The following is a 72089-nucleotide window of genomic DNA, read 5'->3' as shown; positions in this document are numbered from 1 at the left end:
TCTAAGAGTTGTGCGAGTTCTTCAGAGTGTTGGTCCGCTAGCGCATGATAGTCTTCTGCTAGGTCCTCTTGTACGGCCGCAATGTTGTCCTCATTTAGTTTATAGAACCCTTGGCCATCTTTTCGCCGGTTCTCCCAGTCTGCACGATACGCGTGCAATTCCGCTACTTGGGTTGCCCATGCCATCCATCCTTTGTCCAACGCCGTTTCCAATTGCGTTGTGAACCTCTCCCGATTTGTTTGGAGAAGGATACACACGTTATCTGTGATGGCCTGGTGTGTCCTCCATCAACTTCTGGAGGTTTGCAATTTCTTGTTGTTTAACCGCCGCTGCTTCTTCGTACGTGGCCTTCAGGCCCGCCCACAGCTGGGCTTCCTTTGCATGTTGTTCTTCTAATTTCCCCATTTCATTGTTTAGGCGGATTTCTAGCTGATGCCTTCTTTCTTGTTCTACCATCAGCTGCTCGTCGAACCATACCTTCTTTTTCTCTAATAAGGCCCAGAGTCCCGCGATTGCCGCCTCTGATTTCTTTGCGTCCTCCCGTAATTGAGTGTTTTCGTCTTTTGTCCGGATGTGCTGAGCTACCTCCATAGCGAGTTTCTCTTCAAGGGTTTTTACTGCCTTCCGGTCGTTAGCCCATATCTCCTTTTCTCTGTCTGAGGATTGGCGTAGTTCAGCTCGAAGGCGGTCAATTTCTGATTCCGCTAGTTGCACGACCCTTTTCGCTTTTGAGGCGATGGCGGTCTAAGCCTCAATTTCTTCCTTTAAAGCGTCGATGGCGTGGTTTCGTGGCAGAGTTGTGTGTTGCACCGTAGTTGCGTTAGCTTCCAACTCCGCGATGCGTTCGTTGACTTTTTCCAGTTCGGCTTGGGTCAGTTTCACCTTCTTCTAGACATTCTTATTTTTAATGGCCATCTCCTTGGTGCCCGTGCTGACCTTTGCCAATTCCCTATGGACTTCGACTGGGGCCGTGTTTAATGGGGGTATCTCCATCCCCACTCGGCATACCCCGGCGTTCCTCTGTCTGCCGACCCTGGCTAACCGATCGTCATCGTTGCTCTCCGCCGTTTGTGTTAGGGCGCACTTGATCATCTGGCGTTCCGCGTGCTCTTCGGCCATTCATTGGGAGGCTTTGACCTATTGTGTTGCCAGGAATTCCATGAGCTCGAAAGAAGTTCCGAATTGTAAGAGGGCGCTAAACTCATGGGCCGTATCTAGGATATCTGGATATGCCAAAACCTCGCTTTCCGCCATCAATACAACTTTCCCTCGTTGGGACTGGGTCATAATGATAGGCCATGGCTCCCGGATGATTTTGAAGGTGGTATTGGGTTCCGTAGTTGCGGAGCCATCGCCTTCGGTCGGTGTCTCTGTCGTCGTGGGGACGTCTTTGACCAACCCCCGCCCATCTTTCCTATCCAATCTATGTTGTTTCGGTCTGAGGCTATCCTGCCGTGTTTCGGTGTCTGGTTCTGGGGCTGCTTCCACGGAACGTGCCAGCTATTCCTCCTGTGTTGTTCGTGTGTCCGACTGGTCGGTAGTTGTTGTCCTCAGGTCTGGTTGGGCAGGTTGGGGTTCCTCTTCCCACTCTGGGGCCGCTAACTCCGCTAACTTGCGTTTCGCAAATCGGGGCGGGGGCGTGGGTCAGCTAGGCTGCGGTGCCGGCAGGCCTTGGGGTGGGAATAGTACCGTAAGGTATTGTTGTATGATCGGCCTGAGCTTTTTGCTTGCTCGATGCGCATGCAGGCCTTCCCTTAACGTCGGCCCTGTGATGACCCCCCAATAGACCGCACGCCTTCGGCTTGGGCATCCCATATGCGTTGACATGTACGCAAGCGACTTCTAGCAAGAACTTGGCAACTTCACGGAAGAAGGGATCCAGAATCTGCTTCGTTCTATGGGCCTTGGCGGAGGAGGAATAGGGCCCGAAATATCGCTGCAGCGCCTCTGCAGGAGGGATTTCGAAATGCCTTTCACCTAGCGATGACAAGTCCAACTTCTTCCGGATGGAGGAGTTGGTGACCATGTCGATGTTAAGCTTCCTGGCGATGTCCATGGCATCCGGGTGTGGGGATGCTTCTACGACCCGGATGTACCCATCCAGGCGTTTCTCTAGGAGCCATCGGCGTAAGGCAGTAGAGATGAAGATCGGCATCGCCAGAGGAGGTTCATGGGAAGGAGACTGGTGGTTGCGGTGGGCTGAAGCTCTGTGATAGGATGGAGGAGAAGGTGAGGGGGAGGAGCGATGGGAGCGCTGATAGCTAGAAGATGGGTTTCTGTTTTGTGCAGAAAATCTTCTATTTCCTTCCTTTTGTGGCTTAGGGTTCATTGGGCGGTGAGCCATCGTGGTGTCGCGTGTTCTTGAACTAGGAGTTTGTGCATGCCTTTAGTCGTTTTAATAGTCGATATCTTCTCCTTCTTTTTGTTTCTTTTTTTTTTCTACAACCTATTTTTACATTATGGTACAAGTGGGGTCGTCCATTTACGTTGCAGGTTCTCCGGCTCTGTCTTGTTCGACGGTGAATGGGTTAGGTGGCATAGGGCCCAGGTAAGGTTTGAGCCGAAACCCATTCACCTTTTGCCGTATTACTTCCCTGGCCAGCGCACCTAGTTGGAACTTGCCTTGTTCCGCTCCAATTATCCAGTATGGGCCGGTCCAGCGGAATCGTAACTTCCCTGGCATATGGCCCATGCGAGTTTGGAAAACCAGCACCACTTGACCCACGGCGAACTCCTTTTCCCTTACGTTCCGATGTCGATCCACAAACGCTTTACGTCGTCGTTGTTCCTGCTCTCACACAGCCATGCTATGTACGCATTTTTCCCCGAGTTCGAGGAGTTGGTGGAGTTGTACCTCCTCCGACTTGGCTTTTGATAGTCGGTTTCGTACCTGAATTCGCAAACTGGGTACCTGAAATTCGACTAACATCACAGCCTCCAGCCCAAACGCTAGTCGAAACGGTGTTGACTGTATGCTTGTTCTGTAGCTGGTTCTGTACGCCCATAATGCACTCTGTAATTTAGTATCCCAGTCCGTTCTATTTTTATTGACAATTTTCTTCAAAATGCTCTGCAACATCTTGTTGATGGATTCTGCTAATCCATTCGCCTGCGGATAATATGGCGTACTCTTCTTATGGACTACGGCGTAATGATGTGTTAGTTCCCGAACAACCGTATTGAGAAAGTGACTCCCCTGGTCACTGATGAGTGATATCGGACAGCCGAACCGGCACCATATGTGCTCGTAAAGGAATCTGGCTGTGACGGCCACCGTATTTTCCCGTAGTGCCTTTGCTTCTACCCACTTGGTGCAATAATCCGTGGCTACCAATATGTATTTATTGCCTGTATGGGCTGCCGCCGGTGTGAAGGGGCCCACAAAATCCAATCCCCACTTTTGGAAGGCGTCTAGCGGTAATACGGGCTGGTGTGGCATCCTTTCGCCCTCCGCGGGTTGGCCCATCCGTTGACACAAATCACACTTTCTAGAATACTCGTATGCGTCCTTCTGCGTTGTTGGCCACCATAAGCCGGCCTGCCATACTTCCCGGGCTGTAACATCACCCGCGTAATGGCCGCTTGCCATGCCGCAGTGTGCCTCCCGTAAAACTGCTTCCTTCTCATCTTGACGTACCCCACGTCGCCAAATGTCGTCACTTCCTTTGTGATATAAAACGCCTTCGACGAGGCAGAAGTGACGGCTTCGGACGGCTAGTCGTTTCTTCTTGTCCGTGTGTAATTGTGGTGGAGGCAGTCCCATAGTCAAAAAGTACGTCATTTTCATAAGCCACTGGTCCGGAAAGGTCGATTCCGTTCTTTCTACTAGTGCTACTACCCGCAGGATATCAACGTCCGGAAAATCGTCGTCATCTTTTTGTACTGTTTCTCCACGACGAGGCTTACGAACCAAACCCAGAGTCCATATTGGAACTCAGCAGAGCACGGGCGGCATTCGAAAGGGAAATGGAGATTTCACGACGAGTCACCGCTTCCGCCCTGGAAGAAGTAAATGTTGATACGGAATCGGAGCTCCGTTTCCTCTCCATCGCAAAGGAATTAAGGCCGGACCAGCGAAACACAATGATCGCACTACTCACGGAATATAAGGATGTGTTTACTTAGGCTCACGAGGACATTAAGGGGTTAGATCCCAAGTTCTATCAGCATAAGATCAATTTAGCAACCGACGCCAAACCCGTCCAGCAACGCCGCTACCGCATGAACCCGAACTACGCGACCCGCGTGAAAGAAGAAATTGACAAGCTCCTAAAGGCGGGTTTCATACGACCAGTTAAACAAGCGACATGGTTAAGCCCGATAGTGGTCGTTTCAAAGAAAAACGGCAAATTACAGGTATGCATAGATTACCGAAAATTAAACGTCGTAACCATTACAGACACATTTCCCTTACCCTTCACCGATAGCATATTGGAAGCCATCGTAGGTCATGAGATGTATAGTTTTTTAGATGGCTTCAGTGGCTATAACCAGGTACGCATGCATCCCGAGGACCAAGAAAAGACGGCATTTGTCATGGACTGGGGAGTATATGTGGCAGTCGTCATGATGTTCGGGCTAAAGACAACGCCGGCAACATTTGAACGAACAATTACAGAGATCTTTGGGGAATACATTCCGGCGTTCATGCAAGTTTTTTTAGATGAGTTTGCGGTATATGGGAGAACAATAGACCATTTTACGCACTTACAACTGTGCCTGGAACGTTGCCGCACCGCACGCTTAAGCCTGAATCCCGCGAAATGTGCTTTCGGCGTGATCAGCGGGACTCTCCTGGGCTATATAGTCAGCAAGGAGGGAATAGCGGTTGATCCGAACAAGATCTCCGCGATTACGCCAGCCAAAACTCTGACAAATGCCAAATCGCTCAGCCAATTTTTAGGACAAATATGGTGGCATAGTCGGATGATACGGTATTTGGCGGACTTCGCCATGCCGTTACATGCTGTCGTACATCGGACTCCTTTCTAATGGACTGCAACGGAGGATAAGGCCTATGAGGCACTTAAGATAATGCTTACACAGGCTCCCGTTGTACAACCACCAGTTTGGGCGAAGCCATTCCACGTGTTCGTCAACGCCTTGGACATAGCAACAAGAAGTGCACTAATGCAGCTCACCGAACCAAAGTGGTACCGGGTAGTATACTACGCTAGTCGCAAATTATCAACAACAGAGCGTAACTATTCCACAACGGAGTGGGAGGTTCTATAGCATCAATAAATTCCGGCATTATTTATTAGGAAGGAAATTCACATTCCACGTGGATCATTAGGCGCTGTTGTATTTGGTGCAGAAACAAGCCCTAACAGGGAAATTGGTGCAGTGGATGCTGCTACTCCAGGAATTCGATTTCGTAATCCAGCACCGACTAAGGACGCAATATGCAGTGGCTGATTTTTTGAGCAGACTCGAGAATGGAGAAACATTTCTAGCAGCATTACGCCGACCCATCTGGGCAACGCTCACCAACAATAGCGTGAAAGGGGAAACGGCGGATATGGTCATTGAACGAGCGTTACAACTCGAGTTGGACGACGAGGAGGAAAGGTTTTCTATGTCCTCCTTATGACAAGTGTTACCCCAGGACGAGGAACGCCAATTTCGTCAAGCAATCTAGTGCACGATTTTCTTGAACTCGGGGCATTCCGCAGTGGAGTGCAATATGCGAATCCACTGCCCAATCTGCCACTCGAAGGCTCACACAGTCGACCAATGCGAATACAATATGTTGAACAGAGCCACTCCTGCAGTCCGCAGCATGGACACCCAGCATCCACCACACCAGACTGAACAAAGGAGGCAAGAAGACCGACCACGGTATAGGGATCGCAACCCACAAGATAACCGGCACCACCGGAATCGCCGAAATCACAACGATTCCGAGGAGGACGAACCAGAGGACAAGGATTATCGTGGATATCCGAGTTATGCTAAAGGGGGTCGGTGCTACGAGAATCACCGGCCGACAAACAAACAGGGCGGCTTCAATGGTTATCGTGGTAAGCCACGGCAATATCGAGATCACCGGCGTTACGACGAAAGCTCGGGAGATGAGCGACACCAGGAACAACGACGGGACCAACAGCAACCACCGCGTACGTTCCGACAAACGAGGCCGGACCGCGAGGAGCAAGTAGCACCAGGGGTGCAGCACACACCACCAGGAGCTGAGAAAGGTGAATCAAGCATCCATTGTTTTATTTGTCAGCAGCCCAGACATTATGCCACGCAATGCCCAACATGCAAGGGAAAGGGGCCCGTTGTCAATACGATTACGGCGGAAGTGCAGCAAGTCACGACACGCCAGCAAACAAAAAGGGCTGATTGGGCTACGCAAGACGAGATACACTGACAAGCCCAAGCATGGGTGGAAAAACCAAACGCGACAAATACGGAACACATGCGGAAGGAGTCCGCGAACACAATGGAGCGAGCAGAGGACGAAAGACCGGTCCCGGACCCCATTTGGCAGGTGTTAGGGGGTTGTGAGATAACGTTAACAATGGAGAAACTACTGCAGCTAGTCACATGCTTCCGCCAAACCATGGAAGAATGGGTGACAAGCATACCCGCGGTGAGTGTCGCTACAAACCTTACAGACGTTAGCGACGGACCGCCGGTAGCGGACAATAGTTCTTCTGTTGTCCGTTACCTCCATTGCGTGCCGACCCACCTCGTCCTCCATGCCCACGGGGTCGATCCGCCTCCGTGTACAGCATCCAACTGTCCGATTGAGTGGTCCTCGACCCACTCCCGTGGTTTTTTTCGATCATCAACATTGATTGTAAGTAGAAGAAGGATGGTGGTTTCTCTCGGGTGCAAATTACCGTCCGAATTGGCCCATACCGTTGTGCGAGACCACTGAGATAGATCTGGACCATCTTCTCTTCGTCCATCATCACATTAATGGACCCGAGCGTGTCACAAATCTCCTTTATCTTAGTGGTGTAGTCTGTAATTGACATATCTCTTTGCCGGATGTTGTTCAACTCATGTCGGAGCTGCAACTTACAGGTTGTGGTACTCACGGCAAAAAATTTCCAAAGATTTTCCCACGCCTCTTTTGGCGTTTTTGCATCCTTAATGTAGCCGAGCATATGATTGTACACACCGGACGTGAGGCAGTACAATACTCGACTCACTCCTTGCTCCCATGCCAAGATGTCTTTGTGTGCCAGCTCCAGTGCTACCTCGTTGATTCCTTCCACATAGCTCCAATATCCATGCCTCGGTAGGTACTAGTGCATTTTATATGACCAAGATGCATAGTTGCTCCGGTCAAGGTTTTCCGTCGGAAGTGAACTTGCCATTCCTCTATCCATCTTAGGTTCTCTTATGTTCTTCACCGGGTGTTAAGGTTTGTCTTCACTAGTTGCCCGTTGGCTGTAGAGGTTCTCAACCCTCGCGCTCTGATACCATGTGAATGTAATCGTGTGGAAACGTATCACAAACCGGTTGTACCAGATAGCAACAGTAGAGAGAAAGGTTCAATGGAAGCTAAACACAGAGAATATGCACGGGAGAGACAGACAGAGCAGAACATCAACTCTATTCAAAAAATACTACTCTATGTTCTATACATAGAATGTGTTGAGAGAGCACTTTTATACAAGTCCATAAAGGACTAACACAAGTATTGACAAGTACTTCAATGCACACATGAACGACTGTCACTGACTCCCAGAAATATGCCTACGTACTAGACTGGATCCGTATGTCTCTAATGGCTTACCGGTTTCAATCCAACCTGGCTCCTGGTTTCGGATCTCATCCGGACACCGATCCGGTTCTCCGTTCCGGATACCGATCCAGCTCTGGCTTATTCAGCCGATCCAGATCCGATTGAGCTTGCTCGCTCAACAAAGTCCATATGGACTAACAGAAGTACTGACTCGTACTTCAATGCTTATCAATGAGACCCTACATTAACTCCCAAAATATATTCCTCCGCGGAATATCTATCCAACAGCCTCCCGGTTTACGCACCGCTACGACCTCTCGTTGCGCACCCGGTTTATGCACCCAGTCTACACACTGGTTTACACACCCAATGTTGAGCTTGTATGTCAACAATGGTACAACTCCCCGAATTTCTATCTGAACAGAACACATAAGCAGTTTGCCGATTGAAGAACTCATTGTATGGACTCAAGAAAACCCCACATTCTTGGAACGCAAAGATCATGCAACAATTAGGTAAGATGGGGTTTGCTTCGTCAAAATCGGAATCTTCATTGCTCCTTCAGACGAGTCGGACCAGGCCAATTAGCATTCTGCTATATGTCGATGATCTAGTCATCGCTGACGCCGACCTCAAAGAAATTGGCCAAGTAAAGTCTCAGCTTTCAGCATCATTCGAAATGAAGGATCTGGGGAGCCTTCATTACATCCTTAGGATCGAAGTGATTTGAACCCCTGTAGGCATATCGATCAGTCAACGTCATTATGTGTTGAATATGGTCTTTAAGTTTTAATTTTGGCGGATTGTAAGTCTGTCTCAACCCCTCTGTACAAAAATGTGAAGATTCGCCAAAATTTGGGAACGATGTTGCGAAAATACGACAAAGATACGTGAACTTGAGGCAGGACCATGGGGCCTCCGACTAGAGAATACCAGATTCGTGCATTTATGTTCTATGAATTAACCGAAATTAGAAAGTTTGGTAATTTTCATTAGCAAAGAAATGAAAAATTATAATCTATCCCAAGATTGGGATTATAGAAGTTTTAGGCTTACAAAGATTAACAGATTAACAAAATAGGGTTTTGTGGATTTATTTATATTTTTAGAAATTTGGGTTAGGGTTTATGAGATATGGCTTGGAAAAGAAAAATTAGGGTTAGGGTATTTTAGTGATATGGCTTCAATAAGAAAAATTAGGGTTAAAGATTTTTAGTGATATGGAATTGATAAGGAAAATTAGGGTTAGGGACTTTTAGTGATATGGCTTCGATAATGAAAATTGAGGTTAGGGATTTTTAGTTATATGGCTTCAATAAGAAAAATTAGGGTTTGGGTTTTTGAGTGATATGGCTTAGATAAGAAAAATTAGGGTTTGGGTTTTTGAGTGATATGGCTTAGATAAGAAAAATTAGGGTTTGGGTTTTTGAGTGATATGGCCATCTCTCTGGTCTCACATCGGCACACGGGCCTGAATACCGAAGTCTTCGGAATCGGTGTGGAGGGCTCTTCTCCGCATCCGTCTTTGTCTGGGCTTAAAAGCCCTTGTTGCATCCACCTCCGACTAGGCCGACTTGTCACTTGCTCGGATCGGTCTTAGCCGATTTTGTCTTTGGCTGCATCGCCGGCCTCATCCTCCCATTCACGCACGCTGGCCTCGGGCCATGTCCTCTCACTACCACCTTCCTTTTCTCTGGTCTTACATTGCCACATTGGCCGAACTGTCGAACTCTCCGGATACGGTGTGGAGGGAGTGCTCTGTCCACACTCCTACGCATTGTCGAATCCCGTTCACCTGCCACCACCTTCCATCTCTCCGGTCTCACGTCGACTCTCGGGGTCGCCTGTCATAGTCTCTGGGTTGTGTGAGGAGACCCATAGGACTGACCTTCATTTCATGTCTTCCTTTTTTACTTCTCTCAAACCGAGTCGCCTCGACGCCACCCTCCTTCTCTCCCGTCTCACATTGCCATGTTAGCCGAAGTCTCCGAAAACGGTGTGGACAGATCTCTCCATTCGACCTCCGACTCGTCGTCGTCATTGTCTTGGGCATTCTCACAACCATCCTCCATCTCTCTGGTCTCACGTTGCCACGTTGGCGGAACTGTTGATGTCTCTGGAAAGGATGTGGGTTCGCCCTCCTACGACTTGTCCATAGCCACCGACTCCTTGGTGGGGTAGGTGGAAGTTATCTCTCCTTTGATCGTGCAAGCCTCGCTTGGGCTTGCTTCTCTAGTGTCTGGAGTTTCGGGTAGTGGTGCCCAAAACCGTCGGTCTCTTACCAAACCCGCAATCGTTATCTCCCCGAATCCGACCTTATCCTTGATCGGTCTTTATCCGCAGGTCGAGAAGGTTCCGTGCTCCACATCCTCTCCCGTGGTACTGTTGTGTCGTCCTTCGGCCTCCACATGGACCACGTCCATCTCATCCGGAAGGCCGACTAGTTGTGGGTCTCCGGAATCCGACCGTCGGCCAGATCTCTCCTCTTCCTCGACCATCACCTTCAGAGCCTAATACGCTTCCTGGACCAAGGCCTCGACATCAATATTCGTCGTTCCGTCTCGATGCGTGCCCTTTCCCTGTTGTGATGATGTGTCGTCACGCGTCATCTTCACTTTTGCTTTCGCGAACTGCTCCTCATCCAACCGTCGGCATACTCGTTCGACTTTCGACTGGTCCTCGGTAAGATCCTTCGCTCCGTCGTCATCTTTGAGCTCGATTCCCATCGCCTCCAGTTCTGCTCAATCGATCGACTTGACGAACAACAGGACTTTGTCCACCCCCACCAGTCTTTGTTCCCGCTCAAACTCTTGGAACGCCATCCTTGCGCCCCGGTGGGTCTTTGTCAATGTTACCCATTGGTCGAAGTCGTGTTGCCCCCTGTTTTTTGGTCATCATCCGTACGCCTGCTGGATCGCCCCTTCGAAGGCCTCCCACGAATTATGAGCTTCTCGAAGCCCCTTTACTTCCACATACCTCTGGTTCACTAGGACCCGCCAGAAGAATACGCGCGCAACACCGACTCAACACATGCCTCTTATGTACAGGAAACGGAAAGAAAGAAACGCACCCGACACCAACAGAGACACAAATATGCACAACCTTTTATATATGTATTTACAAGACAACAAGATACATCTCCAACTCCGAGCCAGACCTAGTTAGATTGGGTTACAACAGTTGCCTGCTGCGAAGCCGCCAGTCGGGGAGCTCTCAGGCTCGTTGTGCCGAGTGGGATCTTGCATAGGTGATAGAGCAAAAACGAAACCACTAGTACATGCGAGCTCTCAACTAGACTAAACCCTAAACAGACACGAAGAAGACCTAACAGAAACCGTAAAGTAAGAAGAATAGAAAACTAACATACCTTCGACCTAAGTGGTATACCCTCCTAATTCAAAATGGGCAATCCCTCATAAGACCCCATTCCTCTCCTTTTATAGTCCAAGGAGGGAAGGACGTTACAATGTGGGATAAATATCCCCTTGTTATTTTATACACATTTTCTAATGTACATGTGCACACGGTGCGCATTGCCGACTTTGCTCATTCCACCCGGTTTTCTCACTGTGGCAGTGAATCTCCACGACACCGTATTTGTGAAAAATGGGGAATATCCTATAAAAGAATGGACTGAGTTGCTGTAAGCGAATTCAGCCAAGTGCAAAAAATCAACCCAATGTTGGTAGGTTACGAAACAACGAATATATTGCTCCAAATTTTGGTTGGTACGCTCAGGGGAACGGAAGCCAATGTTGCTTCCCAAGTTGGCAAGCTTCAAAAATTTGGGCCTTCCGGCCACTAAATTTCGGAAGTCCGAACACAAATTGTTTCGTCTGTAGGTTTTGAAACCTTCTGTCCTTTTGTGAACAAATCAGTGCCGACATCATTGGTGTCGATGATGAACATCCTCTCATCCCAACGTCCTTGTGCAATGGTACGTCCCTCTTCCTCAATGAAGCACCAGAGATGCGTAAATCGCAATTGCATCCCCTGGTCGACAATCTGTCTGACCATCACTAGGTTCTTCATGATTGTCGAGATGTGAAGCACTTTCATAAGCTTCCCTTTTTGTCGGACATGACTCAAGGGGAATTCTCCGACATGCACGATCGGGTAAGGAGTGTGGTTTCGACAACTCCTGGTTGCTCCGGCTTCTATAGAAACGGAACCACTCTTCATAGCTCGTCATGTGGTTTGATGCTCCGGAGTCAACGTACCACACTTCCTCTGATCTAGAAGTGGTCTTTTTCATCGAGTTTGCCTTGTGTCTCATCACAAAGGCTGGCCCTTTTCCAGTCTTTCCGGTTCCGGATCCTTCCGTCCTTCTACATTGTGTGAGCTTTGTCGGCTTCCTTGTTCGGTAATGCTGAATCCAGATTTATCCGAATCAGCACACTTCTTCGAGCACTCGCTTTCTCGGTGACCTTTTTTGCCACAATACCAACATTTTGTTTTGGCCTTCAATTGCCAATTTTCGGCACCATTTTGACTCCTCCTGCTCGTGGAGGATCCGGAACTGCTGGGGTTGATCCGCCTCCGTCTACAACATTCCACTATCCAATTGAGTGGTCATCGACCCACTCGCGTGGTTTTCTTGGACGATCAATATTGATAGCAGGTCGAAGGATGGTGGCTTCTCCTAGGTTCAAATCACTATCTAGATTGGCCCGTACCGATGTGCCAGACCGAGGCAGATCTGAACCATCTCGTCTTCATCCACTATCACGTTGATGAACCCGAGCACCTCACAGATCTCCTTGAAATTGGTGGTGCAATCAGTAACCATCATGTTTCATTGCCGGATATTGTTGAGCTCTTGGAGGAGCTGCAACTTCTGAGGCGTGGTACTTGTAGAGAAAACCTTCTAGGGATTTTCCCAGGCCTCCTTCAGCAACTTTGCACCTCTGATGTAGCCGAGCATCTGGTCATTTACACAGGAAGCAAGGCAATACAACACACTACTCGCGCTTTGCTACCATGCCGGGAAGTCCTTATGTGTCGAATCCGGCGCTGCTACATTTGCTCCTTCCACATAGCACCAATATCCATGCCCAAGCAGGTACTCGTGCTTTTTATACGACCAGGACGCATAGTCGCTCTAGTCTAGGTTTTTTGTAGGAATCGAGTTCGCCATGCTTCTGTCCATATGTTTCTTCTCTCTTCTGTTCTTTACTGGTTATTAGGCTTTGTCTATTTCAAGTAGTTGTCGACAATAGAGGTTCTCAACCCTCGCGCTCTAATACCATGTCAAGAATTGTGTGCGAAAGCTTATAGACAAACCGGCTTAGCTAGATAACAACAGTAAACAGAAATGAAGGCATAATGGAAGCTTGAGAATACACAATACACGGGAGAGAAAATGACAGAGCAGAAAATAAAACCCAATTTCAAAATAATAATACTTTGTACATATAATGTGCTCAATGGGCACTTTTATACAAGTCCATAAATGTATTGATTGAAGTACTGACATGTACTTCAATGCTCATACGAGCGACTGACATTGACTCCCATATGGCTACGTACTAGGCTAGATTCGTAAACCTCTAATAGCCTACCGATTACAATGCGACCCGACTAGATTCAAAGTACAATTTGTGCGGTGACACCTTTGTGCCCGAGGTAGATATCCGATTCTGAATGTATACGGTTGTCTGAATTGCCTCGGCCATAAAAATCCGGTGCGCACATAATTGCAATGCCCACATAATTGGTTTCAAGGATAAACATCCTTCCATCCCGGTGCCCTTGCACGATGATTTGACCTTTCTCCTCGATGAGGCATCTGTGGTGAGTGAATCGTACTTGCATTCCTTGTTCCACGATCTGACTGACTGACACGAAGTTCTTGGTGATTGTCCGAACATACAGGACGTTCCTCATGATTCCCTTCTGGCTGACATGGCTCAAAGGGACATCCCCGGTATGCTTGATGGGATGTGAGGTGTTGTCTTTGGTTTCGACCACCCCTGGCTTCTCCGGCTTTTCGAGAAAGGAGAACCATTCTTTGTGGTTCGACATATGGTTGGAAGCTCTAGAGTTCACATACCAAACTTCCTCCGGCTTTAAGTCAGATGCAACCATTCTATTGGCCTTATCATTCATTACGACGGTCGGCCCCAACTTGGCTCTCTCCAAGCTTCGGACGAAATGCGATCGATGACGCCTATCCGCGTCTTTCCACCTCTATCCAGCTTTGTCCGAATCAGCCCTCTTCTTCCAGCACACGATTTCTTTGTGGCCTTTCCGGCCACAATACCAGCTGTCCGATGTGATCTTCCCTTGCCTGCTCCTAGCTCTGCCGCCTTGACTCCCCTTCCTTCTGGAGGGTCCGATGTTGCTGTCAACACCATCGTTGTGCCTCCAATTCTGCTCTTGTCGGCCGCCTGCATTGCGCATTGATCTTCCTTGACCTCCATGTCGACAGGGCCTATCTGCATCCGTGTACAACATCTTGATGTCGGTGTGCGTGGTCGTCGACACACCTGCATGGTTCTCCTTTACAAGGAGCATCCATTGTAATTAAAAAAAAGGAAGGTGTATTCTCCCTTGTACATCCATCCATCTGGAATGCTCCGAACTTTGACGTTAGGCCCCCGAGACAGACCTGCACCATCTCATCTTCCTTGATGGTCACGTTGATAGAGGCAAGTGAGTCGGAGATGTCTTTAATCTAAGCCGTGTAGTCGGCCACCGACTTGTCCTTCTACTGGACATTACTCAACTCTAATCAGAGTTGTAGCTTCCAGGTCATGGTGCTCGCGGAAAAGACCTTTTTAGGTTTCCCCAAGCTTCCTTTGGCATCTATGCCTGAGCAGTTGATCACCGACACTTGATACGAAGCAATACATTACCTTGGTTGCCGCTTGTTCCCAAACCAAAAAGTCCTTGTGTGCCGCATCAGGTGTTGTATCATTCGCTTCGTCGACATAACTCCAGTGGCCATGCCCAAGCAGGTACTGGTGCATCTTGTACGACCAAGATGCGTAGTTGGATCTGTCGAGCTTCTCCGTTGGGAGCAAGCTAGCCATTCCTCGGTCCATTCTCTCCTTCTTCTCTGTTTCTTTTACCAAAAAATAGGTTTTCTTCTACCTAATGGTTTCTGTTTGCAGTAGAGGATTTCTAACCCTCGCACTCTGATACCATGTGAAATCGATAGTGTGCGAAAACTATGACAACCGGCTCGTCTTGATAGCAACAGACCACAGAAAACATAGATGAAGGTTTAATGGAAACCTTAAACACATACATACGTGGGAGAGACAGAGAGAGAGAGCAGAACCAAAGTTGATTTCAAAAATAATACAATAGAATGCACTCTGAGAGCACTTTTATAAAAGTCCTTACACGGACTGACACAAGTACCATAAGTACTTGGATGCTCATAAATGAGCCTCTACACTAACTCCAAGGAATATGCCTACGTACTAGGCTTAGACCGCAAGCCTTGAACGGCCTACTGGTTGACACTATCCCAGAGTATGATCTGGTTCTCCGGTTTCCGGATACCAATCCGGCTCTGGCTTATTCAACCGATCTGGATCCGGTTGAGCTTATCCACTCAATAGAATATTATAGGCTGAGTTAATGAGCATTCAAGTACTTGTCAATACTTGTGACGCCCACTCATGAGGGCTTGTATATAAAGTGTTGTTTGAGCACATTCGTTGTAAACGAGTACACAGAGAACATTTTATAATAGAAGATTATTGTTGTCTACTCTCTCTCTCTCTCTCTCTATGTTTACCTAATTGTCGTATTTTCGAATAACCGACTCTACACTGTGTGTTACACATACACTTCCGCACACGTATTCTTTACTTGGACCTTTATTATGAAAATCATTTTGACAATATAAATTGACAAAAAGATTATGAATCATTTGAAAAAACGTGTTTTGATGCATGATTGCTTTGTCAATGGAAATTATCAACCCAATATCATAGATGACATTCATCATGAACTATGTGTGAGAGGGAGGTGCCTAAAGTATTTGGATCATAGAGATACCTTTCATTGCTAAAATGGATAAGGAGGGACAAATAATTGATTTCTTCTCCAAGTTTATTCTCCACTCAAATCTTGATTGAAACAATATTCCTTGTTTGGAAAGGGGAATATTATAATATGATTGTCATGTATTTTGTTTTTTTGGAGTGAGGTTTTTTTCCTGGTGATTAGTAAGGGTTTAATTTCACAATAATTTGGTAGATTTTCTTAGTATTTATAATCATTCTTTATTGCTAACGTATTATGAGGCAAACGAGGATTTCTCTCTTCTTTTTATTTAAGGTTAGCCGCGTAACATGCAATGACAGGTCTAATTGTGAAGTTAAGTTTTGTTTTTAATAAAACATAGTGGGAAATATGTTGAATGCTACCAATATTGAGGATCCAATGACCACAACAATCAATGGAAGAAGAAAGTTGGATAGATCTAAGATAATGATAAGAGTGTTTTATCAAAAAAAGTCAAAAAGTAGAAAAACAGAAGCCGTAGATAAGAAGTCTACGATAGATAAGAATGTTCATCACTTCTTCATCTAAACTCCAAAGTGGACGAGCCAAACTATCCAAGAATATCATGTAGACTCAAATATCTCCACTAAAAAGCAAGTATAGGCTATAAGGAATTTATATATACAGTCGCAACGAGAGAGAGAGAGAGAGAGAGAGAGATTGCAAAGGGGCATGGGCGGGTTGGGTGAATTGTTAAGGTCTTGCATCAATGGTATGGGGGGTGCTTGTAATCAACATTCATAATCATATAAATATCAATCAAGGATCAACCCATTTATTCCCCATTTATTCCGCTTCTTTCTATCCTACAATTTATTTTGTAGTAATATACGAGATTAAGATCCAGAACTTCACACACACACACACTTGCTTCTCAAAATCAAGGGGATGATAGTTACAAATATAAGTAGTCAAGAATATGACTGATTAACTAATTAGAGATAAACGAGCTCAATTGAAAGCATTGCAAACTCTTCGAACATTTCCGGGAGAGTCAGAAACGACATTACCTAGGTTAATCATAGAATTAGCGAAGTTTTGGAAGAAGAGGTCAGGAGAGGAGGTTGCGAGTTGGTTAATGGCATGAGCTGTGATGGGGTGGGCCGCTAAGGTCTGATCAGAAAACAGAAGACCACGATTGGAGACTAAGCCTTTGTAATAGTGAGTGTCGAAAGTGAATGGAGAGGTGGCATCTATTCCCACGATGTCATCAGTGGTTCTATTTGGACATTTGGCCTCTAATGAGGATGCCAAACTCACGTCCAAACTAGGGTCTGTTTGTCCTGCCACACCCTGGAAGTTGTAAAGCCTATCAGTGAACTGGCGGCAATGCGAAAAGCCAATTGTGTGCGCCCCTGACAGAAGCACTAGATCTGTCGCAGACAGACCCACAGACTCGAACGATGCAATTAGTTGTGGGACATCAAAATTTGCACCCGGAAGTCGCCCGGAGACTGCCTCTATATTTGATGATAGCCCGTCACGACGCCCAAGTTGGACCTCCCAGCTTGGCCCACCGCTCTAGAAAATGATTAAATTAGTTTAGCATGCATCCATACATACATACATATTATGTCACACATGTTAGTAATTATGAATATTGGAATTTACTGTTGTGTAAAGGCGTCCCTCCTTGCGGGGGAGTCGGCCGAAAAGTCGACTTGAGTGTCGACTGGTCGAAATCGGCCGAAAAGCCGAAAAGAGTCGAATTATTGAAATCGGCCGAAAAACCGATTTACCGAATTTGGTCGAAATTCGGAAAGCAAAAGAATAGTCAGTTGTGAAGAACCGAATTGGGGGTTAGCTGATCGAATTCGGTGAGAGAGTCAAATTCGTACTCAATCGAATTGACACACATATACATATACATATGTCTTCTACATACAAAGAAGAAAATGACTTAGTATATATATGCTAACAGGCCTGGTAGTGCGCCTGTATGTGGGATAACTCACTAAGAGTGAAATAGTGAGAAAAGGGGAAAAACCTACATAACGTGTGTGAGGGTGTGAGATATATATATATATATATCCGAGAGAAAAACGAGTAGGGTGTGCGTGGTGAACCTGAGAACGACTGGTTTTCTGCACAGTAGTGGCTGTGCAAGAGTATACGTACTCAGAAGCTAAGTAAGAAGAAAAGAAGTGTGAAGCAAAAGAGAAAAAGACAGAGAAGCTTCGAAAGCTTCGAAAGGAATAGTCACATGCGTGCTAGAGTTTGAAGAGCTTGACTGAAATCGTGGTTTCAGTATATGCTCATACCAAATCAGGTTTCATTGTTCTGTGATTGTATTCTGTCATTTCTCATAGTGAAATCTCTGTTCCGTGGTTTTTCCCTAAATCAGGGTTTTCCACGTAAATTGTGTGTTCTTTCTTATTTCTGTTTGCGTCTAAGTTTAATTTCTGATTTCGAATCGGAGTGAAACTCTTTCAAACTGGTATCAGAGCAGAAGGTTCTAGATGGAAGGGAGCGTGAGTGGTTTTCCTGGGATGATTGTCTTGAACGCACAGAACTATTCAGATTGGAAGATCAAAATGGAAGATCTCCTAATAGTAAAAGACTTGTATGAGCCCATAGAAAACAAGGATATACCAAAGGGGGTAATAGATTCGGAGTGGAGAATCCTAAATAGGAAGGCAGTGGCGACCATAAGACAATGTGTAGACATTAGTGTCCTACAACATGTAGCGAGTGACACAAATGCTTTCGAGCTATGGCATAAGCTTTCCGCCCTCTATGAAAGGAAAAATGCCTTAAATAAGACCTTCTTGATGAGGAAGATAGTGAGACTGAAGTATGTAGATGGGGAGAGTATAGTAGAGCACATTAGTGTGTTTATGGGACTAGTGAATCAGTTAGCATCATCAAAGTTCCCACTAGATGATTGTATGCAGGCCACACTTTTATTATGTACTCTACCCGATAGTTGGGAAAACCTAATAGTAACACTCAGCACTTCATGTAAAGAAGACAACTTATCCTTACAAGTAGTAAAAACGAGTATTCTAAATGAAGAGACAAGAAGAAAGGATAAAAGTACTTTATCTCAATCGGAGGCTAATGTGACCCAAGAATTTAGTAGAGGTAGAAGAGAACATAGAAGTCTAGAAAATGGGGATAGGTTTAGGTCGAAATCTAGAGGAAGACCTACATGTTTTTATTGTGGGAAGCCTGGTCACTTCCAAAAGAATTGTCGACATCTTAGGAAGGACAAAGGCATGGCTGATGAGACCGAACCTAGAAAAATCTCCGATGATAAAAATACCTCAGCCATCGTAACTAGTGAGGAAGAGATGTTGTTCATATGTGAACAAGCTAGTGTGAATCTTGCAAGTGCTGAGAGCTCATGGGTAGTGGATTCCGGTGCATCATTTCACCTAACTCCCAAAAGAGAATGTTTCTCATCCTACACAGCGGGTGACTATGGTCATGTAAAGATGGGAAATGACGGGGAATGCAAGATTGTGGGCATAGGAACTGTGTGCTTGCTAACATCTACAGGCTGCAGGTTAATGTTGAAGGATGTACGTCATGTTCCGGATGTCAGGTTGAACTTGATATCGGCTGGACGGCTAGACGATGAAGGGTACAGCGGTGGCTTCCAAAATGGTTCATGGAAGTTCTGTAAAGGGAGCCTGATCGTGGCTCGAGCCCAAAAACAGAACACACTGTATGTAATGCATGGGAAGTTGTGTCGAGAGGAAGCAAATGTAGTGGCTGGCTCAGATGGTGAGTTGTGGCATAAAAGGCTCGGACATATGAGTGAAAGGGGAATGCATATCCTTGCGGAAAAGGATTTCCTACCAGAGGTGAAAGGAGTGCATTTGGAAAGGTGTGTGGATTGCCTCGCTGGAAAGCAAAATAGAACAGCGTTTCACTCTAGGCCTCCAATGAGGAGAGAGCATGCCTTAGAGCTGGTGCACACCGATGTATGTTATGTTGATGCCCCATCTCATCGTGGAGGACAATACTTTGTCACATTTATTGATGACTTCAGTAGGAAAGTGTGGGCTTATGTGCTGGTGTCTAAAGACCAAGTGTTGTCGGTCTTTAAAGAGTTTCATGCCAGGGCAGAAAGAGAATCCGGACAAAAGCTGAAGGCTGTCCGGACAGATAACGGTGGCGAATATAGAGGCCAATTTGAAATGTATTGCAAGACTCAAGGCATCAAACTTGAGTATACGGTGCCGAAGACACCTGAGCTAAATGGTCTAGCAGAAAGAATGAATCGGACCATAATGGAAAGGGTAAGAAGCATGTTGGCACATGCAAAATTGCCAAAATCATATTGGGCTGAAGCAATGTTGACTGCTGTTTATCTCATAAACAGGTCTCCATCAGTGCCTTTGAAGGGGGATGTACCACAAAGAGTGTGGACAAGGAGAAATGTGTCTTATCAGCACTTAAAGGTGTTTGGATGTTTGGCCTATGTACATGTTGCTAAAGATCAGAGGTCAAAACTGGACAGCAAGTCCAAACCTTGTATATTCTTGGGGTACTCGGAAGACGAGTTCGGGTACAGAATGTGGGATCTTCGTGACAAGAAAGTGATAAGAAGTCGAGATGTCATATTCATGGAAGACAAGACAATCGAGGACTGGGAGCAACAAAGACCAGAGTCGTCTCCCAAATCGATCACTACTATGGAGTCAATACTAGTCGATCCGACTCACACACAACAATCGGCTAATGAAATTGAATTTGAGTCGGTCGATACCCAACAACAATCTGAGTCGGTCGACACCCAACATCTGACTGATACACACGAGTCTGAGTCGGAAGATGAGTTGCTGGAAGAAAACGGCCATCAGCCAATTATTGAAGGGAGAAGATATCCACGAAGACAAAGGAAGGTCTCTTCTAGATATCCAGCCAGTCAATATGTTCTCTTGACTGATGAAGGGGAACCAGAATGCTATGAAGAGGCCATGACTGATGCACACAAGGAGAAATGGTATAATGCCATGCAAGAAGAAATGGATTCCTTGCATGAGAACCTAACTTATGAGTTGATGGAGTTGCCTGATGGTAAGAAGGCACTTAGAAACAAATGGGTCTACAAATTAAAGACTGGTGAAGATGGTAGTACACCCAGGTATAAGGCCCGTATCGTCGTAAAGGGTTTCCAACAGAAAAAGGGTGTTGACTTCGATGAGATTTTTGCCCCAGTTGTAAAAATGACCTCTATTCGGACTGTCTTGAGTATGGCAGCTAGTATGAATCTTGAAATCGAACAACTAGATGTTAAAACAGCCTTCTTGCATGGTGAGCTAGAAGAGGAAATCTATATGCAACAACCGGAGGGCTTTGAGGTAAAAGGAAAAGAAAATCTCGTGTGTAGGTTGAAGAAAAGCTTGTATGGTTTAAAGCAAGCTCCACGACAATGGTATAAGAAATTTGAGTCCTTCATGTTGGAACATGGATTCCACAAAACACAAGCCGATCATTGTGTATTTGTGAAAAGGTATAATGAGGGTGACTTTCTTATTCTGTTGTTGTATGTGGATGATATGTTGGTTGTTGGACAGGATGTCAAAAAGATTGCAAGCTTGAAGAAATCATTGAGCAAATCATTTGCCATGAAAGACTTAGGACCGGCAAAACAGATTTTGGGAATGCATATAGTCCGGGACAGGACTGAAAACTTGCTATGGCTGTCACAAGAGAAATACGTGACAAAAGTTTTGCAAAGGTTTAATATGCGCGATGCAAAATCAGTCGGATCTCCATTGCCAATGGACTGTAAGTTAAATTCAGGACAATGTCCGAAATCTGAGAAAGATAAGGCAGAGATGAGAAGAGTGCCGTATGCCTCTGCGGTTGGTAGCCTTATGTATGCTATGGTTTGCACAAGGCCGGACATTGCATTCGCTGTCGGGACAGTTAGTAGATACATGGGAAACCCTGGAAGGGAGCATTGGGAAGCTGTGAAATGGATTCTTAGATACCTCAAGGGAACTTCGAATGTATGTCTTAGATATGGCTCCGGGAAACCTGTACTAGAAGGTTTTACAGATTCTGACATGTCGGGTGATGTAGATTCTAGCCGATCCACATCAGGGTATGTGATGATGTATTCAGGGGGAGCTGTGTCATGGCAATCAAGATTGCAAAAGGTTGTGGCTTTGTCTACCACCGAGGCTGAGTATATGGCTGCAGTGGAAGCCGGAAAAGAACTGATTTGGATGAGAGAGTTCTTGAATGAACTAGGATTGAAGCAAGACAAGTACTTACTTCATTGTGACAATCAAAGTGCTATCCATCTAGCTAAAAATGCTACCTACCACTCTCGTACAAAGCACATTCAAAGAAGGTACCATTGGTTAAGAGAAAGAGTGGAAGAAAATGAGTTTGTTCTATCTAAGATCCCCACTGAAGAAAATGGCTCAGACATGCTCACAAAAGTTTTGCCTATGGAAAAACTTGTTGCATGCAGGAATAAGATTGGCTTGATTGGTTCTCCCCCTACAGGAGTGAAGGGGGAGTTTGTTGTGTAAAGGCGTCCCTCCTTGCGGGGGAGTCGGCCGAAAAGTCGACTTGAGTGTCGACTGGTCGAAATCGGCCGAAAAGCCGAAAAGAGTCGAATTATTGAAATCGGCCGAAAAACCGATTTACCGAATTTGGTCGAAATTCGGAAAGCAAAAGAATAGTCAGTTGTGAAGAACCGAATTGGGGGTTAGCTGATCGAATTCGGTGAGAGAGTCAAATTCGTACTCAATCGAATTGACACACATATACATATACATATGTCTTCTACATACAAAGAAGAAAATGACTTAGTATATATATGCTAACAGGCCTGGTAGTGCGCCTGTATGTGGGATAACTCACTAAGAGTGAAATAGTGAGAAAAGGGGAAAAACCTACATAACGTGTGTGAGGGTGTGAGATATATATATATATATATCCGAGAGAAAAACGAGTAGGGTGTGCGTGGTGAACCTGAGAACGACTGGTTTTCTGCACAGTAGTGGCTGTGCAAGAGTATACGTACTCAGAAGCTAAGTAAGAAGAAAAGAAGTGTGAAGCAAAAGAGAAAAAGACAGAGAAGCTTCGAAAGCTTCGAAAGGAATAGTCACATGCGTGCTAGAGTTTGAAGAGCTTGACTGAAATCGTGGTTTCAGTATATGCTCATACCAAATCAGGTTTCATTGTTCTGTGATTGTATTCTGTCATTTCTCATAGTGAAATCTCTGTTCCGTGGTTTTTCCCTAAATCAGGGTTTTCCACGTAAATTGTGTGTTCTTTCTTATTTCTGTTTGCGTCTAAGTTTAATTTCTGATTTCGAATCGGAGTGAAACTCTTTCATTTACTTGTTCAATTGGAAATGGCATGCCGTATTATATTACTATTGTGGACTATATATAACAAAAGCGTGTGAAACTTTGTTTTACAACAAAAAATGAAGGATGAAGCTTTAAATATGTATTAAGCAATCTTAGTGGGTGGATTAATGATGTGTGTGTAGCATTAATTTACTATAGGATCCTAAATTGAGAATGAGATATCAAAAAATGGAAGAAGACCTGTACCCGTTGGACATGGGGTTGCGTGGTGGGGCAGCAGTACATTCAAAAGGTTTGTGTTGTATCGATCCAATGATCCAAAGGCCTTCCGTTCTCGTTCTCTCTCTCTCTCTCTCTCTCTCTCTCTCTCTCTAGTCTTAGAAAACGTTTTAAGATATATTTCTATCTTTCTCAAAGTTATTGGTTGTAAACCAAGAAGGTTTTTTTTAACGCCCCATATTGCACTTTGATTCAAAATATAAGGATGTAGGGTTGAATGAATCATTGTCGTCAAGTCACGTAGATGGCCACTATTATGACAACAAGTACATATATATGTATGGACAAGTGTGCTGTGATACTTACTACTCTACTGTATGAACTGATGGAGAAAGTGCAGCAGTTCCTTGGGTGAAGAGTTACCCAAACTTCATGTTTATTCTGGCTTTAAAAGAGAGTTCTGCTGAGGATGTGGTGCGGTGTGGAAGGAGCTGTACATATATCCATGCATGCATGCATGTACTATATATACATACATACATACATACATGAAGTTAAGACAGAGTTAGAGAGAGAGATGATGATGATGATGATTTACCAGGACGACAGCATCCCTGGCAGCAAGGGCGAGAATGTCAGCGCATGAGACGATTGAAGGGCATACGCTCTCGACTGCGTGCTTTGCGTTGTCCACCGCATCAAACCCCTCTTGTCGCAGGCTCTGGTTCTCCTCGAAATCCCTCTCTGCAACATTTTCGTCAGTCGAAGATATCAATATGGACGCATCACAACCCTGCAATATATATATATATATATATATATATATATACCACAACAATGAAGTTCAGCAATTTAGGAAGGAATCCATGAACCACGGTTGTTTGGTTGGTTTAAGAAGAACAGAATTACATATGTTTTTGGCAGTTATTGAATCTCGTCATGAACGAACGATTATGGAGAATGATTTACTTTATGTATGTACTTATTAGACACAGGATTAAAAGCAAAATTTGAAGGGAAGTCTTAAGCTTAGCTGGATGTTGTGATTGATGAACATAATTATAATATGTATATTAAGTATTTGTGGTTCTGGTACGTATATTGAAGGAAGGTAAACGTAGTAATGTACGTACGTGGACCATGGCGTCGTGGAAGAAGAGGCGGAGGACGGCGGGGGGCACCACGTTGGATCTTTGACTTGACTCTTGCATGCTCCGTGTAACGATAGCTGCCACGTCAGCATGGCACGAACCCTCATAGAAAGTCGTGGACAAGCCAACACTTGCCACGTGGTGAGCCGCCACCGCCACCACCAGCCAGACGAAGGAGAGGAGGAGTTGCGTACAGGATAACAGTGATGATGATGATGATATCCCACTCCTTACCATAACCTTCTTTGTCTTCATAACCCTGCTCCCATTCATGATGCCTCCTACCTACTACACTTATATTCTTATATTATATGTCTCTTGAGTCTTCACTAATGTTAATACATACATGTAATGTAAACCCTTGAAGAATTTTAATGCATCAGGCAGGCCCAAGGGGATTAAGTTGTTCCAATTTTAATGAATGCTTCCTTCCCCAATGTTTCTCAAAGTCTGTTGCAAATCAATTACACACATATATAATGCTCTTTCATGGCTACTTGTCTTTTAGTATCATTAGACGATGACTCATCCCACAATAAAAAAGTAGTAAAACACTTAAATGATGAGTCCACAAACCATACATATTGCAATTTGCACATTGTCTTGTTTTGGTGTGCATTTTTATGTGGCATATTATGTGATCAAGGACCAATAAACCAACTTTCCAATAATGTTGTTGTGTCTTGAGTCTTGACAACCTTTGGATCATCCTTTGACTAGAGAATAACTAAAAAGTTCTAGGATGCCGAGAGATATAATGATGGTCGTTGACGATATTTTAGCCTTCTTGAGATGATAATTGATTACAACTGGCTATAGTAGAGCCTTGTGAGTTAGATATGATGCAAAGGGCATGGCTACATGTTGATCATGCAGGGGGCTTTTTTTCAAAAAAGATCATGCAAGTATTACTTAAGCTCTTGTTTAAGTAGAGAGGAACATGTATATGTGCTTGAAGTGTGTTCTTTAGTTTGGAGAAGTTGTCGAGAGGCATTGCATCGATTAATCTTCATTGTGAGATGGTTATGGATTGTTTACATCACAATGTGACATGTTCCTCACGCTAGATCATTTGATTGGAGTAAAGAATACAATCATTCTATGAATGCTCAAGTTTAGGAAATTATTTTATGAACTCTCTAGTTTAGGGGAGATGATGCTCTCGAATATAAAGAGAATGCAAAAGATACTTCCTACCTTACAAAAAGCAAACAAGAATGATCTTTTTTCATTAGAGAAGGTGACAATATCCACGACATATTAAAAATGTTGTCTATCGCGTGGTGTCCTTATTTCTCATGAAGGTTATTCATCTATTCAGAACTTTCATGCAATGACATTGCCTATCTAACTACCAATAACAATAAAGCAGACAAGACGACAATACTACTCTTGAATCATTAGAAAGTTATTCATGTATATTAGAACTTTCATGCAATGACATTAACTATCTAACTACCAATAACAATAAAGTGGACAAGAAGAGAATTTTTTTTTTTGCTAAAAACTTTACTACTTCCGTTAGTTAAGTCAATGTACATTGGATAATATACAACAACTCACATCTTACAGGCCAACTTGCATGGCTACAAAGAGACCAACATGTACAAAGGAATCAACAAAAAGCAAGCTAATAATCACCGCATCAAGAGGGACGAATAGAGGAGGATGGGCAATCTTCCCTTGGACGATCTGGATTATAACAACATGCATCCGATGAGCACAATAAGAGAATATTGCTCCTTCAATTTCTTGAAATAGACTTTAATAACATTCTAGTTTTCAGTGTAAGTTTCAAGGGTTTGTCTCTTTACAAACCTTTATTCTATTGAACAACCACTAATATATTGTGATGTCCTTCCTTGATCTTTTGGAGTTGGCCATCATTAAACAATAGGAGAGCCTAATTGGATCACGCATAAATCCACAAATAAGTGAAAAATAATTTATTTGCACATCAAAATTTTTTAATAGAAGTGAACTTTTTTATCCCAAGGCTCTCCCCATCTTCGGATATATCATTAGATGTCATCAATTTACCTTTTCTATATAAAATTCTAACTAGTCTCAAGGATATGTGGTTTTGGAATGTTCACTTGACTACAAAACACTCTTTGAAGGAGCGTGTCTAGGCATGCAAGTTATGTATTTATATGTATATAGTAGAAATTATAGTAATATCACTCACTTTCGTGAAAAGGGGAAAATCTTTGTTGCACATGGTCCGTAACAATAATGGCTCCACATACGATGATGATGTTGCGGGCATAAATAAACATGGTATATCTCAAAACAAAACCTTTATTTAAGAAAAAAACAAAAAAACCTTTAATATATACTAGAAAAGTAAGACGTAATTATTGCTTTTACACATTATAAAAGACGTAGACATCCCCAAAAACGAGCCCTTATAACTTCACAATATAATATTTTGAGATACTTAAATAAACTGTAAGCTTATGTTTTGCAAAATTAAGGCCATGGGCTCAAGTTTTAACTAGCATGATCATCAATATGTTTTTCATACTTGAATGACATGATCATCAATATCTTTAAAGTGGTTGTTCTTGAATGACATGAAAACACCAAGGAGAAATCTTGCATCCAATAGATTTTTGCTAGGAATCATAAGAGTGTGGGATGCAATTAAATCATTTTTGCTAAAGGACAAACCGTCTACCTGAGATGCATTACTTAATCAACCTATGCTTGCCAATTCTCTATTTCGGGATAATGCAGGAAAAGTATTGGGCCTACGTCCTCACCTTGCTTGGGGTAAATTAGATAATGGGCCAGCTGCATCTGTAAGAACGTGGACTCAGTTTCAACAAATGTCACAAGAAGATCGACTTGTACATCTACAATCAGTTCATGGTGCCAAGATAATGACAGTTACCTTATCAGTAACATATTCTTCATTTTAACAACCTTCCAACCGAGCCAGGAACATCTATGGTTTGGATGCTTTGCAAATGATAGATTGATGGCTGTTAAGGGTGTTTCACCTAATGGGCATGTGTCTTATTTTCAGGTCCTAGACAACAATCGATTGCAATCTTATACCTTTGATTGCAATTATCTATAGGACTTACGAAGTGCACCAGTTAGAGTGGTTGCTAAAACCGGAAAGAAATGGATCCTTGATCCTTATCCATCAATTACTCATATGTGTGATATCATGTGGTTATATTCAAAAGATCCTGTTGCAAGATTAACATGGGATCCAGGGGGTTGGCTTTGGTCACACTCCTTGGGGGAAAAGATCGTAAAGGTTCCCTTTTTTCAGTACTCGGTAAAATTTGGAAGATCATTATTGCTCTCTCATAATGGAAAGATACCAGCGGCTCAGAAACATTGGACCAATTGGGGTGTTTCCACTTTGCATTTGAGAACCTATTGGAAATGGATATGGTCATTCAAGGGGCCAACTAAATTTATTCTCTTTCGATGGTTATTAGTGCATATGGCTCTACCAGTTGGTCATGCATTGAAAGGGAATGTGACACCCAATTTGCGGCAATGTGCCATTTGCCATGAACCTCAAGAGACTACCAAGCATGTCTTATGGTCTTGTTCTTTTGCTCAACAAGTATGGAAGAAAGTCTTTATTCCTAACAATAAATGTAGGTTGCTTATTCTTATGGGGATCAACGATGTGGGGAGTATTACACTCCGGTTTAATGTTGTATGAGGCAAACGATGTTCATGAGGCAATGACAATACATAATGGAAGATTGATATTAGTTAGTCCTTTCCAGAAACCTCGAAAGCAGGTGCGATCCGTCCAAAATTGGAAAACTATGTCCACAATAACATTATGGCTATTATGGAAATATCGATGTAAACGACTTTATGATGGGGTAGACATTCATGTCTCAGATGTGTTGTTTGATTTATGGGAGAACTTGCTGGTTGTAGTCCGTGGTCAGTATGACAATATGCAAGGTTCCCCAGATACTATGATCAAGAAAAGGAAAAAGCTTCTTCACTTATGGAAAAAGGTGCCCCTGTTTACAATGGTAGCTCAAGAGCCTCAATGGCAATATCGACTTCCATGAACTCTTTGAAGATCAACAAATGTAAACATCCTCGTATTTTATATCAGTGTACAAAGAAAGTGGTAACTTTCTTGGTAGCTAGGTTCAAGTTGTAGCCTTCAGGCGTTTTGTTCTTAATACTATTGAAGAAAATCTTTTATAAAAAAAATAAAAGAAAATGTTTTTCATACTAAATCTTCAGAATTTAAGATTGACATCATGCACACAAAGAGGTCTTTTTCAAAATTGGTGTTTGCTCCTAAAAGATGGCTTTAGAATATTGGCATATCAATATTTTTTTTAGTTCAATGAGTGGAATTGCCCCCAAAGCAAATTATGGTGGAAAAGGCATTGGACACCATTATCAAATAAGCATTGAATTGAGAACGATACACAACAAAATAGACTATGGATGTAGGTTTGGAAGTTTATTTGTTTTTTCTCAAGTGGGGCATGGATGCATCCAATTAAAACAATGTGATATGAATGAGTTCCAAATTCAGTTCTTCATCGAGGCTTGAATGGTTAGACTATTGTAGATATTTTGGATCATTGATGAGGTTGAGTGATTTTGCACTATGACAACCAATTTCTTCCCAAATTTGCCAAATATCTAAATGTTAATTAAAATTTAACAAGATGTGGATCTTCTAATGCAAACATATTGAATGTTTTTGTAAATTCGCCAACATTGATTCAAAATAATGGAAATCATATATAGATTAGCCTTATGCAACATTCTACAATGTGCTATTTTTCAATCAAGAGTTTAGTCAATGAAGCATAACCATCATAAAGATGCTCTATTGTATTTATCCCCTTGAAGTATGCATGATGTGTGGTGCAATCACAATATTGCTTCCACAGACACATGGATTTTAAAGGCAACTTCAATAAAACAAGCCAACTTCTAAATGTCGAACTTGAAGATATAAATATAAATGGCAGGAATTATAGCTACTTGGAACGGGAATGTTTTGAGAGCAAGGACATCAATGTAGGAAAGAAAATGGGATTACAACATTCAAAATTCTCAAATTTGAAAATGCATTTGGAGTTCTCTTTATGTAAGCATCAACATAGAATGCTTAGGATAGAAACTTGATACACCATTCTGTAACAAAACTCCAAAATTTGAAAACATAGTCAAAGATTTTAAAATAGGAAAAAGTACCAAGATACCCCTGGAAGTTCGTCTGTTTACCAGAATGCCCCTGGAAGTTCCAAATTTACCAAACTATCCCTACCTCTACTGCCGCCGCAATCTCTAACATCGCGCGTTGGTCTTGTAGCATCCGCTCAAACAACGCCATCATGTTGTTAGCCCCCGGTTTATTTTCCATCTCCTTGCCACCCGGTTTCACGTCGAGTTCACCACTTGTGCCGTGCCTTTTGGCTCCGGATCGTTGCGTGAGTCGGGTGGGAACCATTGAGGTTTTGGACTAGGAGAAAGAAGAATACAATATAAGGCTAGTTATGAATAGGTAGAAAGAGAAGTAAGAAATAAAAACTTATGAATCCCACGTTTTTAGTGTATTTAATCAATATTTATATTGTAAGAAAGCGAATTTTGATGATAAACTCGTGAATCCAACGAATATATTAGATTGATCAATCCTTGTAAAAATAACCAACAACACCACACATCTTTCTCTCCTCCTTATATAAGGATGGAAGAGGCTAAGCATAACTTCATCCCTTTTCTAAAGTGTTCATGCACACTAAATGTGCATGAGTTGCTTTTTACACTATGCTTTTATTTCCTAAATATAGTGCTCATGCTCGCTAGATGTGCATGAGTAATTTTTTATTGGTGTACATTTTTCTTATAAATAAAGTATTCACGCATTCTAAAGATGCATGTCTTACCTTTTAATAAAGGTAGGCGTAAATAAAGGTCTTATATGTATTAAATCTATAATTAAAATACTTAGGATAAGTTAGTACAATGGTAAGGTTGGGGTTTGTCTACGTGGAGGTACAGGGTTCAAATTTTACCTTATGCACTTAAGAATCTTTTTTCTATTTACAAATTTGCCTCTTCATCCGTTGAGAGACTCTCACCGGCCTTCTTTATCCGGCTCTTGCCGGTTCTGCTTGATCCGGTTCTTACCGGGTCCTCCTTGCCGGTCTCTCCTTCATTTGATTCTCCTTACTGGGTCCTCCTTGCCGGTTCCTCCTTGTCCCATCCGGAGGGACAAAAATACAATTTTCACGTAGTGTGCGAATTACACTACGACACTCACACCGTCCAAACCTGCACATCCTCCGGTATGTGCTGAAGTTCCCGATGCCTATTGTTCGTCCTCATCCGTAGCACTACCCAATTCCTCCCTTATATCAACTATCAATTGTAGATCACTTTCTTCGCTTTCTGCATCACCACGAGCTTTGTCCGATTGCTCCTTTATGTCAGTCTTGTCTAGGGTTACATAGGGTTTTTCGTCAGTCCGCTTCTTGAAAATCTTCACCTATTTCCCCACTATAGGCACCCGTAGTACTGTTCCATCCAACTCGCATAGTCGGTAAGTTCCGTTGTCGAAAACTTTTCGAACCTCGTATGGCCTGAACCACCTTTTTGCGAACTTCCGTATCGTTGTATGTTGATTATCCATACTACTGTCATAGACAATCACCCAATCTCCTTCTTCAATCTTCCGCGGACGTAGTTGATGCTTTGTGTCGAATCGGCTTTTGTTCCGGAATCGCGCTTCCTGTTGTCAGCGTGTTGCTTCCGCTATGTCTTCTGGTCTTCCCTCTAGTTGTCGTATCTGGACCGCTAGTAGTTCTTCCCGTCTCATCTCCTCATTCCACGACAACACTGTCCATGTCGCATTTGCGGTTTCCATCGGCATTACTGGTGCTTGTTCGGTCATGAGTTCGGCCAGCATAAAACCGGTCACGGAGCTATGCGTCATCCGATATGCCCATAGTGCATACGGGAGCATCTGCGGCCAATCCTTCACCCTTCTGTCGCATGCTTTGGCAAGTGCTTTGACGATCAGACTATGTCCTCTTCAATTTTCCCGTTGGCCTCCAGATTGTATGCTGTTGTTAGTGTTAACCGAACTCCATGTTTGGTGAAGAATTCCCTGCCTTTATCGGAGTCGAGTTCTCCCCGATCCGTAGTCACTTGTCCTACGCACCCGTACCTGCAAAACACCTCCTCCAAAAGAAATTAGCATACCGCAGAACACGTTTTCCTTCGTAGCGCCCGACCTTCTACTTGGTTTGTGAGATCTTCCCGAGCTAACACCAATTACTGCTTTTGTCTGATACCGGTTGGCATGGCTACAATGTCGACCATCCATTTGAAGTTGATTGTCGGTGAGAATGTCGGATGTAACTCATCTCGGTGTCAAACTCCGGAGTAGATTTGACAGTTCTAAAGCTTTCCGTGAACTCCGCTCATAGCTTGGCTTCTTAAGTGCTTCAGCCCTCCATAGTGTTTTCTTGAGCTTCTTCATGGCTTTGGTGTGTTCCAATTTCCATTCGAACTTCTTCCCCTTCCGCAATAAGTGATAGAGTGGGTCCGCAATATGTGCATAGTGCGGAATCCATATGTGATAAAATGCACAAGCTCCAAGAAACCTTCGGACTTCGGATTGTGACTCGCATACTTCTTTCATAGCTTGAATCGCATCGATCTTGGTTGGTGATAGTCTTCGGCCGTAGGGCCCACGTAGATGTCTGACTACCAATGTCTTCTTGCCCGAATGCCGATTTCTCCCTGGAAAGTGTTAGGTGCACATCTTCTAACTTTCGAAGCACTTTCTCGCAATCACGAATATGGTCCACTACGAACTTTCGGCATCCCCGATCATCCATAGTTTCATCTTTTTGTTCTACCGCACATCCTTTCATCGGAATGTCATCTAGGAACGGCATCGTTATCTTCAGAATGCAATCTCGAAGCACCTTGTTCATCGCGTTCATCATATGTGCCACCGAGTTTGTCGCTCCTTGTGGTAGTGTGCACATTCGGACTAATCCTATCGGTGTCCGCATGGTAGTGATGTCTCGGCTCTCCACGGCTAGTTGGAATTGGTCATACCCCGAGTATAGGTCTCCGATGGAGTATATCGCACGGCTGGCAAATGCTTCCGCAAATTCGTCCACTATCGGACCGACTCCGGAGTTCCGGATCGTGACCTTGTTCACCGGTTGCAAGTCTTGGATAAATCGGAGTGACCCATTCTTCTTCGGAATTGTAAACCATTGATTTAAGTACGGAGCGTTTGATGGCTCTAGAATCCCCATCACCACCTTCTCCTTCAGCAAGTCGATGATTTTGGGAATATGAGCCCACAGCACCAGAATCGGCTTCAGGTTCCACGACACATGGTCAATCGTGAAGATCACCATCAGCTCCACCATCTTCGGATCAACGCACCCTATCTCCTTCGATAGGAATGCAAATGCTTTCCCATGTTGTTCCAACATCCCATGGAATCGTTCTTTTTCATTTTGTAAAAGGAAACCACCTCCACCGATCCGAAGTTTCTTCCGAGTCTCATCCGTGAAGGCATGTCCGATATCCACGGACTTCCGAAGTGTCAAATCTCTCGAGAATTCTTTCCTCTTTTGCTCGCTATCGGCGGTTAATGGTCCCGCGGGCGGTTTTACTTTCTTCTCCATGGTCTTGTATTTCGTACTTACCATTGCTTCTTCTTTGCGCAGCGCATTTGGCCCCATTTTCACAATGATCTTGTACATCTAGACTGATTCCACCGGGACTACCCGGTCTCCTTGGCTTTTATCCTCCACAAGCTCTTCAAGCCGTTGTAGCGTGCTCCCATAGAACACTTCTTCAACTACCCCCACGATTTCTTCGTCTTCTTTTATTATTGATGCTGACCACAACTTATCCTCTACTTTTTGGTATTCTTTCTTCTTTCCTCTGGTTACGGCTGTGTACGTAGATGCCCCGAGAGTTTTCTTTCTGTGTGGGGTATCAGGGCTTCTCGGACTATCACTTCCCCACTCTGCAACAATCTGCTCTAAAAATACATCCTTGTTTGGGACGAGAGCTCTCTCTTGTTCCTTTCATGATTTGTCGGCACAGTTAGGAATTGGACTGATTTCCCTCCGCTTTGGCTCCGAATTTGTGCGAAAGCCGCACTGCTATCGAGCACCTTTGTCTCCATCCGTGAAACCGTGATAAAGGGTTGCCCAAGGATCACGGAATGTGAGACCTCGTCTTGTACGAAGAAATTTTGGTTGATCTCGACATCCCTGATCTTCACCGTCACATCCGGACAAGCCGCAAATAGATCTTCCGTTGCTTTAGTGGCTGCCGTAGATACACGCCGCCGTAGAACGGAGGAGTGTCGCCACATGTGTCATCTTGCGTTTCCCCAATTTATGGTTAATTGACATTTTCTTTTATTTTAGAGAAAAATATTTCAACTTTGTCCACTCCATTGTAGTCTAGTTGGTTAGAATACTCGGTTTTTACCCAACTGACCCGGTTTGAAGTCCCGACAATGAAAATATCAAGTCTGGCTCAGGTTGCAGCTTATACGAAAAACGTCTCATAATTGACAAATAGTAAGATATAAACCGTTGTGGTGACATAATATACATGTATTGGGTTACAATTGTGTCCTCTAATTCCAAATATCCATAAGTACCGAATTTGAAAGTATAATACGTGTTTAATAACCTAAAGCATATCATGTGACTTGCACATTCAAAATTAGGTCTAACCATAAATATCTTATTAAATCTTGTATGTTATAGTGGGTTAGAATGATTCACTCTATTCCCAATCATCGATGGGTGTTTGCATTTGATAAAAATTTTGTCTTCTATAACGTAAAGCTTAACATAATTACCAATTGAACATGTTTTCCCTCGTTTGAATGGTACGAGGTATATTGTTTAATTAAAGTAACAACATTTTTCGATAATTCATTCAAGGGGATAAAATCACATTTCACTTAAAACCAAGAACCACGAATGGAACAATAGGATATCTTGTGTCATCTTGCATTTCCGCAATTTATTGTTAATTAACATTTTCTTTTATTTTAGAGAAAATACTTCAACTTTGTGAACTCCATTGTAGTCTAGTTGGTTAGGATACTCGGCTTTCACCCGAGCGGCCCGGGTTCAAGTCCCGGCAATGGAAACATCAAGTCTGGTTCAGGTTGTAGCTTATACGATGAAAGTCTCATAATTGACAAATACGAAGACATAAAACCTTGTGATGACATAATATATATGTATTGGGTTACAATTGTGGCCTCTAATTCCAAATATCCATACGTATCGAATTTGAAAGTATAATCCTTCTTTGAAAACCTATCGAATTTGAAAGTATAATCCTTCTTTGAAAACCTAAAGCGTATCATGTGACTTGCGCATTCAATATTAGGTCTTACCATAAATATCTCATTAACTCTTGTATGTTATAGTGGGTTATAATGATTCACTCTTTTCCCAATCATCGATGGGTGTTTGAATTTGTTAAAAAAATAGTCTTCTATAACATCAAGCTTAACATAATTGCCAATTGAACTTATATCACTCGTATGAAAGGTATGAGGTATATTGTTTAATTAAAGTAACTACATTTCTTGATAATTCATTCAAGGGGATAAAATAGCATTTCATTTAAAAGGAAACATACTTGAAGTTCTCCTTTAATAAACCAAGAACCCCGAAGGGAACACTAGGATATCATGTGTCGTCTTGCGTTTCCGCAATTTATTGTTAATTGACATTTTCTTTTATTTTAGACAAAATACTTCAACTTTGTCAACTCCATTGTAGTCTAGTTGGTTAGGATACTCGGCTTTCACCCGAGCGGCCTGGGTTCAAGTCCCGGCAATGGAAACATCAAGTCTGATTTAGGTTGTAGCTTATACGATGAAAGTCTCATAATTGACAAATACGAAGACATAAAACCTTGTGGTGACATAATATATATGTATTGGGTTACAATTGTGGTGACATAAATCGGACCTCTAATGGAGGAGTGTCGCCACATGAATTGTATTTCAGGAAGAAGCTGAACTTGGCACACTTGAGGATTTTCGGTAGCATTGCATATGTGCATGTGCCGAAGGAAAACAGGAGGAAGCTGGACGCCAAAACTGAAAATTGCATCTTAATCAGCTATCCAGACAAGCAGAAGGGGTATAAGTGTTATCACCCCCGAACGAAAGAAGTGCGCGTAAGTTGAGATGTCGTGTTCGATGAGTCCGCTTCGTGGTACTTCCCCTCCAGTACCTCATGACTCCATTCCGAATTCTGAAGAAGAAGTCAGCAAGGCTGAGATGCCTCCGCATGATGAGGACATCGGAGCTCTGAGAGAGAGTCTGATCTCATTTGGACTGAGTGGGCCGAATGAGGGGTTGGACCGAAATGGGCAACCAAATGAAGAGATGGCGAGTAGTGAAGACTCGGCCGTGATGTCCTCGCGTAAAGAACCGAGGAGACGGTTTATGCACAAGGAGAAAGGGAAGAAAAAGATGTCGTAGTACGATTTCCACAATGTTGAGTCTGACTACGGGCAAACTGAAAAGGAACCTCCACGGAAGAGGTTGACATTAGCCAAAAAGGTCGTGAAATCGGGTAATCACGAATTACGCTGATCTACCTGCCTGAAGAATCCCGTAAAGAGATACGGGTATAATGAGTACATGGCGCACCATTACGCGTACATGACACAAGTGGTGGAAGTGTGAGCCAGAGAGCTACGCAGAAGTGGCGAAAGACGCAAACCGGTGTGCCGCGATGGAGGAAGAGATGCATGCTTTGACTGATAATGAGACTTGGGACCTGGTTGACGCACCAAAGGGTGTAAAGCCGATCGGATGTAGGTGGGTGTATAAAGTGAAATACAATACCAATGACTCAGTCAATCGATACAAGGGCCGTTTAGTTGTGGAAGGCTACGCGCAAAAGCACGACGTGGACTACGACGAGACCTTCGTGCATGTCGCGAAGATGACTACCGTGCGTGTTCTGCTAGCCGTAGTTGCGGCAAAGGGGTGTCACTTACATCAGATGGATGTAAAGAACGCGTTCCTACAAGGTGATCTTGAGGAATAGGTGTACATGGTACAACCCCCCGGATTTCTATCCGAACGAAACACTTCAGCAGTTTGCCGACTGAAGAAGTCACTCTACAGACTTAAGCAAGCCCCATGAGCTTGGAACGCGAAGATTACACAACAGTTGCGTACTATGGGGTTTATGACGTCGAGATCAGACTCTTCACTATTTGTTCGGCAAGGTCAATATGGACTGGTTAGCCTTCTACTGTATGTTGATGATTTAGTCATCGCCGGTGCCGACCTGGATGAAATCCGTCGTGTAAAGTCTCAGCTTGCGGCATCATTCGAAATGAAGGATCTTGGAGACCTTCATTACTTCTTTGGGATCGAAGTGATCCGCGCCCCGGAAGGCATATTGATCAGCCAACGTCATTACGCGCTGAATATGCTCTTCAAGTTCGGGATGGCCAACTGTAAGCCCATCTCGAACCCTCTGGATAGAAATGCAAAGTTTCGCTGAGATTTGGGAAAGGCATGTGACCTGACACGGTTTCGACAGATTGTCGAAAGCCTGATATATTTGACGATCACCAGGCTGGACCTCAACTGCCTGGTCGGACTGATCAATTAGTTTATGTTGTAGCTTATGGTTGAACACTTTCAGTGCGCGCAAAGGATATTGCGATATGTCAGCGGCACGAAAGACATGGTGTTGTTGTATTCGGCAGCGTAGCCGAACATATGGTTGGCTATACGGATGTTGATTGGGCCGGAAACGTCAGTGATTGTAGATCCTCATCTGGATACGCCTTCTCATTAGGAAGTGCGGCGATCGCATGGAGCAGTAAGAAGCAGCCGACAGTAGCACTATCGAGCATGGAGCCCGAATATCGAGGGGCGGCTGTCGCTACATGGGAAGTCATTTGGCTAAAAAGACTGTTACAGGATCTGCATGTGGAGGTGTCCGATCCGACGATGATCTATTGTGACAACTTTAGCAGTATCCACCTTGAAAAAAACCCTATATTCCACGCCCGGACCAAGCACATTGAGGTGCATTATCATTTTGTCCGCAAGCGGGTCCTTTCAGGTGACGTCAAACTAGCGTATGTTCCGACGGGTTGACAAGTTGCCGACATTTTCACCAAGCCTCTTGGTCTTGACAAGTTGCGGCATTTCTCGGATGACCTTGGGTTGCGTCAAATGTAAGACTTCGATAAACTGCACCGGGACCACAAGCAACTAGATGCGGAGTGATGGATGAAGAAATTATTGTCAACATCCGAGAGGAGTTGGCAAACGACTTCTTTTCCTTGGCCATAGCTCACCTCGAAGCCTTCGGGATTCTGATTCAAACACTTAATGATGATCAACTTGGAACATAACTCCAGTTTGAGCAATTTCAACGGGAGTGCCAATGGATGGAAGCAAAAAAATGGATGGCGGCAATAAATATAAGTGATGAGGAGCAGACTGTGGAACTGCAAATGCAATAGGAGGAGTTGCCAAATGAAGCCGAAGGTGAACAACCAAAGGAAGTCGGTCCGGACCAGAACCAAGCGATCGGGTCGGAGCAGCAAGCAGGAACCGGAGAGAATACTGAAACCGATGCAAGAACGGAGATGCCTCAGCCAGACGAAGTCGGAGAGCAACAATAGGCACAGTAGGAGCAACAACATAATCAAGAACCATTCGAAATCGTGGATCTGATCAGAGCATATTGGACATACTCGATGAGGAGTGATGTATTGTCCCATGGGTGTACCATGCGTTGCCTAGAGTATGAGGACAAGTGGGGGACGAGTAGGGAACGAAAATTAGTATTAGTAATTAATTAGTTATAATTATGATAGGAACGGATGGATCTGGATTACTTGCACCGATCTGGATCCGAACCGATTCATAGCCGATTGCTGGTATGACACCATTCTATAATCAGGACTAGAGGCCTATAAAAGGATCTAGAAAGCAATGCAATGAGCACGGAAGAAATGTAAGTTTGAGTTAGATTTCAATATTGTGTATCTGGTTTATGACTGTCTTTGCTTACTCTTCTATCTTACGTGTGTTAATCAAATAGTGCTATATTGCGATTCGGTAACCCATCCGATAATAGTTGGATTAGGATCATATTTGTGCCGGTTAACATCCTACCCATAACCACCCCTTTGGTGAAGTGATCCCGAAGGACACCCTGTGTTTGTGTCTAGTTTGGCCTAGGATAAACAATCTTATGGGCGATGTTCAAGCAGGCGATCAACATTTTTCTTCTCAAATACATTAGAGAAATCATTGTATTTTGATGGAAAAGAGCTAGTACATAGGGCAATGTCTGGAGTGGACATGAGTGCCATGTCCTTAGAATTAGAAATGGATGCTATCAGCACTGTATCATTTACCTGATCATGAGGGAAACTGTTTCTGAGGTTGAAGCAGGAGTAACTATCGATGTTGTTTCTATTGGAGTAACTGTTGACACGGTTCTTGCAAAAGAAGAAATGGGAGCATTAGCTCGAAGAAGAGTGGAAGCAATCCCTTGTGGGTGAGAATTCGAGGTGAAGTTGATGGAGCGAGATCGCCAATCCACGATTGGATTGTCAATCTCGAGCCATGATAACCCCAAAACACGTTCGCGTTCACAAGTGGAAGGATTGCACATTCCACTTGTAGAATCTTCTTGAAACGAAGCAAATACACCCTCTCTACAAAAATTGAATGCACTAGTATCACATGTTCCTCAACTTGATTAGAATTTGCAAATATAAAAATACATGATAGGTCTACGAGTGGAGATCATTAGAAATCATGCAAGTTTGGACTTGTTGATAAGTTAATGTAGGCATAATAAAGTTCAACAATGGCTCAATATGTCACTAATGTGCGACAAGGGAAACACTAAGTTAAAGACTTATATTAATTTGGTAAGTTTTACAAAAATATGAGGTGTACTTGTATCCATACTAATAAAATGAGTTATAATTTATACTTTGACCCATACGTGCATGTATATAATTGTGGACAATGTAGGATAGTGCACTTTAGGATAATGTGATTAGAATAACTAACTTATTAAAGTATTCAATACTTGTATTTAAAGTTGATCTAATCTATTCCTCAGTTTGTTCGTATGGGATCAAACCATATAATTGTGGACAATGTAAGGCAATGAACTTTAGGATAATGTCGTGGAAATAACAAAACTATTAAGGCTTTCATACCTGTATTTAAAATTGATTTACTCTATTGCTTAGGTGATTCACACAGGATCAAACTCCGAACGATAATGCAAGTGGAACTACAAGCATATAAAAACATGCGGATAACGCTAGTGGAACCATTATCAACACACTACACAATCTAAGCAGCAATGGAATAGACACATAATAGTTTTAACAATAGAAGACAAAGATCCATAATAACAACATGGACAGTCATGGCAACAATTGTATGACCATGTTATGTTAAGGTTAGCTTGGACCAAAATCAGCCTCAATGTAAACTAATTCATGTTTCTCCATAAATTTGGTAGTCAGTTATGCACGCGATGAAACCAATGTCATAAGTCTACTAACCAAGTATATAAAAATAAAATTGAAACATATAGAAGATTATAAAGATAGATTCCACCAAGTAAAACCCAAAATTTGTATTAATAATGTGAAATCCAAACAAATCGTCAGTGTCATTTTCTTCATAGAGTCTATTACTAGCAATCAATTCATCAATGTCATTTTCTTCATCATCTTGTGTAGAACTCTCTTCGGCTGTACGTGCATTGGCTTCCCCTCTTAGTCGAGCCAACGAAATATCTTCTATAAGCTCATCATCAAGCTTTATTAGCTCCCTCGGTTCGCCGGCTAACGGAGGAATAGGCTCTCATGAAGCAGGTTGAAAACTTTCTGTATTAGCGAGGTTCTTTGCACCGACCTCCTTATCCTGGTCTGGGCACTCCCACAAAGCCTTAATCCTCATATTTATAAATATAACCTGCTCCTTGTCCTTCTCCAATGCAATTGTATTTCTAAAGAGCTTCAATGCACATGCAAACGTTGTTCCTGTGAAGAAAGTAACAAGAAGAATTAGTTGTCAAACAAAAAAGATTCGGTATTGGTTATCTCAAGATCGTTACCCTAGTTCGAGGAATACCTGTGCCAGAAAAGAGATGTAATATCCAGCCTCCTTCGATAGAAAACATCTCGATCAAGCGCATCATAAGTCGTTGAGGTTTTTGATTTGGGTTGACCAGTCCCCGTTCTGTCGTGGTGACATGTCGCAATTTCCGTGTCACTGCTGGATATACCAGCAGATTTGAACCTCCCACTTCATTAGAATGCTCCTTGATTCTTTGTTTCTTAATTTCATTAAAGTAGCCAACCGTGATGTATTCAATGGCATTAACGAACCGAAAAGTTGGCCCTCTATTTACATTGGTTTTTATCCTATAAAAAATAATACATCGAGTTAAGAATAGATTGAACAACCTTAAGAAATGCAATATAGTGAATGACACCTATAAATAATCCTTACCATGCAAGCTTCTTGATGCCATGGCAACGAGATCTGAAAGCTTGAGCTACCGGGTACCCTTGGTCCATACTATGAAAGACAACTATTCACCACAAGGATGCAGTCGTTAGCTCAGCGAAATCCTTGACCATCTTCTCCAACTGTTTTAACCTAAACGGTTCATCGGCGTATGATGACCCAGCCATTCGAAATCCGTAAGGAATATCCGCAATCATTAGCGTATATTCCTTCTCTCGCACTTTTTGGATCAAGTCAACGACATCGCCGCAAACCACATTGTAGTAAAGATCTCTCGTAATATCTTTTTTGTGGCTAAATTTTTTAAAGGAGCCATCTTCCTCCATTTCGTATGCCTTGACTAAGGGACGATCCTTTTCTTTCTTGCCACGACACGGTTTCTAATAGAAGCAATAGGACATCAAGTATTATTATTCAAGCTCTACATATGATGAAAGCTTAATGAAAAACCATCAATACTAACCCAATCCTTGAATGCAATAAAATACTCCGATAACGCCTTATATGAAGACGTTAGAGCATAATCCTCGGTCACTTGTTCCCAAGTTATACATCCAAGTTGTTTCATCATAACTTCTTGGATATTCATGTACACCTTATGACTGTGAAATTAGAAATCAAGATTAGAACTTTGAATTACACCATATAGACTTCAATATCAGTATTTGAAAGATTTACTTATTGAACTCAATGACCATTTCTTCAAGGCTTAAATCTTTGGCCACAACCCTTGACCAAATAGACACAAGAAGTTGCTCGTCCTTAATACCTTGCATAGCTCTCCACAGAGACAGCTTCATGTTATCAACCACTTCTTCAATTGTCAAGTCAATTTTCTTGGCTGCTTGTGACTTTAACTCTAGTGGAGGGTCAACCTTACATTTCTTTTGTCGTTGACCCTTTACCTCCTTATTCTCCCACATTAAGAAGATTTGATCTTGTAGGTGCCATACTTCTCCATCTCTGAAGGCCAATTGAAACCAAGACTCATATTTTCGAAGACCATCGGACTTAACATTATCATCTACCACAATGCCGACTTCATGTAGACATTGACGTCATAGACCTAGATGTAGCTTCACACCAAACTTTTGTTTCACGACCAAATACTCGTGGTGGAAGAACCTTATACGCTCAATCAACGACATTTTCTGCCTATAGTCATTATCATTATTGTGGTCCCATGCCAACAGCTTTACCTCTTCAGTTGTGAGCCCCACGTAAATTTTGCACTCGGCATACTTGAAGAAGAAAGTCGTTGGATGTTCTCTCACAAGTTGCCAACGTGCCTCCACTGAATGCGATCCACCAATGACAAAGTAATTATATTGATCATGCTTTCTAATATCAAAATCTTCAATGGTTTCACATTCTTCAGGATCTACCATAACAATAAAAGGCACCATAGTGGCATGAGGATTAATTTTCATTTTTTTCTTGTGATTTTGAACATGCATGCAGTGTGGCTCTCTAATCTCAAGCGGTCTTCGACCTGTTTTTTCATCAATAGGGGGGCCGATGGATGTGTGTTATAGGCAAATTAAACACTTGCCCTTTCCTGACCAGTTTACACTGCATTAACTCTCTCCTTATCTTATTCTGCTCGGATGACAACACACCCGATGCCAGCTCAACTCCTGGCATCCCCTTAGTGTCCTCCTCTTCGTTTTCACTTGATGAATCAGAGTCTGACATTTTGGTTGTCTTCTTCTTTGGTGGTCTTGATTGTACTTTAGATAACCTTTTTGTGGCCTTCACTAGGGAGGGCACTTCCTCCCTTAGAGTTACATGGCCTTGTATATAAGACCTCAAGGTAACAATAAGGTTTTGTGAGCTTTCAAGATCTTTTTTGAACGCTTCTAGCCAACAAGATTCCTTTACTGGAAGATCTTCTGAAAGGAACACTTTACGTACCCCCTTGGAGCACTCTATCATTACAAGTATGTTGGTTGAATCTGCATCTTCGTAGTCAAATCGTAGAATACGACCATACATAAATGGGGTTTCCTTTCCAAGTTGCCCCTCCCCCTTCTTCTTTGTTGTATACAATACGACTTTTTTCTTTGAGTCGACATATTGCATACACCATTCCTTGTGCGTTAGATCATGGTCAGGAAGGTCTTCACCTCCAGTAGCTGCTACAAGTTTCTTTTAGCTAACCTCAATGTGTGGTTGAGATTTTGACTCCTCGTTGAAGAGAAGCTTTTTTCCTCTCTTCATGGACTCGGGAGCTACTAGGGTCTATATTTCAATTGGAGAACCCTGTATGCGGAGCTTTATCTTCTTCACAGGTCGGTCCGACAAGTTCTCAAACGACCTATTTAAGAAAGGACATGCGAAAACATAGGTTAGGTGGTCACGTAGATTAAGGTTGTATATTAAAATACAAATAATTAGATGAAGAAATAAACTAGCAGGCGATTTGTGGTGAACTATAAATATCAATCATACATTCAGTGTACATGGTAGTCCTATATTCAGATATCTATTCTAGTAAGGGCTATTCAACTTAGAAAATATATATTGTAATAAGTATACAAGGTTATATATTGTCTTGAAGGGCAAGTATGACTTATATTGATTCCATAACCATATTGTAGATAATTTGCATATGATAGACTTGAGATTGGTATCATAAAGGTAATTTATGGGTTATTTTCTACTATTTTAAGCTATAGTAGGTCATAAAACCCCTATAATTAAGGCCCCTTTTTTTAAAAAAGTAAGGCAAGTCGACATAAAAAAGACAGATTTTGACAGACAGTTTGATATCTTTTCTCACAATACTAAATTGTTGCCCCAAAAACACAATATTCCTCTTTAAGGGTCTTCTTTTATACAGGAACTCGATACGCCGTATCGAGTTCCTGTTTTAAACACAAATATTGTACAAGAAATCAATATGCCGTATCGAGTTCCTGTTTAAAAAGCAAAGAGAATAGAGGAACTCGATACGACGTATCGAGTTCCTCTTTAAAACCTGAACTTTAAACAGGAACTCGATACGCCGTATCGAGTTCCTGTTTAAAAAGCAAAGAAAACAGAGGAACTCGATACGGCGTAACGAGTTCCTGTTTAAAACCTAAACTTTAAACAAGAACTCGATACGGCGTATCGCGTTCCTCTTTAAAACCTAAACTTTAAACAGGAACTTGATACGGCGTATCAAGTTCCTGTTTAAAAAGAAAAGAAAACAGAGGAACTAAAACCTAAACTTTAAATAGGAACTTGGTATGCCGTATCGAGTTCCTGTTTAAAAAGCAAAGAAAAAAGAGGAACTCGGTACGCCGTATCGAGTTCCTATTAAAAACCTAAACTTTAAACAGGAACTCGATACACCGTATCAAGTTCTTGTTTAAAAAGCAAAGAAAAAATAGGAACTCGATACGGCGTATCGAGTTCCTGTATAAAACCTAAACTTCAAACAGAAACTCGATACGCCGTATCGAGTTCCTGTATAAAGTTTGTATTTTATACAGGAACTCGATACGCCGTATCGAGTTCTTGAGTGACGAAACATATTTACAAAAATGTCCACAGTGTCTTGGCGCTCGATTCTCTTTGAAGACATGGTTGATCTTGTTGAAGTGGAGGTGGAGATCGCGCTTTCGTGCTTCATGCTTTGTGTGCTCTGTTCGCTCTGTGTGCTCTTGTATGCTCTTGTGTGCTCTTGTGAGTGAAATATGACGAGGTCTTCCTATTTATAGGGATTGACCACAGTGGTTAAAGTAACCACAATCACCTTAACCAGGGTTGGTAAGCTTGAGGTTAGTTAGTTAGTAACCACAGTCACATTAACCAGAGTAACTTATGATTGCATTAATGATTACAAAATCAAACTAACATATTGATGAATCTTTTATAGTCATAATAACTTATAATGACTTTAAAGGTCATGAAGGACACAATGATAGAGGTTCATGAATGAACCATTGATTGATAAGTCTAATATTTAAAATGATGAGCATTAATGAACCAATGACTGAGAAGTTCTATATCAAATATGGGTGCCATTAATTAGCAAATGATTTTAACTTTAATTCAACATATTTATGGCTTGGTAATGATTGGAATTATATTATACTTGATTTAACTTCATATAGACCTAGTTTAAATAATTATTGATATTTTAAATCCAATTGCTATATTAAAAATAATATTTTTATGTATTGTATTAATATAATATTAAATAATATAGACATTATATTCAGGGAGCTTTTGTTTAGAGAGGAGTTTATGTTTAGAGAGGAGCTTATTAGTTTTTTGCCTTAGCCTAAGCACATAACTTAAAGAGCCCTATCTAGACCTTAAGCCATGAGTGAAGATTCACCGTTCTCGATTGAAGAATATTGTTTGTCATCAGACTCATTGTTTTTATACCGAAGAGTATTGTTTGTCAACAAACTCACCATATTCTATTGAAGAATATTGTCTGTCGACAGACTCACCATATTCTATCGAAGAATATTGTCTGAGCTCATCTTCACCTACAGGGAATGTAAATAATGACACATGTGAAGAGTTCTCTATTGAAGAATACGATATTAATAAAGATACGGAGAATGAAGGTAGTGTCAATGAAACATCAAATAACATTGGCGATGGTCACAACAAAGAATTAGATTGTAACAAGGTTACACCAACCTCTATGCAAGAAGAGAAATCTGGAAGCCCTATGCATATTAGAAGAATCCCACGAAGAATTCGTCTGGCTAGATTTAGCTTGGTGACATCAAATAAACAAATTGGATTTGATGTCAAAAAAATATGTTGTGCCTGTGGTTGTATGTTTATGATTGGAAAATCAAAGTTGCGAGAATTAAGGCGATACTATTTTTCGATGACTGGTGATGAGCAAGACACTTACCTCGGGTCACATATGCAACTAGTATCTGACAAATGTACATGGATCAAAGTATCATTCGAATATTATATCTTCCACGCGCAATAGATATGTAGAGTTGCATTCAAAATTGCGTTATGTGTTAGTAACATGCGGCTACATAGAGTACAACAACGTTTACTTAGCGGGGATCAGATGCTCAATTGTAAAGAGGTTCCAAGTATGAAAGGTGCAATTGGAAGACATGCTATTGATTGGATGAAAAGCTACTTTCAGTTAAATTGTGAAGTAATGCCCACTACAGGTAGGATGCACCTTTCTCATAATTATACACGTCAGGAAGTTTATGATGTCTATCGATCTGATATGGTGGGCTCACGTAATAAGTCTGTCACATATAGCCAATTCACAAGGTTATGGAGAGCTCGGTTTTCAAATGTTATCATTCCACGTAAAGTACGGATGGGGTATTGCTCCATTTGTGCAAATCTTAAAAGTTTGGCTAAAGGTGCAAAGACATCAATGGAAAAGGATATGAGTAAGAAGTTACTACAAGAGCATCGTGAGGCACAATCGTTAGAACGAAAGAAGGCGATGTATCATAGAGAGAAGTGTTTGAAGAGGCCCGAACAATACATGTGCTTAATGATAGATGGCATGGACCAAAAGAAGACGTGCTTGCTGCATATGCGGAAGCTCCCCAAAGATGTCAATGATGAGTGTCTTGTTCAAATGCACTTGGTGGAATGCTTGGCTTATAATAGGTCTGTTGGACCTCACGTCTTCATTACATACCCCAATGTTCACAATGACCCTAACCTAACAGTTACAGTGATTTACCGAGTTTTGATGTCTTGGGGTCAACGTTTCCCCCCTGTTTTATACATTCAATTGGACAATACTGCTAGAGAGAACAAAAATTCAACTGTGTTTGGCTATCTAAGTATGTTGGTCAACCAAGGATTGTTTAGGAAAGTGAAAGTCAATTTTCTTTTGGTTGGCCACACACATGACCATATAGATCAGATGTTTAGCACATTCTCTAGACAGTTGTCTCGGCATGATGCTTTCACTTTACCTAAACTATTTGATGTCATTTGTGATGCATATACACCACACCCAAAAGTGTTACACTTGAAGGAGGTATATGACTTTAAGAGATATATATCAGATGGGGGTGGTGGGAATGTTAAAGTGCTTGCCCAGTTAAACAATATAAGTTTCAATCACATTTTTATGATAAAGAAAAATGAAATAAGTGGTTCTACACTTTTGTATGCTAAACAATATTCATCTTCTACAACATGGGAACATGAAGGTGGTTGCCAGTTATTACTTTGTATGCCGAGCACAATTGTCCATGGAGCTAAGCAAATGCCAATTGAGAAGAAAGGACAGTTGCAGAGTGTCTTGGTATCGGAACAAAAACGGTCATGGCTCCAAACCTTAGAAGAAAAAAGAAAGCATATTGAGGCCGCCAAGAAATATGCCGCACAACAAGACATGTCATGGTGGGATGTATTTTATAGTGATCAGAAAGGAATTATAGACAATTGTGTATTTAGTGATAATTGGAATTTGGAAACGCCATTCACATGGTCGCTGCAACATGATCATGTAAATAGAACTCCGGAGCAACCACCAAATGCGATTAATGACAACTTGGTCCATCCACAACAAAGAGACATTTATGTGGGAACAAGGATGACCAAAGTAGCCGAAGCTAGATGGCAAGGCAATTTGCAAGAGCTCACGGCGGGGATGTTGATTGCAACGCCGGCTGATGAGAACTCACATGGCCACCAATTTTGGGTGGGTAAAATTCTAGAAGTGCTAATGCATGAAATAGAAAATACGATCAAGTCTATAAGCATTCATTGGTACAACACTAGAAGTGCAAATGCTTTTACAGGTAAGTATACATTGGAGATGATTGAATGCCCAACAAGAAGGGGAGGTAGGAAGAGGAAGCGAAACATTCGTAACACCTCAACCCTTGATATCTCTGATGTGGATATCATCGTGTACGACTTCACACTTACAAAAGCCGGACGATTAAGGAAGTCAACAATAGATATAATAAAAGAAAAATTACCAGGTCTACAATGTGGCTCGACTCAAAGGCAAACGAGATCTGCTACATATAGTCTAGAGTCAAACCATTTGGTTTATGACGAAGATAATGCACTAATTGGTACATCCGAGGATGACGAGGAGGAATCGTCATTGTATATTAGTTATAGTGGTGATTCTCCGTAACGGAGTGATCATGAATGTATTTTTGGTTATTCAGTGTAACTACATTCCGCTTGTAACAAATCGAGTAATATAAAAGCATGTGTTTTGAATTCTTATGATTTCTAAATAATCGTTTCTTATAAAATAACATTGGTTGTAAAGTTTGTGATATAAATTGTGAATGTAACTTTTTGAAATTTCTCATTTTTTAGTTACTTCTAAATCACAAAAATATTGGATTTTTAACCTTTTTCATAGTATATTTGAACATGTATGATACTGGTATCAATGTATTTTGTAAAATCATTGAAAAAGTACTAAAATCAACCAAAATATTCCTTGTCCTTCCATTTATGTGCGATCCTTCCACTTGTGAATGCGAACGTGTTCCAAGATGATAGGATGTCGAGGTGATGTGATGAGGTTAAAAATGTTTGAAGTACCTAACAATACTTTTGTCAGTTCTTAAATGACCTGGTATAAAAGTGCTCTCTAGGCACATTCTATGTATAGAGTGATGTTATTTTGAATAGAGTTTATGTTTTGCTCTGTCTGTCTCTCCCTTGTATACTGTGTAATCTCAAGATTCCATTAAACCTATGTCCGTGTTCTGTGGCTGTCCGACAAGGCTGGTTTGTTTTTAGCTTCCACAAGCATATTCTTTTCAATATGTTGGTACAAAACCAACAAAATGGGAACGTTATCTCCCAATTTTGGAGTTTTCTTATAACAACTCCAAGCATATATTGATGGGATATAGTCATTTTATGGTAATGTATGGTTTTCAGCCACAACCCCTGATTGATGTTAATATACATCATGATGAGTTGCGAAGTATGCAAAATTTCTTCAGGATATGCAAGACATATTGCATTTGTGAACCATGGCGTAATGTTCCGTGAGATTGGATACAACCATATTTAAGAATGGCTTCCTTGATCATTGATGAGCTCGATAGGGCAGCCAAAACGGCACCAAATTTGCTCATACAAGAATTTGGTCGTTGTTGTCTCGTAACACTCCACCCATTTCGTACAATAATCTATGGCCACTAAGATATATTTGTTTCCAGTACGAGCCGCGGTTGGGGTAAAGGGTCCCACAAAATCGAGGCCCCATTTCAGGAAAGGCTCAACTGGAAGCATCGGCTGGTGAGGCATCCGTGCCAGGTCCGTGGGTTGGCCCATATCCTGGGAGAGGTCGCATTCTTTGTAGTATACATACACATCCCTTTGCGTTGTTGGCCACCACAGACCTACTTGCCATACTTTCTGGGCCGTGACATCCCCCGCGTAGTGGCTCCCTGTTGTGCCGCATTGAGCCTCTCGTAATACCGTGTCCTTCTCGTCCTATGCCGCTAGATGCCATCGCTTCCCTTATGGTATAATACTCCTACTAGGAAAAAGTTTTGGCTCCTAATCGCAAGTCGTTTCTTTTCGTCTGTTATTAGTCGTGGCGGCGGCAGCCTTGTGCTTAGGAAGTAAGTCATTTCCATCAACCATCTATCCGGAAAATTCTTGCCTTCTTTTGTCCCAATTGTCGTAATACACAGGATTTCGGCGTCCGGAAAAACGTTGTGCCCTGCTATTGATTTGTCGCCATTTTCGATCCTGCTCAAATAATCCACGACTGCATGCTATGTCCCTGGACGATGTTGGATCTCGAATTCAAATTCCTGTAATAGCAGCATCCACTAGGCTAATTTCCCGGTTAGTGACTGTTTATCGATCAGGTACAGTAATGCAGCATGATCCACGAGGAAAGTGAATTTCCGTCCTAATAAATAATGTCGAAATTTATTGACGTTGTAGATCATACCCAAAGCTTTGCGCTCTATTGTCGAATAGTTCCGTTCGTCATTTGAAAATTTACGACTAGAATAGTATACTGGTCGATACCAGCTGGGCTCGATCAACTGCATGAGTGCACTACCGATGGCTATGTCGGAGGCATCCACAAATACGTGGAATGGCTTGGACCAATCTGGAGACTGTACTACCGGTGCTTGTGTAAGCATCGCCTTTAGTGCTTCGTACGCATAGTTCCTAATATTCGTGTACGTCCAATTTACTGGACGTACGTGAACGTTTGCAAACATACGCGTATGATACACGATATTCATTTGGCTTCTTTTTTTTCTTTTGGGTTTTTTTAATTTTTAATATTCATAATTCTTTGTGAATAGAAGTGACGTTTGACACACACACACACTCTCTCTCTCACTCACACAAGAATTGACAGATCTTCTCGCTCTACAAAATCTAGATATCTAATATACATATTACACACTCCCTCACACAGACAAAACCCATAGCTCCTCTCTCTCTCTCTCTAGAGTCTAGATATACACTCAACCATTGTCTCCTCACACATGCAAAACAAGGCTTCTCTCTCTAGACCACACACACACACACTCTCTCTCTCTCTCTCTCTCTCTCTCTCTCTCTCCCTCACACACACACACTATGTACACCATATGTATATATCTATGTACCGCGTATGGATTTCAATCATACTTGGAGCCTTTTCACGTATGAGTATGATACGAATATTGGCGTTTGAGTATGACACGAATGGACGTATGGCTAGAACTATGTCCGTACGTCTTATCCTCCGTTGCAGTCCATTTGAATGGTGTGTGGTGCACCGCGGCATGTAGTTGTGTTGCAAAATTAGCCGAATAACGAAGCATGCGGTTGTGCCAGCGGATTTGCCCCAAAAACGGCTAAGGGCCTTTGCATTACTAGGGATTTTAGCCTCGACTATGATTTTGCCAGGATCCACCGCAATACCGTCCTTGCTCACTATGTGCTTGAGAAGGGCTCCGCTTGTAACCCCAAACGTGCACTTGGCCGGATCGAGACTAAGCCGCAAAGTATGACATCGTTCTAAACATAGCTTTAGATGGCTCAAGTGATCCACTCGCGTCCCATAGACCGCAAAGTCATCGAGGAAGACTTGCATGAACACAGGGATGAAGTCGCCGAAAATCTCTACAATGGCGCATTGGAATGTGGCCGGAATGGTTTTTAATCCGAACATCATTACCACCGCCACAAAGACGCCCCATTCGGTTACAAAAGCGGTTTTCTCCTAATCTCCCGGGTGCATGCGTATTTGGTTATAACCACTGAATTCATCAAGAAAACTGTACATGTCGTGACCTGCGACCGCGTCTAGTACACTATCCGTAAATGGCAAGGGAAATGTGTCGGTGATTGTGACAACGTTTAACTTGCGGTACTCGACACACACTCTGATTTTGCCATTTTTCTTAGGTATGACCACTATTGGGTTAAGCCATGTGGCTTGCTTTACTGGCCGAATAAACCCAACTTTCAAGAGTTTGTCGATTTCCTCCTTTACATGTAATTCGGTGTGACTCTTGGTTGGAGAAGGCTGGGTAATTCGGGTTCATACGATAACGTCTCCACTGAATTGGTTTCGCATCCATGGCCAAATTAATTTTGTGTTGGTAGAATTTTGGGTCTAGCCCCTTGTAAAAACGAAGATGCAGAAGCGTTAGACAACCGACTTAGTCGGATAGCAACAAAGAGAGAGAGAGAGAGAGAGAGAGATTAACACACAGAAGGTATGTAGGAGAGACAGAGAAAGAGCAGAACAACTTAAATATATTATCAACAACTCTGTAAAATTCTCTGTACATAGAACGTGCTCAACAACACTATTTATACAAGTCCTAAGAGGACTAACAGAAGTATAGTGTACTTCAATGCTCACACGAGCGTCTAACACTAACTATGAGACATTACCTACCTAGTAATCTAGGCTGCTACTAGGCTTCCGGTTACTGCTTGATCCGGCTAACCGGCTCTCCAACTCACCGGCTCACTTGCTCACCGACTCACCAATCCAACTCATCCTTCCGAATGCCGATCCGGATCCGGTTGAGCTTGCCGCTCAACACTCCCCCTCAAGCTCAACTTGAGGTCAGATCGTTGTGTCAGTCTCCATGGCAACCGGTCCTTCCACCCGACTCCTTCTGGCGTCACTCCGCCTCACTCGCGCTCCTCGTCAGGTCCTGTCCCGTTTGCTGAGACCTTTTTGATTCTGTGCACCTCGACCTCCTCGGCTGGCATCTCTGCTAAACAGGCCCAATTCAGCTCCCTCGCTGTTGTGACTTCGGCGCTTGCCGATTCGCCGATTCCTTTGTGTTGGCGTCAACTTTTGCTGCCTTCTAGTCCTCTTGGCCTTGAATTGATCTGGTTCTTCCGAATCCGTTTGTTGAACCGAATCGGCTATCTCCGATTCGTTCCAAATTTTGTCTGAATCGGTCACTCCCGATTCGTCTTCTGGTTCCAGGCCCTTCACCACATTGGACCATGTCCGGGTCTTGGCCTTCTTCTTCTGGTTGGCTCTGTCCTTCTTGACTTTGCAGCCGCTACAACTTGTTCTGACTTGTTCGGATGTGTAAACTTCCTTTGTCGACTCAGCTCCTTTCTTCTTCTTATCTCTCCCTTTGTCGGTTCGTCCCTCACCGGCACAATCGGCAGTTTCTTTGCCTTTGCCCATTCCGGTGTCTTTGCCCGTTCTCCCCCTCAACTGCGGCACGTCGAGATGCTGAACACCAAGCATTTCGGTGAAATGCTGCAACTTGTCCGATCCGAGCGGTTTGGTGAAGATGTTGGCAACTTGCCGATCCGTATGAACATACCGTAGTTCGACTTCACCGTTTAGGACACGCTCACGCGCGAAGTGGTAGTGCGCTTCTATGTGCTTTGTGCGAGCATGGAATACTGGGTTCTTGGCGAGTTGCATGATGCTTATTTTGTCGCAGTAGATCAGGATCGGAGTCGGCACCTCGATCCGCAGGTCTTGCAACAGTTGCCGAAGCCAAATGGCTTCACAGGTGGCAACAGTATTCAGCCTCAGTGCTCGAAAGGGCCATTGTTAGCTGCTTTTTGCTGCTCCATGCAACACCCGCGCTACCAAGGGAAAACATATAGCCGGAGGTGGATCGGCGATCCGATGCATCACCGGCCGAGTCGGCATCTGTATATCCGACTAGTTCTTCGGTTATACCATGCCGGTATAACAGTCCCCGTTCCTTTGTGCCGCTCACATACTGGAGTATCCGGAATGCGTACATAAGGTGCTCTACGATCGGCTTCTACATATATTGGTTGATCACGCCGACCGGATAACTGATGTCGGGACGAGTGATTGTCAAATATATAAGGCTTTCGACGATTTGTCGGAACCGCTTCAGATCACAGGCCGGTCCGGAGTTGGGACAAAGCTTTTGGTTCCGGTCCAGGGGTGTGGAGACAAGTCGGCACTCTGTCATACGGAACTTGTATAGCATATTCAACACTGTCGTGCCTTTCGGCTCCGGATCGTTTGCGTGAGTCGGGTGGGAACCACTGGGGTTTTGGACTAGGAAGAGGAGAGTTTTAAGGCTAATAAGAATATAAATATGTTGTAAGAAAGAGTTATAGCAAACTCGTGAATCCCACGAGTATAGTTTATTAATTGGTGTTTTTTAGAAACATATCTAGTTTCCAAATTTTTTCACACACCTATTACATTGTGCTCCCCATCCTTATGTAGTGATGGGAGAGACTAAGCATAGCTACATGCTTTTTTTTTCTAATATGTTCATGCACACTAAATGTGCATGTGATGCTTTTCTAATCCTTGCTTTTATTTGCTAAATATAGTGCTCATGCATGCTAGATGTGCATGAGTCACTTTTTAGTTGCTTGCGTTTTTCTATAAAATATTCACGCACTCTAAAAATGCATGGTTTACCTTTTAATAAAGGTAGGCGCAAATAAAGCACTTATAGTTATTAAATCTATTTATAAAACACTAAAGATAAGGTAGCATAATGGTAAAGTTGAGGTTTGGCTATGTGGAGGTATAGGGTTCGAATCTTGCCCTATGCACGTGATAAATATTTTGATATTCTTATTTTATTTATTTATATGTAATTAAATCGTTTATATTATTTTTACTTTTTCACGTAGTGTACGAAATACACTACGACACTCGCCCCCTCCGAACCCGCACATCCTCCGGTATGTGCCGAAGTTGCCGATGCTCGTTGTCTCCCCTTCATCCTCTGTTTGTCCCGCTATGTCAACTTTGTCTCTCCATTTTGAGTAGACCCATTCTTTCCACCCGAACCATTGTCGCCATCCGATCCACCATATTCTTTGTTCTCTCTCGTCATATTCTTGGCCCTTGTCATTCGTGGTAGTGTCTTTTACTGGCCTCTTTCTTGTCTTCATCAACCTTGACTTTTTTCCGAATCGCTCTCGTCCGATCGACTTTCGGTTTGATCGGCTTCCGATCGGATTCGTATTCGGCCGAATCGGAATCGGTTGTTCGGTTTCGATTGAGTCGGTCTCCTTCCGGCCCGGTTTCGATCTATCGGTTTCGGTTTTGGTTGGCTTTCTTTTCCTCGTTTTCACCAGCCTCGACCGGTCCAACCTCCAGTTGAGTCGGATTAGCTTCTTTCCGGATCGGTCTCGTTTGTGTCGTCTTTCGGCCGAATTCTCTTCCTTTCGGTTCGGCTTTCTTTCGGGTCGACTTTCGGTCGAATCCTCTTTTACCCGGTTCGGCTTTCTTTCGGATCGGAATCCCGTCCGGATCACCTTCCATCCTAACTGGCTTCCGACTTTACCTTTCTTGCCGCCACCTCCCGTCTCTCCGGTCTCACGTTGGTTCTCGGACACAACGGCCGAAGTCTCTAGAATTAGTGGGTAGGAATCCTCGGTATTATCATCCTTCGTTGTTTCACCCATAGCCATATTCTCGGCTATCTCTCCGTCGTATGCATCGACTTCGACCTTTGTTTTCTCTCCGCCACCTTCCATCTCTTCGGTCTCACGTTGCCTTTCGAACGCAACCGCCGGAGTCTCTGGAATCAGTGGTGGGGAAGTCTCGATATGGCCATCCGTCGTTGATTCGTCCATAGCCACCTTCGATTCGATGTCATCTTTCATGGCGACCTCCTCAATCAAGTCCTCCTTGCTCTCTTTCACTGCATCAATTATGCAAACATCAATTATGCTTACCCCTTTTTCACCCGATGTTTCGGACACTTGTATTCCGAAATCTTCTTCTACACTTGGGTTATCGGCCTTATCCTTCATCGTTGTTCTTTCGCAAGACAAGAGGGTAGCTTGTTTTACACCCTCTTCCGTCGGACCATCATGTTGTATTTCGGCCTTCATATCGGCTCCATCGTTTGTCTTCAATCGACCATCCTTCATCGGCCATGTCGTTGACAAGATTCTCATCTTCCTCTCATCATGTCTCCGGCATACCCTTTGGACTTCGGCCCAATCTTCGGTAAGACCATTCGTACCTTCATCGTCTTCGAGTTCGATCCCGATGTCCATCCTTTCTTTTCGATTGATCGATTTTACGAACATTAGGACTTTATCCTCCCCCACCAACCGTTGTTCCCGCTCCGAGAGTTGAGCAAGACGATGCTCGAACTCTAGGAATGCTTGTGTTGCACTTCGGTGGGTCTTCTCCGATGCCACCCATTCGTCGAATTTTCGCCGATCTTGTCCCTTTGATCTCTTGTAATCATATGCCTCTCGTAAAGCTTCTTCGAATGACCCCCATGTCGAGTTTTGTTGCCGTATCTTGTGGATTCTCTCTTGTAGCTCATCCGTGGCCACCCGATTGAAGGATGTCACTTGCAATCCTTCTGGTATCCCACATCGTATCATCTCCGCCTTGTAGTCACGTAGATAGCGTGACACATCGTTTCCGTTGAATTGTCCGTTTCGTTGTACGAGCCGCTTTACTGTCCCCGTGATCTCCGACATCACTCGTTGTTCTTGTAGCATCCGCTCGAACATCATCATCATCGTTATGTTCATCGCCTCTTGTTGATTTTCCATCTCCTTGCCACCCACCTTCGCGTCGGGTTCACCAACTGTGTCGTGCCTTTCGGCTCCGGATCGTTTGCGTGAGTCGGGTGGGAACCACTGGGGTTTTGGACTAGGAAGAGGAGAGTTTTAAGGCTAATAAGAATATAAATATGTTGTAAGAAAGAGTTATAGCAAACTCGTGAATCCCACGAGTATAGTTTATTAATTGGTGTTTTTTAGAAACATATCTAGTTTCCAAATTTTTTCACACACCTATTACATTGTGCTCCCCATCCTTATGTAGTGATGGGAGAGACTAAGCATAGCTACATGCTTTTTTTTTCTAATATGTTCATGCACACTAAATGTGCATGTGATGCTTTTCTAATCCTTGCTTTTATTTGCTAAATATAGTGCTCATGCATGCTAGATGTGCATGAGTCACTTTTTAGTTGCTTGCGTTTTTCTATAAAATATTCACGCACTCTAAAAATGCATGGTTTACCTTTTAATAAAGGTAGGCGCAAATAAAGCACTTATAGTTATTAAATCTATTTATAAAACACTAAAGATAAGGTAGCATAATGGTAAAGTTGAGGTTTGGCTATGTGGAGGTATAGGGTTCGAATCTTGCCCTATGCACGTGATAAATATTTTGATATTCTTATTTTATTTATTTATATGTAATTAAATCGTTTATATTATTTTTACTTTTTCACGTAGTGTACGAAATACACTACGACAACACATAGTGTCATTGTGAGAGCAATATGGAGTCGGGGGTTTGGATCACCTCGATCCCAAGAAAATAATGAAGGTCCCCCAGGTCCTTCATCTCAAATGTGTCGGACAGCTGGGACTTTACTCTGCCGATTTCATTGAGTTCGGGTTCAGTGATGACTAAATCATCAACACAAAGTAGGATGCAAACCGGACCATTCGGACCTTGCTGAATGAACGATGAGTCAGATTTAGAGGTCACAAACCCCATCTTACGCAACCGGTGTGTGATCTTCGCATTCCAAGCTTGGGGGGCTTGCATCAGACCGTAAAGCGACTTCTTGAGCCGGCACACCGCCGACTTGTTCATCTCCGACTAAAAACCGGGAGGTTGGATCATATAGACCTGTTCTTCAAGGTCACCTTGAAGAAACCCATTCTTCACGTCCATCTGGTGAAGATACCACCCCCTTGCCGCAGCAACCACCAGTACCACACGAACCGTCGTCATCTTCGCTATCGGGGCGAAGGTCTCGTCGTAATCGATTCCCTGGGTCTGTGCGTATCCCTTCGCCACTAACCGGGCCTTGTACCGGTTAACCGAACCGCCAACATTGTACTTTACCTTGTACACCTATTTGCAACCGATCGGTTTGTAGTGTCAAGGAGGGTCAACGAGGTCCCATGTGTCGTTGGCATCTAGGGCCCGCATTTCTTCCTCCATAGCGGCACGCTAATTTGCGTCCTTTGCCGCTTCTACGTAGCTCTCCGGCTCACGCACTTCCACCACCTTAGTCATGAACACATAATGATGCGCCATGTACTCATTGTACCCATACCGCGTAACTGTCATGAGATGGCAAGACTCGAACCCATGACCTTATGGTATATGGGTCGAGCTCTTAACCATCTCACCATCTATTGTAATTCATAGAATATTATTTTCATTTATGTTTTATTATAAGAAAGTAATGTATATTCCAGATTTCTCTGGAACATTCTAGAAGCTTCAGGATTATTCCTGAGAACACTATAAAAGAAGGCACTAAGCATTATGTTGAACCAAATTGGTTCAACACCAGTCTTAAGCCTCTTAGTCGATTTGTACTTATCTTTCATATAATATAAGAGCTGCTGTCATCATCCTATTTCCCTCTCTCTCTCTCCTCTTCTCACTTCCTCTCTCTCGGGAATCTTACGCAGTCCCGTCCTCTTAGTACTAATAGTACTACTCTTCTTAGTACTAATTCCATCTCTGTTTTAGTACTATTCCTGACAGTTTGAACCAATTTTTTCCTCTAGCCTACTTGTCACTCTCCCTCATCCTCCTACCCTTTCCCCTATACTATGGCTACTGTTAGCGCCCAAGAATACCAATCCATTTTCTCCGAGCTACAGTGCCTAAAAGAAAAGTTTGTTGCCTTGGAACAAGAAAACCAACGGCTGATAGGGGATCTGCAACAAATCGCTCTAGAAAAACAACAAACGCAACAACAACATGGGGAGTTAGCGTTACGGGTACAACAACTCGAAGCAGCGTTGCAACAACAAGGATCCAGTCCCCAAGGATTTCATAAAGAGCCCAAGATTGGACTTCCTGTGAAATTTGATGGAACGCGTTCACAATTTCGGGGATTCCTTAATCAGGTACGCTTAGTCATCCAGATGCATCCTTCCCGATATCCCACTGATGCATCTCGAGTCGGCCTAATAGGCACGCTACTTAGCGGCTCAGCCTTGGCATGGTTCGCTCCGCTTCTAGAAAAACAATCGCCCTTGCTTAATAACTTTGAAGATTTTATTGGTGAGTTTAAAGCCTGCTTTGGAGACACCGACAACATCAGGACGGCGATCAACAAGATCCGGCGATTGCGTCAAGGCGATCGTCCAGCCTCTGCCTACGCGGCGGATTTCCGCCTACTTGCTTCAGATATACCCTGGGATGATCAAGCACTAATGGAGCAGTTTCGCTATGGCTTGCGAAACGATGTCAAAGATCTACTTCTAACTTTCCCCGAAGAACCAAAGTCTCTTACGGAGGCAATCAGTCGAGCAGTTCGATGTGATAACCGCCTTTTTGAACGACGTTCAGAACGTCAATTACAGATACTATGCTCTAGGCCAGAGCCCACTTACGCCGCAGTCGCGGCTAAACCGTTTGCACGAGACATACCTCAAGCAAATACTTCGACACCGATGGAGATCGATACCATGCGTCGACGCGGCCCGTTATCGGAAGAAGAAAAGCAACGACGACGTGCCAATCGATTATGCCTTTATTGCGGTGGACCAGGACATATCGCCATCAATTGTCCCCATAGGCCAAGAAGACAGGTAAATCAAATTGTCGCCTGTACTAAACCTGAGTCAATTCTTCCCTTCGGAGTGTCTGATAGTAGTAATAGTACTAATAGAGTGTCAGATAGTATTCATAGTACTAATAGCCCAAGTATCTCAAATAAATTTGAAATCCTTAGTCAATTAGATGAAGAGTTAAACGATTGAGTCCAGCCAAAATAGGAGCCATTTGGTTGGACAACAGCCCTAGATCTGTACAGCCCATTAGTGGTTCCATTCCTTCCAAGCAAGTTAGCAATGTGTTCCTAGCCCAAGTCATTGTTAGTACTAAAAGTACTCCCCCAGTACCCGTCCTAGCACTTTTAGATTCCGGAGCTAATTCCTGTTTCATGGATCGAAATTTTGCCCAAGCTTCTCAGATATCCTTAAGAAAACTTCCTTGTCCCGCATCTGTAGTGGTCATTGATGGTCGTCCCATTGCTTCCGGGAATATTGTAGAAGAATCAGAACCCATTCAAGTTGTCCTAGGTAGTTTTGTGTGTATAATATCATTTAATATAATTAGTAGTCCAGAGCATCCCATTGTCCTAGGATTACCTTGGCTTGAGTTACATAATCCAGCCATAGATTGGAGAACAAGAGAAGTCCGATATCGACCACCCCAAGAATCAACTCGCCGAGTTTCGACCATTTCACTCCATCAACTACGCGAAGAAGGACCCAAGGAGGCAATGTTCCTATTTTCCATATCAGTACATCCTTCCAGCACTATTAAGAAGGACTCCTCAGTACAACTTCCGGCAAAATATCATCCTTATGCCGATGTATTTGACAAGGTAAAAGCCGGTACCCTTCCTCATCACCGTCCCTATGACTGTCCCATCGATTTACAACCAGGAACCGAGCCACCATGGGGACCAATTTACAACCTGTCACCCACCGAGTTAGAAGTCCTTCGAGCCTACATAGAGGAGAACTTGGCAAGCGGGTTCATCCGTCATTCGAAATCTCCGGCCGGTGCACCCATCTTCTTTGTCAAGAAGAAAGATGGCTCACTTCGTCTTGTCGTTGATTACCGCGGATTAAATAAAGTCACCATCCGGAATAGGTATGCACTTCCTCTTATATCAAGTCTTTTAGAGCGAGTTAATGGTGCCAAGTTTTTTACTAAAATCGACCTACGTGGAGCGTATAATCTCGTGCGGATCCGACCGGGAGATGAGTGGAAGACCGCTTTTCGCACGCGGTATGGGCATTTTGAGTATACTATTATGCCGTTTGGCCTAACCAATGCACCCGCAGTCTTCCAACACATGGCAAATGATATATTCAGAGACCTCTTGGATATCTGTTTGATCATTTATCTGGATGATCTGTTGATTTATTCGAAGACCCAGGAAGAGCACGACTCTCATGTACTATTAGTACTAAAGCGACTCCGCGAGAATGGTCTTTATGCCAAGCTAGAAAAATGTAGCTTTGACTGCAAGCAAGTGGAATTTCTAGGCTACGTCATCTCCTCAAAGGGCATCGCCATGGATCCAGCTAAGATCCAAACTGTACTAGAGTGGCAAATTCCACGGTCGGTACGAGATGTACAATGTTTTCTAGGTTTTGCTAACTTCTACCGTAAGTTTATACAGGATTACTCGAAGATTATTTTACCTCTCACACAACTTACGAAGAAGGGCCAAGCATTTCTTTGGTCCATTGAAGCAGATATGGCTTTTCGGCATCTTAAGAAAGCCTTTACATCAGCACCGATTCTAGCTCATGTGGATACAAGCAAACCATTCATCATGGAGGCCGACGCATCAGATTTCGCCCTCGGTAGCATCCTTTCTCAACAAGGTGATAAAGAAGAGTTGCATCCGGTGGCTTTCCATTTGCGCAAATTCGATGTCGCAGAAATCAACTACGAAATACATGACAAGGAGTTATTAGCCATCGTGGATTCATTTGTACAATGGCGGCATTTCTTAGAGGGCTCTCCACATCAGGTCATTGTCTTCAGCGATCATAAAAATCTTGCTTATTTTCAGAACGCTCGCGTACTAAATCGACGGCAAGCTCGGTGGGCGCAATTCCTCACGCGTTTCGACTTCAAAATCACATATCGACCGGGGAAGCAGCAAGGAAAAGCAGATGCACTATCACGACGTTCATATCTTGCACCTCGTCCTGGTGAAGCAACATTTGATAATCAAAAGCAAGTAATCTTGGGACCAACACGATTGCACACGACGCAGATTTTTCACACCCCGATGGATTCACGGATTACCGATGACATACGTGCAACCTTGAAGACGGATAGTTTTGCTCAAGACATCCTGGCGCACATTGATACTTCTCGGGCATCCTGTTCTCAGTCTCAACAACCAGGTATTGACTACCGACAATTCGAATATCATGATGGTTTGTTATTCTTTAAAAAGCGCGTATATGTCCCCGATTGCTCCTGTCGCCTTCAAATTGTCCAACATTGTCACGACACCCATACGGCGGGACATTTCGGTAGTACTAAGACGTTGGAGCTAGCGCAACGATCTTTTTGGTGGCCCCACATGCGCCGTTTTGTCGACGACTACGTTCGGACCTGTGATGCTTGCTGCCGAGCAAAGATGCCACGACACCATCCATATGGCTTGTTGGAACCTTTACCAATTCCAAGTAAGCCATGGCAGTCTATTTGTCTTGATTTTATCACAGATCTGCCGGTCTCGAAAGGGTTCGATGCTATCCTAACCGTCGTCGATCGATATACGAAGATGGCACATTTTGTGCCATGTACTAAAGCCATCACTAGCGAGGAAACCGCCGCTCTTGTTATGCGTGAGGTTTTTCGGCATCATGGCCTCCCAGACAGTATTATCAGTGACCGAGGCCCGCAATTTGTCTCCAAATTTTGGCAGCATCTCTTCAAGATGCTCAAGGTCTCCTGCAACCTCTCCTCCGGCTACCATCCTCAGACCGACGGACAGGCGGAACGAACAAACCAAACGCTGGAGCAATATCTCTGGTGTTTCCTGAGTTATCAACAGGACGATTGGGCCGAGATTCTCCACTTTGCGGAGTTTGCGTATAATAATGCTATTCACTCCTCGACTCGGGTCTCCCCATTTTTCGCTTATACCGGTTTCCATCCTCGCTTGTCGGTGATCGACACTCCGGAGCTACCTACCAACCCTCGTGCCGAGGATCATTTGGAGAGGCTACGCAAGATCCAGATGGATCTCTCTACTCACCTTCGTCATGCTCAACACACACAGAAGACTTATGCGGATCGTCATCGGATTCCCTCCTCTTTTGCCATCGGAGATCGAGTATGGCTCTTACGTCGTCACATCAAGACTACTCGACCGTGCGACAAGTTGGATTATCGACGACTCGGTCCTTTCCGTATTACGGGGAAGATTAATGATGTCACCTTCCGCCTTGATCTCCCTCCGCAGCTTCAGATACATCCGGTTTTCCATTGTTCTCTTCTTGAACCTTATAAAGCAAACACCATTCCCGATCGTGTGACACCACCGCCGCCCCCACTGGAGTTGGACGCCGGCCCGGAGTATGAAGTTGCTGCCATCCTCGATTCCAAACTTGTTCGCAACAAACTCTATTACTTGGTCGATTGGCTCGGTTATAGTCCGAGCGAATGTACTTGGGAACCCGTCGAGAATGTTGCCAATGCACAAGATCTTCTTGCTGATTTCCACCGAAAGTATCCGGACAAACCCGGTCCGCAAGTAGCGCTGACTCGTTCCACTCGTCGTCTTTAAGGGGGAGATAGTGTCATGAGATGGCAAGACTCGAACCCATGACCTTATGGTATATGGGTCGAGCTCTTAACCATCTCACCATCTATTGTAATTCATAGAATATTATTTTCATTTATGTTTTATTATAAGAAAGTAATGTATATTCCAGATTTCTCTGGAACATTCTAGAAGCTTCAGGATTATTCCTGAGAACACTATAAAAGAAGGCACTAAGCATTATGTTGAACCAAATTGGTTCAACACCAGTCTTAAGCCTCTTAGTCGATTTGTACTTATCTTTCATATAATATAAGAGCTGCTGTCATCATCCTATTTCCCTCTCTCTCTCTCCTCTTCTCAGTTCCTCTCTCTCGGGAATCTTACGCAGTCCCGTCCTCTTAGTACTAATAGTACTACTCTTCTTAGTACTAATTCCATCTCTGTTTTAGTACTATTCCTGACAGTAACGGGGTTCTTCAGGCGGGAAGACTGGCGTAACTTGATATTACCCGGTTTGGGGCCCTTCTTGGCCAGGTCGGACTTCGTTCCCGAAGATACGCCTTCAACCTTTCTGGAGTCGGATTCACTACGATCCGACTCAATGTTGCCGGTTTCGTATTCCGACATCTTCCTCTTCCCCTTTTCCTTGCGCGTGAACCGTCTCCTCCGTTTCTTCCATGGTGGGAACATGGCCGAGTCTCCACTACTCACTGGTTCATCTTTTGACGGGTCTGTCTGATCCAATCGCTCGTTCGGCCCGCTCAAGTGAAACGATTCCGGACTCACATTTAGAGTCTCGAAGCCTTCATCTTCTACCTGGACTGGTTCAGGCTCACTATTCTCATCCTCTGGTATCGGGTTGGGGTCGGAAGTTGGAACCGGTAAGGCATACCATGATGCCGTCTCATCAAACTCAACATCCCGGCTAACTCAGACCTGCTTCGTCCGAGGGTTATAACACTTATACCCCTTTTGCTCATGCGAGTAACCAACCAAGATGCATTTCTCCGACTTTGCATCCAACTTCCTCCGCTTCTCATCGGGCACATGCACATATGCAGTCCTACCAAATATCCGAAGGTGTGACAAATTTAGCTTGTGCTCGAAATACAGCTCACGCGCGAACACCTTGTCACCGATCTGGTCTTGGATATAGACGGCCGTCCGGACCACCTCAGCCCAATAGAATTTGGACATGCTCTTCTCCTCTAGCATCACCCTTGCCACGTCGATAGTTGACCAGTTCTTCCTATCGGCCACACCGTTTTGCTCCGGTTTGTATCTACAGCTAAACTCTCTCCGAATTCCTTTTTGCTACAGATAACTATTGAATTGGCTAGAAAAATATTCTTTTCTGCCATCCGACCACAAACACTTGATCTTCCTCTTCGTTTCCCGTTCAACCAGGCTTTGCATGTTCCAGAAACACTCAAAGACTTCGCTCTTCCGCTCAATGAGATAGATCCATGTGTGCCGGCTATAGTTGTCAATGAAGGAGACAAAGTATCGACTCCCGCCAAGACTAACGTTCTGTGCCGGTCCCCATACATCTGAATGAATAAGGTCGAGCTTGTTATGGCTACGGTTTTGTTCGGTGGGGAAGGGAAGCCGGTGTTGCCTTCCAAGTTGGCAGGCTTCACATATTTGGACCCTCCGGCCACTGAACTTTGGCAAACCGAAAACAACTTGTTTCGTTTGCAGGTCTTGAAGCCTCTTGTAATTGACGTGGCTGATCCGCCTGTGCCAGAGATCAATATCTGATTCAATCTTCTGTCCTCTGGCGAACAAAGCGGTGTCGACGTCATTGGTGTCAAGGATGAACATCCTCCCATCTCTGTGCCCTTGTGCAATAATCTGGCCCTCTTCCACGATGAAGCACTCATGCTGCGTAAACCGCACCTGCATCCCCTGGTCAACGATCTGACTGACAAACACCCGGTTCTTCGTGATAGTCGGAACGTGTAATATGTTCATAAGCTTCCCCCTCCATCTGACGTGGCTCAAAGGGACTTCTCTGACATGCATGATTGGGTGAGGAGTGTCGTCTCCAGTTTGACGACTCCCAGTTGTTCCGGTTTCTCCAAGAAAGAGAACCACTCTTTGTGGCTCGTCATATGATTCGATGCACCGGAATCAACATACCACACTTCCTCCAATTTAAAAGTGGTCTTCTTCATCAAGTTAGCCTCGTGTTTCATCACCAAGGTTGGCCCTTTATCGGCTTTTCCGGTTTTGGATCCTCTCGATCCTTCTGCGTAGTGTGAGTATTGCCCATTCTCTAGGTCGGCCTTGCCGGATCCAGATCAGTTCGAATCGGTGCGCTTCTTCCACCATTCGCTTTCTCTGTGGCCCTTTTTACCACAGTACCAACATTCCGTGTCGGCCTTTGCTTGCCAGCCTCCGGCGCCACCTTGTCTCCCCCTGCTTGTGGAGGGTTCGGAACTGTTGTCAGCATGTTCTCTGTGCCTTCGGTCCTGCTCTTGCCAGCTGCTACCATTGCGAACCGACCTGCCTCGTCCACCACACCAACGGGGCCGATCTGCCTCCGTGTACAACATCTGATTGTCGGTGGGTGCACTTTTTGACACACCGGCATGGTTCTCCTCTACAAGGAGCATCGACTATAAGTCGAAAAATGACGGCGTATTCTCCCTTGTACATACCGTCGTTCGGAACGCTCTAAACTTAGACGCTAGGCCCCCAAGACAGATATGCACCATCTCATCTTCCTCTATAGTGACGTTGATAGAGGCAAGTGAGTGAGAGATCTCTTTGATTTGGGCCGTGTAATCGGTTACCGACATGACCTTCTGTCGGACATTGCTCAACTCCTGTCAAAGTTGTAGCTTCCGGGCCATAGTGCTTGCCACGAAAACCTTCTTCAGGTTTCCCCAAGCTTCTTTTGGCGTCTTGGCATCTCGAACATGGCTCAGCAGCTGGTCTCTGACACTGGACACAAAGCAGTACATCACTCTGCTTGCCGCTTGTTCCCAAACTGGGAAGTCCTTGTGTGCCGCATTAGGTGTTGTGTCGTTAGCTCCGTCGACATAGCTCTAGTAACCATGCCCAAGCAGGTACTGGTGCATCTCGTATGACCAAGATGCGTAGTTGGATCTGTCAAGCTTCTCCACCGGGAGCGAGCTAGCCATTCCTCTGTCCATCTCTTCTCTTTATGTTCTTACCGGGTCTTAGGGTTTGTCTTCAGATGTTGATGTTAGTTGTAGAGGTTCTAAACCCTCACGCTCTGATACCATGTAAAAACGAAGGTGTGGAAGCATTAGACAACCGGCTTAGCCGAATAGCAATAGAGAGAGAGAGAGAGTGATTAACACACAGAAGGTACGCAGGAGAGACAACGAAAGAGCAAAACAACTTAAATCTATTATCAACAACTCTATAAAATTCCCATACATACAACGTGCTCAACAACACTATTTATACAAGTCCTAAGAGGACTGACAGAAGTACAGTGTACTTCAATGCTCACATGAGCATCTAACACTAACTACGAGACATTACCTACCTAGTAGTCTCAGCTGCTACTAGGCTTCCGGTTACAGCTTGATCCGGCTAACCGGCTCCCCAGCTCACCAGCTCACCGATCCGGCTCATCCTTCCGAATGCCGATCCGGCTCAGGCTTATTCAGCCGATCCGGATTTGGTTGAGCTTGCCACTCAACATCCCTTCAAGTCATCATGTGACCATTCGAAGACATCATTAAACTCCCGTAATAAATTAGTCATGGCCATTTTTTCGCTTGGGTCAGATCCTTTGCAATCGTTAGTAGCCTTGGTGCCTCGGCTGACCCTACATTGATTTCCTCCAAGGTCGATGTTGTGACTGTACACAAGATTTCCATTCCCCTCTCGAATGCCTCTCATGCTTTGCTGAGTTCCAACACTGATTCTGGATCTGGTCGGTAGTCATCATTGTTCGGAGCACTCGTCGAGATCTGCTCGCTAGCTGTCTCGAGTACGTCTATCTCAAATAGTGGTACTATCCGTGGATTTTCGTCTAGGTATGTCTCGAGTTCCATATCGTCCGGTCCTTCGAACATATTAATTTCTTCGGCGTAGAATGGCGTTATTGCTTTGTGGGGGCGGCCGTTTCCTGTGTCAGTACCCGGACCTTGCTTCGCCCTCATTGGAAGCTAATGCAATTGTGCTCCCAGTTCTGCTTAATATTAACAGAACGCAACCATGGTCTTCTTAACAAGCTAGGATACGCCCCTGGTGCATCCAAAGCCAACACAACGCTCAAAATTTCAAAGCTACGATCGCCAATTACGATCCTTAGCTTCCCAACCAACCCCAATGGTCTAATGGAATGGGTGTCTGCCATTCGGAGCCAAAATGGGCACGCTTCCCATTCTATAATACCAAGGCAGTCACATGTGGTTTTACTGATCACATTCACCCCGGAACCACCATCAACAATGCATCCCATGATTTCCTGCCCTTGCAATACCACCTGGATGGCTGGATTGTGATGATCAACCACGGTTGGCCCTGTGCTAGACTTTGTATAATTGCCCGAAATCTCTAGGTCGTCTGTGCCCCACGTCCAATTTTCTACGGTCTGTCGGAATTGAGGGATAAGTCGTAATAATTTGTCCATGGTCAACGTAATTTCGCAATTGGCCAATGTTTGACATATTGGATCTGGCGTCAATACTGTGTCTTTCATATGTGTGGTATTGTGGCCCGACTCTTGCGTCATGTGTTCCACGTTGGCTTCATTTGCCTTTTCTATCGAGGCTTGTGTAGCTTGCGGATCTCGTCTTGTTCCGCCCAGTCCGTGTTTTTTCCTTACTACGGGTTGTAACCTACTAGACGTTTGTCATGATCGTATTCACCGCTTGCCCTTTCCCTTTTTCGCGGCGTGGGCATTGAGTTGCGTAATGACCTCGATATTTACAAATAAAATAGTGGACGTTGGACTCACCATTTTCAACGATCGGGGCTGTAGTGGTTTCCATAGGTGTTGTCTGTTCCACCCGGGGTCATTGGAACTGCTTGTTGTTGCGGGGCTTCTAACGATATTCACAACGACTATCCCGACGTCATTCTTCCTTCGAGCTTTCACCGTGGCTACTTTGGTTCCACCTGTCCGCCGCTATTGTTGGTGGTATGCTGGTTATCATAGTGGCGTCCTCCCCGAGGATTGTAGCGGTCATTGCTCGAATACTCCTCGTCGTCCTGCTCCTCTTCGTCCAAATAAGGATCATTATTGTGATGGAGGCGGTTCGGCCTTCCCACACGCTAATTCCACTCTGTGTTACAGTATGTTGAGAACACGACGTTCCTTATGTCCGACGCTCGGCCACAACCGAGATTCTTTTCATACACAGAAAAACAGGTAATGAAACGCGACACAAAGGGGAGAAATGGTACACAGGAGGTTAACGTGGAAAACCCCAAAATAAGGGAAAAACCACGGCAGCCCACAGGCTGCAAACTGTCACTATGTAGGAATATACAACAGTGAGTTCACTGAGGCAACGACCTCGTGCTCTCAGATCTTCGCCACAGGCGGCGGTTACAACAGAGGCAACGACCTCGTCTCTCTCTCTCTCTCTGTACAGTTACGCGCTCTCTATTCTTCTTGCACCAACAAGGAAGAATGATAACAACAACAAAAACACAACAACACTAAAAGTTTGCCCTAAGTCATATTTATACTAATATGACTTTTTGGCTATTTACAAATGTAGCCTCGATGGGCTCTCAGAAACATATTTACGAATATGTCTCTTCCTCTGGTTCATACCGGGCCTACACCATCCGGCTCTCCGCAGTCGGGTACTCCCCATCCGGTTCATACCGTTTCGGCTGAGGCCGAGTTTGTTCGTCGGCACTGTTCTTCTCCCTTCCCATTCGGAGGGACCTGTCTCCCAACAAACTCCCCCTTCACTCCGGCATGGGGTGTCTTTTCAGCCCGATCCTCTTCCGACATGCGTCCAGCTTGTCGGGTGTCAGCACTTTGGTCAGCATATCTGACCCGTTCTCGGCTGTGTGGATCTTCGTCAGTGCGAACTCCTGGTCATCTACCCTTTCCCGGATCCAGTGATACCTCCGCTGGATATGCTTCGTCCGGGAATGGTAGGCCGCATTCTTAGCAAGGTGGATGGCACTTTGACTATCGCAGTAGAGTCGGTATTCCTCTTGCCAGATACCGAGCTCTCCGATAAAGTCCTTCATCCATAATATTTCCTTGCCGGCTTCTACAGCCGCCATGTACTCCGCCTCTGTGGTTGACAATGCAACCGTCTTCTGCAGCCTCGACTGCCACGAAACAGCTTCCCCTGCATATGTCATCACATACCCGGATGTAGACCGGCTGGTATCCACATCAGCCGACATGTCCGAATCGGTGAAACCGTCCAGTTGAGGTTTCCCGGAGCCGAATCGGAGACACATATTTGAAGTGCCCTTCAAATACCGGAGTATCCATTTGACCGCGTTCCAATGCTCCTTGCCGGGATTACTCATGAACCGGCTCACCACTCCGACTGCGTATCCAATGTCCGGTTGGGTACAAACCATTGCGTACATCAAGCTCCCGACGGCAGAGGCATATGGAATCTTCATCATATCTGCCTTCTCTCCTTTTGTCTTCGGGCTTTGCTTGCCGGACAACTTGCAGTTTGCCAGAAGTGTCGATCCGACCGGTTTTGCATCTAACATGTTGAACCGGTGAAGCACCTTTGTCACATACTTCTCCTGTGACAGCCATAATTGCTTCACTGACCGGTCCCGTATGATGTGCATCCCCAACATCTATCTTGCCGGACCCAAGTCTTTCATTGAGAAGGTCCGGTTGAGAGCCTTCTTCAGCATCCGTATTTTGACTTGGTCCCGTCCGACGATCAACATGTCATCCACGTACAGGAGGAGTATCAGGAAGTCCCCTCCTTTGAACGTCTTCACAAACACGCAGTGATCGGCCTGCGTCTTGTGGTACCCTTGATCGGTCATGAAGGAGTCAAACTTCCGATACCATTGTCGGGGAGCCTGCTTCAGTCCGTATAGGCTCTTCTTCAACCGGCATACCAGGTGCTCCTTCCCTTTCTCCACAAATCCTTCTGGTTGCTGCATGTAGATTTCCTCTTCGAGGTCGCCGTGAAGGAATGCCGTCTTCACGTCCAGCTGCTCTACCTCGAGATCCATGCTTGCTGCTATACTCAGCACCGTCCGGATGGAGGTCATCTTCACTACCGGGGCGAATATTTCGTCGAAGTCCACGCCCTTCTTCTGCTGGAACCCCTTCACCACGATCCTGGCTTTGTACCTCGGGGGGTTGCCGGCATCTCCCGGTTTCAACTTGAACACCCACTTGTTTCGGAGTGCCCGCTTTCCTTTCAGCAGCTCCACCAATTCGTACGTATGGTTCTCATGCAGGGAATCCATCTCATCCTGCATGGCACTTAACCATTTTCGGCTGTGGGTGTCTTCCTTCACTTCTTCGAAGCTTTCCGGCTCCCCCTCATCGGTCAGCAGGACATGCTCTACATCCGGAAATCTCCGGGGCACCCTTCTCTCTCTGAGAGGATATCTACGTCTTCGGGCTTCGGTAACCGGTTCCTCCATTTGCTCTTCATCCAAATCCGATTCGGGGTCTTGACCGGTTCCGGTCTCAGCTTCCTCTACTTCTTCTTCTGCCGGTTCGGTATCCTCACCGTAACCGGCTGGTTCCTCGAGTGCTAACCGGTCTCTTGCCGGTTGGGTCTGCTCATTGTAGAGTCTATCCTTACCGGTCGACTCGGAGTTCATTATCTTCTTCTCCGACTCCCAGTCGGCGAGCGTCTTGTCCTCCATGAAGATAATATCTCGACTCCGGAATACCTTCTTGTCGACTGGGTCCCACACTCGGTAGCCGAACTCATCGTCACCGTAACCGAGGAATATGCATGGCCGGGTCTTTGGATCTAACTTTCCTCTCCGGTCCTTTGCTACATGCACGTATGCGAGACACCCGAACACCCTCAGATGCCGGTAGGACACTTCCTTACCGGTCCATACTCTCTGTGGCGTGTCTCCGTCCAAGGGTACTGAGGGTGATCTGTTTATCACATATGTCGCCGTCGACAGTGCCTCAGCCCAAAACTTCTTGGGTAGTTTTGCATGCGCTAGCATACTCCGGACCCTCTCCATTATGGTCCGGTTCATCCTCTCGGCCAGTCCGTTTAGTTCCGGCGTCTTCGGCACGGTAAATTCGAGCCGGATTCCCTTCGAGCGGCAGTACTCCTCGAACTGCCCCCGATACTCTCCTCCGTTATCTGCTCGAACCGCCTTCAGCTTCCGGCCAGTTTCTCTTTCCACTCTCGCGTGGAGCTCTTTGAAGACTGATAACACTTGATCCTTCGTCTTCAGCGGTGTGGCCCACAGCTTCCGGCTGTGGTCATCTATGAACGTCACGAAGTACTGCGCTCCGGCATGTGACTTCGTGTCTACTTGACAAACATTCGTATGCACCAACTCCAGTGGTGCATTACGTCTCATCGGTGGCCTTGGTCGGAAGGAGGTCCGGTTCTGCTTACCGGCCAGACAATCAGTGCACTTCTCTAAGTGCACGTTCTTCACTGGAATGAGGTTGTCGTCTCCAAGCCTCTTCATCCCCTTCTCACTCATGTGACATAGCCTCTTGTGCCACAGCTCACCGGCAGTGTCGGAAGCCGCGTTCACTTCTTCCGGACATAACCGGGCATTCATCAGGTACAGAGTGTTTACCTTCCGGGCCCGAGCCACAATCAGGCTCCCTTTGCTGAACTTCATGACACCGTTCCGGATGCTACCTGTGTAGCCTTCATCATCTAGCCGACCGGCTGATATCAGGTTCAGACGAACTTCCGGAACGTGTCGGACATCCTTCAACAGCAACTTGCATCTGGTTGGTGTTGTCAGCCACACGTCTCCTATGCCGACAATTCGGCATGTTCCTTCATTCCCCATCCGGACACAACTGTGATCACCGGCTGAGTAGGATGAGAAGCATTTCCGGTCCGGGGTAAGGTGGAACGACGCTCCGGAGTCTACCACCCAGGTCATCTCGTCGCCGGCATGGTTTATCTCACTCTCCTCGGTGATGAGCATCACCTCCTCTTCACTTGCCGCAATTGCCGTCGTTCCCTTCCGGTCCGACCCCCTCCGGTCTTTACAGTTCCGGTCTGTACCGTTTCAGTTCGGGGTTTCCTTGTCTTTACGGAAATGCCGACAGTTCTTTTGGAAGTGTCCCGGCTTGCCACAATAGAAGCAAGTAGGCCTCCCCCTTGACTTTGATCGTGTCCCCGACTTCTCCCGGTTCTGGGGACTACGGTTTCTATGCCTTCCGCGTTCCGATTCGGTAAGGAGCGCTTTGGAGTCGGAGCTCGTATCTTTGTCTTTCCGACGAGCCTCCTCATCTAGCAAGCT

General features: G+C 44.1%; 1 protein-coding gene and 2 non-coding genes across 3 annotated transcripts; 2 read left to right on the top strand and 1 right to left on the bottom strand.

Moving 5' to 3' along the window:
- Positions 1–16598: 16598 nt before the first annotated feature.
- LOC147861972 (peroxidase 51-like) lies at positions 16599–24847 on the bottom strand. Its single transcript, XM_087322737.1, has 3 exons — positions 24366–24847; positions 23831–24025; positions 16599–17248 (listed from the first exon to the last, which is right to left on the bottom strand). The coding sequence occupies exons 1-3, from the start codon at positions 24654–24656 to the stop codon at positions 16679–16681; spliced, it is 1056 nt and encodes a 351-aa protein (XP_087178863.1). The 5' UTR covers positions 24657–24847; the 3' UTR covers positions 16599–16678.
- Positions 24848–34480: 9633 nt separating this feature from the next.
- On the top strand, positions 34481–34553 carry TRNAE-UUC (transfer RNA glutamic acid (anticodon UUC)). The gene has a single exon. It is a non-coding gene; the product is annotated as a tRNA-Glu (tRNA).
- Positions 34554–35187: 634 nt separating this feature from the next.
- TRNAE-UUC (transfer RNA glutamic acid (anticodon UUC)) lies at positions 35188–35260 on the top strand. Its single transcript has one exon. It is a non-coding gene; the product is annotated as a tRNA-Glu (tRNA).
- Positions 35261–72089: the final 36829 nt, after the last annotated feature.

This window comes from Azolla caroliniana, unplaced genomic scaffold (assembly GCF_043228905.1).
Source record: "Azolla caroliniana isolate FFs.n. ecotype wild unplaced genomic scaffold, voAzoCaro1.0.p SCAF_7, whole genome shotgun sequence".
Lineage (NCBI taxonomy): Eukaryota > Viridiplantae > Streptophyta > Polypodiopsida > Salviniales > Salviniaceae > Azolla > Azolla caroliniana.
Note: the sequence above shows the minus strand (reverse complement) of the source record. Positions and strands in the feature narration are given on the sequence as shown.

Bases quoted from the DNA above. Each gene is read 5' to 3' on its own strand.
- LOC147861972 (XM_087322737.1), bottom strand. From the start codon at position 24,656: ATGAATGGGAGCAGGGTTATGAAGACAAAGAAGGTTATGGTAAGGAGT. The intron at 24,026-24,365 runs GTACGTACATTA...TATATATTGCAG, and splicing joins TCCACGACGCCATGGTCCAC to GGTTGTGATGCGTCCATATT. The intron at 17,249-23,830 runs GTAAATCATCAT...ATCATTTTCTAG, and splicing joins CCAGGGATGCTGTCGTCCTG to AGCGGTGGGCCAAGCTGGGA.